Genomic DNA, 66,316 nt, shown 5'->3' with positions numbered 1-66,316 from the left:
ATAACAGTGTTCAAGCTTTTTGAACTTTGAGATGTAAATAAATCTACTCTGTAAAACTTCTATAAGATAATACTTACGAGGCTAATCGGCGAGCGGCCTCCAATGCCTTCTGTTTTCGCTCTTTGTGTTTTCTCTCGCCAGCTTTCTCTGCTAAAGCCAATGCTATTTTTTCTCTTTTAGGCGGGGCGTGCATCTTAAAGCTAGGTCCTTGAGTTGGACGAATTGGAGTGTCACCACCATCAAGTCGGAACGGGGTGCCCTCGATTTCACCCCACGTCATCAAAGGAGAATCCATCACACCTGCAATAAGAACAGAAATAGAATAAATAGAATAAATTCAAAACCTGATAACAACCCCAACACAATCAGAAATTACATAATGGATCATACCTGGCATTGGTGAATCCATTGTAACAAAGCTGAACCCATTTACATTGGGTGTTTCTGTAGTCAACTCTTTGCCATCCACTCCAATTTTACCATCTTGGGACCTAGCCTGAGTGACTGCTAAGCCCTTAATGACTTCCTTATTTTGACGCTCATCAAATGGATTTCTTTGTAATCGGGTGTTGCTGTGTTGAATTTCTTGTCGTTTGTTTGCGAGTTCAGTTCTGCCAGCCTCTGAGAGTGGCTCTCCTGCGAACAACAACAAGAAAATTGAAAGCTCTGCTGTTTTTAAATTTTATCCCTGCAGAATTATAAGAATCATACTTACCATCTGGGACATACATGATGAAGTTTCTATTTTTAAATTTCCATGTATCAATATTGAAAGGCCTGTCAGCAATTTCTGCTTGTTTCTCAATGGGTGGTAATGCCAATTGATCTTTGACTTGTTTAGCTGATTCATCCTCGTCTTGGTACAACCATCCATACTACAATTGGAAAAAGAAAACAAAAATTCAAAGAAGTGCAATCCATGATGAGCCGCAGTAAGCCACAGTAAGTTGAATACACGGAAAATTACTTACCCTGTGCCTGTGTCTTAGAGCAGTCTCTTTCATGATTTCTTGAAAACTTTCATTGTCCTCACTGGTGTGAGCACTAAGGAAGGCATCTAACCTCCTTGTACCACCTGAAATACACAAATAAAACATATTATAGCATGACTATAGTACCATAATTTAGTCTAACATATATCGTTATCCTATGAGATTTGTACCTGTGGTTTCTGCTTCGCTTTCATTTTCATTTTCTCTGGAACCACTAGCTGATTCACTCATTGACGGTTCAGAATCGCTGTTCCTATTTATGACCGGAGTTTCAAAAGTTGCTGGACTAACACCTGAAATAAAAAGATTCAACATAATTAAAAATCAAACCATAATATGATACTTATAATGTGCACCAAACACCAAAATAAGGGTTGTTTACTTACACCTTTCAAGAGGGGGCTTGGAACCTGAGCTGTACTTGGCATAAAGTTCTCGCATTGTTCTAACATCATTTTGATCCATCGCTTCAAGGTACCGATTTTGAGCCCGTAATTTTTCAAGGTCTGGGAAGAAATCTCGTTCAACAATTTTTCCAATTTGCTGCAAACAAACAAAAAATATTCAATTAAATGGGGTAATCTTAGGTCATGTGGTGACATGTAAAGAGGAAAATTATTGAAGGTTATGTCATCTGTCCAGTCGAACATCTCACAAAATGAAATGGTATTTGACAAGTATTTGAGGAATCGATTAAGAAACGTCGCAATTAACAAAGTTTTGGACCATACCTCAATGTAAGCATCTTCATCTAAAACTTTCTGCTTTCTTCGGACTTGACTGGAAAGTGGAAGTCCTGGCTTTTTAAATACTTGTAAGTCCTCCACATTCTTTACAACGGCTAGGGCTCTCGCCCCAGGGGAACTACAAGTTGAGCTGGTGTCGCTCATTGCTTTCAAGTCTTGCTAAAAGTTTAAATCGCAAAACGTTTCGCAGACGATAAAAATGTACACAACTTTTGATAAACAAGACAGTGAGTGGCCATGACAGTGACGTCATAGGGAACAACCTCGAAACGATTATGAAAAGTTTTTCGGTCGGTTCAGGAAAGTTGCTTTTTTCGTTACTACAAAATAATGTTAACTTTGATTACATTTGATCGATTTGCAGAAGCTTGCTTATCTTCCATTTTCTGATCTCTCAATAGACGAGAGCACGTTAGTCCCCGTAAGGATGTCATGGAGACACACAAGCCGGAACACATTTCGGAATTCGCGCCATGGACACGCAGCACATGTGGCTCCAAGAAGGTCCAGGCCGCCATTTTCTCATACTGTCCGTGCGTTTCAGCTCACCACCGCATCGAGCCTCCATAGCTCAGTGGTTAGAGCACCAGTCTAGTAAACTGGGGGTCGAGAGTTCGATTCTCTCTGGAGGCACGTCTTTATTTTATAGAAAGTGTTTGCGCGTGTCCGAAGTGACGGTGGTTGATTGCCGTTCTTTCGAGCGCTGCGTTTTGAAAACATATGTCTTCGTTCATAAATTAAAATTCAGCAACATTTTATTTTGTTCAGGTTTTGTCTGTTTTGTTTTACGAGAGTTTGTTTGAAATGACGAAGGAAAACTTGCGTTCACGTGAGAATGCGGAGAACCCCCACTACGAGACCCCCTGGAAGAAACTTGTAAGCAGCATCCGGTCATCTGCTGGGGCACCTTCGCTTCGGGTGGTGGGGCGGGATGAGGGGGGAAAGAGGGGGAGGGGGGAGGGGGATGTCTACCACGCCAGACATAGTGGAGCCCACGTGTGCGCGCGCGGCCTCGGAATGTGTCACACAATGTCACACGTGACACCTAATAAAGTAAATACTTTAAAATAAATATATCGTGAAGCCGCCTGGAGCGTAGGCAACCCTTCCGTCAGGGCGGCCCGGCAACGCCGTCACAGGATGTGTACCGAGAGTCGTTTTCGTCGCTCTGTCTCTCTCGCTCCCATACGGGACGCCCACGAGTGCGAGAGAAACAGAGCGACGAAAACGCACTTCGACCGACCAGACAATATTGTCGGAGCCAGATTGAATTTGAGGGGAGAGGTCCGCAGACCCCCCGCACGCCGCACGCGCGGGCAAGAATGTTGCAGCAGGCTGCTCTCATGCTCTAAGTGCTGGCGGCTATTAGATGGCAATGGAGCGAAACGCCAGGGGCTGCGCTGGGATGCGCCCTGCACAGAGAGGGAAAAGGGGGGGGGGGGAACAGGGTGGGTGAACCAGACGCCGCGCCGCGTCACTGGAAGGAGGGGCGGGGGATGGCGTTCGAGCGATCAGGCCAAAGACGATCCCGCAGGACTGATTCCGAGAGTCGTTTTCGTCGCTCTGTCTCTCTCGCACTCATGGGGCGTCCTGCACAGGTGCGAGAGAGACAGCGATAAAAACGCCTCTCGGCTGCTGTTTACCTTCGGAGATCATGGACTTTAGGCCTCCAGGAGGAGGCTGCTTTCCCCGTGGTCTGGCGGCGTGGGCCATGCCAGGCCATGCGGACTCATAAAGGTGTCTCGCCACGCTCGCCGCGCGTGGAGCATAGCAGCCCGTTGAAAAGGGGTTCCTGTTTGTGCAGCGCTAAGTAACGCCCAAGGGGGCCTCTCGGCGGATTATTCATTCCACAGTCCCACAGCAGACTGATTCCGAGAGTCCTTTTCGTCGCTCTGTCTCTCTCGCACCCATAGGCGCTAAGTAACGCCCAAGGGGGCCTCGGCGGATTATTCATTCCACAGTCCCACAGCAGACTGATTCCGAGAGTCCTTTTCGTCGCTCTGTCTCTCTCGCACCCATAGGCGACGCCCCCTGAGTGCGTGAGAGACAGAGCGACGAAAACGACTCTCGGAATCAGTCTGCAGGGGCAGCGTTTTCCATGGGCGCTGGCAGGGCCTGGCGGGGCCTGCCAGGACGCAACCCGGAGCGTGTGGGGCGAACCGGGCGAACCATTGAGTGTTCCATCGCGCGTAATCCGTGCATGCCCTTAGCTCTGTTTGTTTCTCTCGAGCGACCACCACACCAAACCACCCAAAGCTCCTCGCCCCACCAGATTGAGATTCAGTGAGCGGTAATTGTTCTTCCTCAAAAACAAAGTCGACCGGTAATTCACGCCTCCACTTTTTATTCGCACTCCGTGGAATGCCGCTAATTTGCATGTCAGGGCAAGCTTACGCGCAGCGAGGGTGCCATAGCCATGTGTGGCGGTCCGGTCCGGTTTCGCAGGAAAGACGACGACACACACTTCCCTTCCCGTTTTGTTTTCTTAGTTTCGGTGTCTGTCGGGGAAAACAAACATTATGACGTGTGGGCGTTGCGACCCGCCCGGCCGGAGAGGGACAGAGATAGGAAGAGGGTGCCCCTTCGGAGACTTCGGAGAAACAGGGGGAACGGGGGGGGGGGGGGGGGAACCGGAGTCGAGCAGTCTGGGCCCTGGACGCCCCTGGACGCCCTAGGGGGCGTGGCGGCGGGGCGGGGTGGCCGCGGCGCTGTCGCGCAACGACACTGCAAATCTGCGACAAATGTGCAACACCGCCGCAGCAGACGACACATTCTGCAACATTGCGAGGCAGGAAGGGGGCAGCGCGACGTACTGCATTGCACAGAGCATCCGCGGCAACATTGGCGCTTTTACGCCCGCGCGTTAACACGTGCTTGGCGCAGCTTGGCGCCCTTCTGCAGGCTGATTCCGAGAGTCGTTTTCGTCGCTCTGTCTCTCTCGCACTCATGGGGCGTCCTGTATAGGTGCGAGAGAGACAGAGCGACGAAGACGACTCTCGGAATCAGTCTGCTGGGCCACGCGGCGGAGCACAACCGCGGAAAAACGCGGTACGACTCGCAAACTTAGCCTGGCGGTGTCGGCCGCAGCTTTTACTCCACTCCGCGCGGCCCCTTTTGCTGCCGGGCGAAATCGGAAGCCGTTCCACGCGTTTGACACAATCTTTGAATCGAGGCCGTCGTCGTCATCCGGCGGCGCGGCGCGGATTTTGAAAGACTCTTTCGCGAGGCCGCAAAGCGCGCAAAGGCCAGGAAGTCGTAAACCAGCAAGCAGTGCGTCTTTCGCTCCAACAGTCGAACGCCCCCGCGCCGATCTGTCTCTCTCGCACTCACGTGACGTCCCGTGCGGGTGCGAGAGGGACGGCGCGACGAAGACGACTCTCAGTCTGCATCTTCTTCTTGCGCTGCTTGGAGGACGTCCGGAGAGGGGAGGCGACACGCCGTCTCGGTGGAGGCTGCTGGCTCTCCGAGCAGTGCGCTCTGTCGCTGTCTCTCTCGCACACCCTGCGGAACGCCCTCGGGTGCGAGAGAGACAGAGCGACTGCCGATGGTCGCAGTCGACACGCGCCGCTCCAAAACGCACAGGCAATCATTTCGCTCGGATGGGCGCGATGTTGCAGTCAAGTCGCCACGTCACCACGTGTGTTGCAGAAAGAAGATTATTTCTGGAGCCGCGAAAGAAATTGTTTTTGCGGCGCGTTTTTCCTGTTTCCAGTTTCACTGTTCTGATGTTGCTTTTCCAGCGCCAGATTTTTTTTTTGGTTTCCAGGCTTTTGCTGTGCTGTAGTTTCCCCTCCTCGAGTTTTCCCGCGCGCGAGGCAGCCAGACGAAACGCGACGATGATGAGGAACTCCAGGCCGCAGCAAGCCGGGCGCCAAGTTGTTTGGGAGTGCGTGGAATTTGATGTGACTGCGCCACTGCGAGTGGGCGGCCAGAGCGGCCGACACGGCGGCCAGTTTATCAGGTTAGTTATGAGCCTCCTTGTCGGGGCTGGAGTATCTGCAGCCGAGGCCGGGTGTGGCGCGCTTGATGAACCCCTTCGCTCCTCTTGTTCCCAGGGAGTACGCGCACTCAGCAGACTGCCTCCAAGAGTCGTTTTCGTCGCTCTGTCTCTCCCGCACCTCTACGGGACGCCCCTTGAGTGCGAGAGAGACGGCAGCTGCCGACCCACAGTGGGCCAGAAGATTGGCAGAGGCGGCAAAATTTCTGGACGCGTCTTGAGCTTCAGAGTCACTAAACAGGACTCGAATCGAACGTGTGACCCCACCAATGGAGTCCTCGTTCGGAGCGCAATCCATTGGTGGGGTCACACGTTCGGTTCGAGTCCCTTTTAGTCACTCTGGAGCTCAAAACGCGTCTAAAGTTTTTGCCGCCTCCACCGGTCTTCTGGCCCACTGTGCGCGGCCGTGCATGGCTGCGCCCGCGATCGTCGCATAGAGCGGTAGCGCGGATGACAACCTCAAAAGTGACAACGACTTGGAGAAGAAGATGGACGCGTTTCTGGTCCGTCACCCTCCCCTCCTGAGGGCGCCCTCCCCACCCCCTCCCCCATAACTCACACGGGGCCCCCCTCGGCTGCGTCCGCGAGCCGTGGCTTGAGGGAGCGCGACGAGGACGGCGACAACGTTCGTTCCCCTCAGCTTTCGGAGTGGCGCGATGACTCTGTCTCGCACTCGCGTCGGTATGCGAGCCGCGCTCATTGCTGCATTATCGTCACAAACAGAGATGCAGCCGGTGATTTGTAGGGGCCGAGAGGAGGCGGGGCATGAATACGAGGCCACTTTGACAGAGAGAGAGAGAGAGAGAGAGAGAGAGAGAGAGAGAGAGAGACAGACAGACAGACAGACAGACAGACAGACAGACAGACAGACAGACACATAGAGAGAGAGAGAGAGAGAGAGAGAGAGAGAGAGAGAGAGAGAGAGCAGGAAATCTGAACTTAACAAATGTTTTATTTAAGGTCAGCGTGGTCAGCGTGGTTCAAGAAGACTGGACTTTCAGGCGAACACGACTCATTCGCATACGACTCCGTAGACGCGTCAAAGGAAATCGGCGAGATTCGGGATACACTATATAATCTCTTGTTTCCCACAAAGGAAGGCCAACGAATCGCTTCAGCCGTTCCGGGGAACGCATCGCGCGCAGCCCTCGTTAGAAGCATTTACGGATTCCTCTCGAAAAGCGCCCGAAAAAAATTGGAGACGCGCTGTCAGGAGGCGAACGCGCGCATCCCGGAACAGTCAGCCCCGACTAACTAGCGGGCGCTAGCTGCAGGCTGGGTCCGAGAGTCACTCTGTCTCCCTCGCACCTATACGGTACGCCCCAGAGGAGAGTGAGGGAGACAGAGAGACGAAAACGACTCTCGGAATCGGTCCGCTGGCGTGGCCCGGACGCGGAGCGCGTGGAGGGTGGTCCAAATGCAGTATTAATTAGCTATGAACGCCCTGGAACGTTTCAGCCCCTCACCCCTTCTCTCCCGTCCTCCAAGCGTGTGCCCTATGACCCCTCCCAACCCCTTCCCGCACCTACACCCACTCCCACTACACTCTTAGGTACCCAGGTCCAGGCGGGCGGCCTAACAACCCTCAGCAGCCGCAGCCACGCGAACCCCGTCCTTGGCAAAAGGTACTGCAAAAACAATTAAAGGCGTACACAAATATGTCTTTAATTAAAGTAAGAACTCGTTCATTTATGACTCAGAATAACATGATTTTTTGGCACTTACAAATGACAGTTTGTACGACGTCGAAGAAAAACATTAAGTAAGCAGAATAAAAATACATCTTTGGTTTTACAGCGTAAATACAGTAGTACTCCTTCTTGGGACCGTAACAATTACAATAATAACAAACTTTACAAAAGAAAAGAACACATCAGTCTCCTTTAGCTTAATCACGAAGAGCGTCCACGACACCGAAAATGAGTCCGTCTTGACCCAACACACAACACCTCCAGATTGGCGTCCACCAGATTGCAAAAGAGGTAAAATGAATTTGCATCGCCGATGAGTGCGCCACAGTCTTGCTACCGCGGCACGAAGTCGTAGGGGTTCTGGTGCTGGTGCAGGCGGGTGGAGTGCGGCGCGGGCGGGTAGAAGCCCTGGTGGTGGTGATGGTGGTACGGCGAGTACACGACGTGGTCCTGGTGCACGTCCTGCATCGCGTGCACGGGGTGCACGGGGTGCATCGACTGGTAGGGCGCGGACGCGGACCGCAGTCCCAGGCCGGTCAGCCCGGCCGCCAGCCCCGTGGAGGACAAGCCGGCCGTGGACAAGCCCGCCGACGACAAGCCCGGCGGCGAGGTCTTGGACACCGCGCAGCTGTACGCGCTGGACGCGGAGGTGGGCACGGCGGCGGGGTGGACGTACGGCGAGGACACGGCCGACGAACTGGAAACGTCAGACGTGGGTTCAAGTACCGGCAAAACCAGGTTTCCGAGGTGCTGCTTTTTGCTTTGTCTCACTGCTTACCTGTGGTGGTGGTGGTAGATGGGGCCGTAGCTGCACACGTCCGCCAGGTAGGGCTGGCCGACGGGGGCTGGCGAGGATCCGCCGACGGGGTTGGCAGTGGGCGAGGCCTGCGCCGCGCTGAGCCGCGACGGGTTGGCCGAGGACCGGCCGTCCGCCAGCGCTGCCGGGCTGTGGGCGTCCGCGTCTGCAACAAGAAGACCGTCAAGCACGCCCTCCTCTCGCATTCTCCATCTCTGCTTTTCGCGGTTTATTATTTTGTCCCAGCAGCAGCAACAGCAGGCGAGCATCAAGGTGGGTCGGATCCTTGCGCGCCCCGCATGGCTTGCAAGCGGCGCGGCGTGGCTCGGCAGGCGCGGCCAGGACTGCCTGGCTGACGGCCTGTCACTCACAGTGGAGGGGGCAGGGGGCACGCGCGCGCTCTTCAATCAACGCGGCAAGTCAGGCACCCCTGCTTTGGCTCAGTGGCTCATGGCTCAGTTCGAGTCCGCGCGGTGTCACTGTCACCACTCCCCCGCGAGCCGCTTACTGCTGGTCTAGGATGGTCTAGGGGGTTTCTAGGATCAGATCAACGCAGTGCATTCTGTGACGTGGCCGCCGAGGACGTGGCCGTCGAGGACGTGGCCGTCGAGCGTGGCCGTTGAAGATCGTGCGCTGGGTATCGCCCGCCTCGCCCCGCACCCCCGTCTTTGATGCCCGTCTCGAGTTAACAGACAGACAGCCCCATCCGCTACTCGGCGTGTGTTTGTGTGTGTGAGCTGACACGGGGCGGCAAACCCTCGCAGCTCGGCCGCGCGCGCCAGATAGTTAGCCGTGTTTGCTGACGCCGCGCCGAGTCGAGGCGAGGCGAGCCGAGCCGCCGCGGTTCGAAGCGCGAAGCGCGCAGCCCCGATACATAACACACGCCAGGAACAAACGGGGCAGTGGGAAGAAGCGCAGCGCGGCGCAGCGCAGCCTGTCAGCGGCCCTAAGGAGTTTCAACTTTAAGGATCATTAAGTCGCTTCCTTCGAACGGCTGCTGCACTGTGGGTCCAGCAAGCAGGAGTGCATACAGTGGTGCAGCCCTGGAACCAGCATCCGCAGTGCCAACGTCAAGGAGTGCAGGGTCGAGCTCCGTCCACGACACTGTTGGGGTACACGGCGGCGGCAGGCGCTGAAAGCTTTGGCAGCCGCAATGGCCGCGGCGGCCGCGGGGCGGTCCCTTTGAGTTGGGCACACAGGAGGCCGTGGCCGCCGCCACCGTGGTGCCCCGCTCGTCACGGCCAATTAGAAACACAAACAAACCGCTAAACGTTTCGCGCCGCGAACGCCGCGGACGCCGCGAGGGCTTAGCCGCGAGGGCCTGGCCGGCCGCGAGGCGGGGCAGTATTAGATGGGAAGGGCGCCGCCGCGCAGTGGGCCAGAAACCGGCGGAGGCGGCCAAAATTCTAGACGCGTTTTGAGCTCCAGAGTCGCTAAATGGGACTCGAACCGACCGTGTGACCCCACCAATGGATTGCTCTCAGGACGAGGAATCCATTGGTGGGGTCACACGTTCGGTTCGAGTCCTGTTTAGTGACTCGGGAGCTCAAAACGCGTCTAGAATTTTGGCCGCCTCCGCCGGTTTCTGGCCCACTGTGCGCCGCGCCGCGCGGGGAAAACCGCGAGCAGCGGCGGCAGCCAGATCCGCTGCGTCTCTCTCGCACTCGTGAGGCGTGCCGTCGGGGTGCGAGAGAGACGGAACACCCAGGCGCTTTTCGGAACGGCCCTGCAGAGGGGATTGCTTTGATCGGGGAGTGGCGAGCCGGGGCCGGGGCCGCGCGGGGCCGCCAGGCGTGGAGTGCCACTCGGCCCCTCAAAGTGACCGCCGCGCCTCGCCGCGCCGACCGCGCCGACGTCCAAACGGGAGCAGCAGAGCAAGTGGCCAGCAGCGCGCCAGAACCCAGAACCCCTATCACGGCGCAAGCCAAAGGCGAAAGGCCAAAGCCAAAGGAAAATGGGGATGATTTCCCGACTCAAAGTAGTGGCTCTGGGAAAGGCCGCGGCGTGGCGGCGTGGCGGCGCGTAGTGCGCGGGGGGAGCGCGTTGCCCCCGTACCACCGGCCGCACCGCCAGATGCCTTGACTTGCCGCCGGCGTGCATTGCCCACATTATTCTCTCACCAAACGCAGTCATTATAACGTTCCTGTTTTTCCCTCACACGGAAAATCAACAACAACAACTCACACACGGACTACGGGCTACCGTGAGGCTGCCGGGGCCGTCCGCGGCGCGCAGGGCCTCGCGCACCACCAGCGCGCTTTGATGCTTTGATCTAGGAACTTTAAATCCGGCGCCGAACCGCCAAACACCGCCGCCACGCCGTAAGCGTCGGCGAGGTGCGAATCCAGAGAGTCTCCCTTGCGGTGCCAGCGGCACAGTGGGCCAGAAACCGGCGGAGGCGGCCAAAATTCTAGACGCGTTTTGAGCTCCAGAGTCGCTAAATGGGACTCGAACCAACCGTGTGACCCCACCAATGGATTGCTCTCAGGACGAGGAATCCATTGGTGGGGTCACACGTTCGTTTCGAGGCCTGTTCAGCGACTCTGGAGCTCAAAACGCGTCTAGAGTTTTGGCCGCCTCCACCGGTCGTCTGGCCCACTGTGCGTCGGCGAGGTGCGAATCCAGAGTCTTCCCTTTCGGTGGCAGCGGCCACCCTGGCTTACCTTTGCCCTCCTTGCTCTGGTACTGCAGGCAGTTGTTGTTGGTGGCCGCGGGGTTGTTGTTGTTGTTGACGGCGTCGCTGCTCGACGGTGGCCTTCCGGGTGGCCGCGTCGGCGCAGGTGGCGGCACGGGGCCTCCCCGCGGGGCCCCCATCTGCAGCTGGGACATGACCTCGGCGCCGCTGCAACAGGGACGCGGGGGTTGTTGGGTGAGTCCAGAAGCCGGAAAGGGGAATTTAGGGGAAGTTTGAAAAAACGAAAGAGAAGAATGGTCGTCGGCGGCGGCGCGTGGGGGGCATGGCGGCGGCGGCCTGGCGTTGCGACTTGGGAACGCCACACCGCGTGACTTGACTGCGAGGCGCTCGCCGTGGCGGGCCGTGGCGGTGTCGGCGTCCACGTGTGCGCCATTACAACGCCGCGCTTTAAATCGCGGGTGGAGTCGCGGCTTGTCGCGTGTCACGCCACCAATAAATTGCCCCGCGACGCCCAATAGTGCACCGGCGCGGCCAATAAGCGGGCCGAGGTACACGACGACGACGCCGGCGGAGCGTGGTGTGGCGGCAAGCGCGCGCAAAAAGTTTTGGCGGAAAAAATCGCACTTTTTTGACAACGCACGACACGAGAACAAGTTAGTGCCCTGCCAGAGCGCTGCTTCGCGGCGGGCAACGAGAATAGGGGGGCAGGGGAACAGGAAAAAAAAACACATGGGGAAAAAAACGTGCAACACTGCAAGACGTTACGTCGGGGCCCCACCCCACCCCACCCCACCCCACCCCCCCACCCCACCCCACCCCCCCCACCCCGCCCCACCGCCCAACCTACCCTACAGGCTGATTCCGAGCACTGCTTTTGTGGTTGTCTCTCTCGCACCGTTACGACACGCCCCATGAGTGCGAGAGAGACAGAGAGAGGAGAGCAGTGTTCGGAATCAGCCTGCTGCCGTGCCCGTGCCCCCCTCGGGCCGAGACAGAGACAGAGACAGCCTCGAGTTGCCGCCACTCACCGATCAAGCCAGCCGTTCACTCGAACCGCCCCACAGTTTAGGGTGTAGGGGCACGCGCGTCATGGCCCCGCTCGAGCGTAGCCACCGCGGCGCGCTCAACTTTGAAGCTAACATTGTCGGGGCAAACTATACTCACCAGTCCTCCGTGTCGCAGTCTCGGAACCCTTTCGCGAAAGGGTTGCTCGCAATTTTTAGCTGAGTTATCTGCAAGAGCACAAACCTCGTGAGTCCACATTTTCCCGCACAATCTGGTTTGAGTTAAAAGTGCCGCTGCGGAGCTGTCGAAACCCACCCGGTGGTTCTGGTACGCGGTGACGGCGGTGAACCTCGTCTCGGGGAAGATGAACACCTTGAAGTTCTGTGTGCGCTGCCCCTGCTGCGCGTTGAAAGGGTGCGCCATCTGCCCCGGCCTGGCGCCGCCGCCGGCCTCGGACACGGGAACGTTCAGGACGTGGAAGCGGGGCTGGTACCGGTGCATCGAGTTCAGGATGATCTGGAGGAGGAAGAGGAGGACAAATCAGTCAGGACGAGTCGCCACACCACGGCGAGGAAGAAGTTGTATGTAAATGCACGCGGACTTACGTGGCCGTTGTCGTCCAGCTGGTTGTTGGTCAGCTTGAGCTTGTCGAAGGAGATGACCTGCTTCATCCACTGCGCGCCGGTGGCGGGGGAGTCGGGGTGGATGTGCACGCGGGGCGGCGACACGGGGTCGGCCTTGCCGGCCACCACCCACGACGAGCTACAGCAAGCAGCAAAGTCAAAGGTCACGTTCCTGAACACTGCGCCTTTTGAACGGGAGTGTCCCTGCAGGACGGCCTACCTGTGGAATGCGTATCGGTAGCGCTTGTCGTCCACGGGGACGAAGTCCATCATGAGCATGTACATGGCGTCGGGGGCCAGGCCGAACAGCCTCGCCTGGAACGTGGGGAACATCCGCCTGCACGGTCGAGACGAGCGATTAATCGAACACTGTTGACATCAATTTCCAGGTGCAGCGTGTTAAACGCACCTGCCCGCCTTCGTGACGATCATCTCCGTGCCCAGCTCGTTGAACTCGTCCCACAGCTGCTTCATCTCCAGCACGGCGCCGGTGTCGCACAGGTCCGGGTGCAGCGGCAGCGTGGCCTGCGGCTGGCTGGGCGTCCTGGCCGCGCCGCCCGCGCTGTCATCGCTGTGCTCGCCGGAGTCGTCCAGGTCGCCGGAGGACGCCGTGGACATCATGTCCGCGTTGGCGAGCTGGTCGACGGCGGCGGTGGCGGCGGTGGCGGCGGCGGGCGCGGAGGACGGCGACGACCCGCTGCAGCGGCCGCGCGACGCCCTGCCCGGCCGCGCCGCCTCGTCCCCGGGGGAGTCCGGGCTGGAGCGCAGCGCCGCGGCCGCGGACACGGCGGCAGGCACCACGGGCACGGCGGGGGTGGTCTTGCCGGCGGTCAGGAGGCAGGCTGCGGGGAGAGAGCACGCCGTCAGTCCCGGACATCGATCACAGCGCAAGCCGACGCCGTCCTCGCCGCGGCAGCAACAAAGTGGCTTGTGAATGAAGCGCTCAATCAGTGGGGGGATTAATCAGGGCGACCCGGCCGGCGGGGCCGCGGGGCCGCGGGCCGTAACTTACGCGCTATCCAAACAGAGCGGCGGCATAATCCCGCCCGTCCTGGCTGTCCCGGCTGTCGCGATGCCGCCCCCCGTCCCGTCGCCGTCCCGTTGTCGGGAGGCGCCGCGAGCGGGGGCGCCGTTGGCGGCCGTTGGCGGCGGACGCCGCGCGCGCTTTCTCAAAAGACGTACGGCTAGCTAATTTTAGGGCAATGCGACCGCCGGGCGGAGGGGAGGGGGGAGTTTTTTCCGTGCAGGGAATGAATAAGACGCACGCCGCGCTGTCGCATTCGATAACCGCCACTCGTCGGCATTCCGCGACATTCCGCGGTCTCATTCTCGTAAACAGGCTTTGTCGCTCTGTCTCTCTCGCACCGGCACGGGATGCCCCATGAGTGGAAGGGAGACAGAGGGCGTGGTTCGGAATCATCCTGTGCTGGCCGTCTCGTAAAGAGGGCGCCGGGCGCCGAGCCGCACCAAATCACCATCTTTAGGGCGACAAGCGCGACGACCGGCGGACAAACTCACCACGGCCGCCACCTCAACGTACTGCATTGCGTGCGGCGGGGCGGCATGATGGGGGACGGCGTGCATCAGCTGCAGCACTGTGGCGAAGAGAGGACCACGACGACGACGCGTTGAACCTGAAGGGTCGCCTATGACGACAAGATCACGCCAAACCCGAAGGGAGGACCATGGCGACGACGACGGCATGCTAAACCCGAAGGGAGGACCACGACGACGCCATGCTAAACGCGAAGGGAGGACCACGACGACGACGCCAACGCTAAACCCAAAGGGCAGGCCACGACGACGACGCGCTAAACCCGAAGGGAGAACCACGACGACGACGACACGCTAAATCCGAGGGGAGGACCACGACGACGCCATGCTAAACCCGAAGGGAGGACCACGACGACGACGCCACACTAAACCCGAAGAGAGGACCACGACGACGACGACGCCACGCGAAACCCGAAGGGAGGACCACGGCGACGACGCGCTGCGCACTCCGCCGCCAGCCCCGCTCCGCACGCATGGTCTGGTCTGGCCGGTGCGTCTGCATTTCCTCATTTGTAGCGCGGCGTGCGCGGCGTACGTGGCGTTCCTCGACGTCTTGCAGTCGCGAACGGGGGAAGGGAGGAAAACGGGGGGAGCGCGGCGCCGAAACCAGACCGGGACGTTTGCATCGAAACACGACGCTCATCGAGGAGGCGGGGAGCACGCATTGAACACTGACATGAGCGTCGCGTACTACTGCAAGGTGGAGGCGGAAGCAGCCAGGCGTGGACACGGACAGCCCCGCGGCGCACGGCACGGGCCGGCGAGGTGGCGGTGGTGGTGGCGGTGGCGCCGGGGCTGCCAGCCGGGAAGGGAAGAGAAGGCATGCCGCGCCGGGAAGGCCGACGGTGGGCCGACGGCGCAGCAAACGAGCGAGGTGACGCCTTTTATTTCGAGCGAGGCGAACGCAGGGAAGGGAAGGGCCGAGGGAAGGGAAGGGCTCGGCTTGCGATGCGTTTCAAGGCAGATCCCAATTAGCAAGGCGTTTTGTTGGCCGGGACTCCGTGACGCCTTGCCTCGCCCTGACGCATCGCCCTGCGCGCTCAGCCCTTCGTCCCGCAAGGCGACGCCGCTCTCTCTCTTTCTCGCTCTCATGCGATGACCCGTGTGGGTCAGAGAGAGAGAGAGAGAGAGAGAGAGTGAGAGAGAGAGAGAGAGAGAGAGAGAGAGAGAGAGAGAGAGAGAGAGAGAGAGAGAGAGAAAAGAGAGAGAAAAGAGTGAGAGAGAAGAGGGGAGAGAGAGAGAGAGAGAGGAGAGAGAGAGAGAGAGAGAGAGAGAGAGAGAGAGAGAGAGAGAGAGAAGTATCGTGCGCACTGTCGAGTGGCTGCCTATCAGCGCCAAGGCGCGCCTGGCATTGGCGAGGTAGGCAACAATGGCCCACGCGAATGAAGCGCGTTGCTACCGGGCAGGCTGAGGTAGGCAACGCGTTCGACGCCGGTGCATCGCGGGCGCCGATGTTGCCTACCCGGCAGGCGTCACGGTGCTTCACGCGGCAGCCGGGAGAGCGTTAGGTTACGCGGGTCACGATCGGGGTTACGCTGTGGCTTAATCACCGTCACGCCGTTTACAAACAGCCCCGAGCAGCCCAGCCATGGCCCAGCAGCAGCCTCATTCCGAGGGTCGGATTCGCCGCTCTGTCTCTCTCGCACTCACGGGGCGTCTCGCAGTAGGGCGAGAGAGGCAGAGCGACGAAGACGACTCTCGGAATGAGTCTGCAGCTGCCTACCGGTGTTTGCCCCAACCAAGGGGGAAATCACTCATGAAAATGGTCGACCGACTATTACATTTTGAATCATTACAGATAATTACACCTATTACGCTAATTACAGATAGTACACGATATTTCTGCTATTACAGTACCATTACAGGAAATTACAGCAATTACATCAATTACAGAAATTTACAATCATTACGTCCATTACGCACCTATTACGCAATTGCACAGGAATTACCTGTAAATTACAGCTTTTACACTACTATTACAAGGCTATTACGCTGCTGGGACGGCCTTGGAAATAGGTTTCAGCTTCCAGAGGGGCTATTTTGTTCCGGGGGACAGGGTATCGCTAGGTAGTAAAAGCAGTGGCACCTCAGCTGGTCGCTGTTGTTAGCTGTCGGGGGATTTTTCATTCCCCCCCCCCCCATACCTTTAATACCGCTTGTAAAAGAATCAAACCGCCGCGGCCGACCGGCGCTACCCCGCCGCGCCCCGGTAGCCGCTGGAGGTAGCCGTCTGGGCGCGCGGGGTATCGCCGGGCCGGGTGGTCGGATTCTTTTGGAAGTGGTTGTACTATCATTTTGCAGTACGGTTCTCAACAACCCGTCCTGATAAAATTCAGCCCTTGCATCAATTTATTTTCCATGAAAAAATTGGGAATTTGAATCTTGGCCGAAATATCATTTGACAAGTATGTCTTTTGGCCTCAGGAACCTTTTTCTTTCCAATCAATTAAAAGCTTGTACATATTAAACCAGATTAGGGGTTTTGACTACCCCTCCTTACAGATTTAGCCCCTCGCGTGCCCCCCCAAGAACCCCCCCCCCCCCCCCCCCCCACACCCACACCCTACATGCCACTTTCGGCTCGATCCGGACGTTGGGGGATTACTTTTATTGCAGCCAAAAACTTTTTCGCTGACTTTTGCGAATGTTTTAGTCATTTTTTGTTTTTTTTCTTCCACATATTACACCTATTACACACCTATACAGGCATTACAGGACATTACAGGCATTACACCAATATTACCCCATTTCATAGGTATTACACATTACAGGGCCATTACAGGGCTATTACAGACCCTTCGACCGACCATTACACAAGTGATTTCCCCCTTGGCCCCAACGATGCAGTAAGTCTTGAGGAACACCCAGAGCAAATACTCGAGTCGATTCCAGCGACAGTCTGCCTGAGCTGCTCGTGACTTTCATTGTGCCAGTGCGCCGGCCCAGCAGGCATTCACGACCATGAACACGTGTTCCCGGACACATCCGGTTTTCTGATTTCACCTCTCAGAATTGTCACAATCATGAGACACATTTTTTTTGGAACCGCCTCAACGAAAGACGCAAGTTACTTTTTGAACGGACTGCCAAGCATGAGCCTCCCACTGTTACTTAGTGAGCTGCTTTCAATGTTTTCCAACTATTGTGACGTCACGCTCGTTGCAATTTGGGTCGTGTCACGTTCGTGTCACATTCGTTCAAACGTTGAACCACCGTTCAAACGAACGTGACGTTCACTTTCGAACAGATGTGACGTCATGGTCTAACGAACGTGACAGGCTTCTCCTTCTTACTTCTTTGCCTGCACTCTCGGCAACACTTTTGATAGTGCCGGTACCCCCGGCAACAGTGTGGCGGCGTGCCGCGCTTCCGCGTGCGCCCTGCCAGTGTGCCTGCGCCAAGCTCGCGCCAAGCCAAGCCTGCGGTCGACGCGGCCAGCCAACCACCAGCCGAACTGAACCGCTTTGCAGTAAATTCGGCCCGCCGTGCCCTTATGAGATTAATGGCCCCCCGCCGGCAAACAATAACACAAACACAGTGGCGGGGCCTGCGGCAAGCCTGCAGAAAGCCGGCGGAAGGCCTGAGGAAGGCCTGGGGAAGACCTGCGCACAGTGGGCCAGAAACCGGCGGAGGCGGCCAAAATTCTAGACGCGTTTTGAGCTCCAGAGTCGCTAAACAGGACTCGAACCGAACGTGTGACCCCACCAATGGATTCCTCGTCCGGAGAGCAATCCATTGATGGGGTCACACGGTCGGTTCGAGTCCCATTTAGCGACTCTGGAGCTCAAAACGCGTCTAGAATTTTGGCCGCCTCCGCCGGTCTTCTGGCCCACTGTGCTGCGTGCTGGCTGGCCGATCGTGCCGGACTTGCTGCCGGCGTGGCTGCCTGCCTGCCTGGCGGCCGGGCTCAGGCGTTCAGCCATCCTCATTTCTCACACTTTGTGTTTATTTGGGTTGGCCCCGGTTGGCCCGGGCCTAACGGCGAGCTTTTTCTATGAGGCTAAACACGCGGCGCGGTGTCGCGCCTCGCGCCAACGCCGGCCACTCCGTCCGCGGCCGCCACTCAGCGGCGGAGCACTTCGAGAGTAGCATTCAGATCCGTATTCAGAGGGAAAGAGAGAAGGAGGCGAACTCCTCTCTCTGCTCTACTACAGTGTCGAAAGGGTTGCCAACCTCAGGGGAAAGCTTCGCTATCGAGACGCTCAGGTTGCCAACCCTGTCGTCGACACACTGAAAAACCAAACGTGGTCCAGACCGCTCCACTGGTGTGGTCAGATGGGTGCCATTTTGACCACATCAGTTGGGTGGTTCAACCCTTTTGGTCGACACACCAAACACCAAACGTCACCACTGTGTGGTAAAATGGACCCCTTTGACCACACCAGTTGGTGTGGTCTAGACCACGTTTGGCCACGTTTGGTGCGGTCTAGACCACGTTTGGTGTGGTCTGGACCACACCAAACGCACCAAACGTACACCAACTGATGTGGTTAAAATGGCACCCATTTGACCACACCAGTTGGTGCGGTCTAGACCACGTTTGGTTTTTCAGTGCACTGGTGCATCGTGCGGGCTTTGGCTATATCTGTAGCTCGCGCCCTCCTGAGAGGCACGCGCCAACCCCGAAAGGGTTGCCTACCCGTCCAGTCTTGCGAACCTCTGTGAATTCACTCGGCCGCCGCGACCGCCGCGAGACGCAACGCGACGGCCCGCGACTTGGCGGTTCGCGCCTCGTCCCGCTGAGTCTGCATTCCGAAGCAAAGCGAAAATGCTGAGGGCGACGCAACGAACTTGTCTATGCCGCCGTTGTAAGGAGCCCGCACGTTGGACTCGATGCGACGCGACGCCGACTTTTGGGGGAGAAAGTGGTGATTGTACCCGCGTGATGGTTTTACGTGCGGAGCAATGCCATTTGACGGCGGGGATGAAAAATTCCCCGGTCACCTGAAAACTATTTTATCGGCATGTTTGGCCATTTTAGGGCAATGTTTCGCCGGAATTAAACCGACCAATCCGATGTAATGCTTCGTGAGGAAATTGTCAGTAATGCAGAGACCCGAGGAACGGACCGGAGTCTCATTTTTGTACTAGTCACTTAAAAGTCTCGCGCACACCCAGAAAAAAGTTGCATTCATTCAACGAAATTTACATCCTTCAACTGAAGCTGGCGCCTTTAAACCCAAGAAATTCTTCATTAACATTCAATCAAATATCTACAGAAATTCACTTTGAAGGAACAAAACAATCCGGCCGTAAATAGTGCGGATTCGAACCCATGACTTATCGCTTGGGAATGGACTCTTTGCCACGGCCGCGAAAAGCAAAAGGCGCATCGCGACTCACCTTCCATTTCTTTCATGGGCGACGTGAAGTTGGGCAGCCAGTCCGAGAAGCAGCAGTCCTGCGCCCCCGCGCCCGCGGCGGCAGTGGTCGCGGCGTTCGCGGCGCCCGGAACTCCGCTGGCGCCGGGGCCCAGGCCCAGGCCCGGGGCGAGGGACCCGAGGGACCCGAGGGACGGAGACTCGGACGCGGGGTAGTGCTGCTGCATCGTCTCACCGCGCCATCCCCCGCGCCGCCGTCTACACCGTCACCGTTCAAAGATTCAACTCGCAGGCTTCACAACCGTCACACTTTTCACTATATCACTAGAAGCACTTGTTGTTGTTGTGGTTGTGGTTGTTGACGCGGCACTTTGTTCGCACACTGCTTGACGCACTTTGGTGGCTGCAGTAATCCTCGCGGAGTGCGGGGCGCTGTCGGAGGGAAGTCCACCGCTGTAGCGCACAGTGGCGCAGTCCGCCTGCGAACAGAATGGATAGAAATGAAGCGAATCGGTGAACCGTTGACGGCGAGGGTCGCTGGGTGGACTCGAAGTCGTTGCGGCCCAGGATGCCGACAACTGCCGCGGCGGTCCGGACGGCGGACCGGCCCCGGTCCACCACACTGGGGTGCGTGGGCGTGCGGGGCGAGGAGTGAGCCGGCGGGGCGGTACTCGGGGGCGCTCTAGTTGCAGCATGGAGCCGTCGTGGAGATGAATGGTGGCAGTGCCGCGGCGCGGCTGCAGTTTTATGATTTTTTTGACGAGGCCGAAAAGCTATTTGCGCGGCGCGGCCGGCGCCGTTTGAATATGAGGGATGGATCATCCTGTGCGGGGCGACGACGGCGGGCCTGTCGACGGACACGGGCGCGGCGTGGAGGACGCCGTCGAACCGCGAGGGGCAACCCGGTGCGAGTCCGTCTCGTATCGACGCGCAGGCACTGCACCGAGGCGGGGCGGAACAGGGCCTCCATTAGGGTGGCCGTCGTCGGCCTGGCCGCGGGGGGCGGCGACGGGGGGCGGCGACGGGGGGGCGGGGGGGGGGGCAGGGGCCGCGCGGGACCGCGCAAGGTGCGAAGAGCGGCCGACAAATCAATTCATCCGCGGACTTGGCACGCCGAACGCCCAGTCGACACAATGTGAGCGCGCCACTGTCACCACCGGATGGTTGTCGCCCGGTCGGCCCGCGCTGGCGCACGCTGGCGCTGACCCGATCGTCATCGTATTTCGCACCCCGGGGTGACGTAAAGGCCACCGCCAACCTTGTATGTCTGTCCTCGCCGCGCCTCGCCGAACCGCCGCGGTGCGCTCAACGGACACACACACACACAGACACACACACTCACACGAACGCACACTTACACCGTGTCACTGATACGTGGCGGGCGGTATCACGACGGGGCCTCAGTTCGCGGCACCTCGCCCGGCGCAGCCCGGCGCACTTCACTCGACGGCTCGCGGCACGGGGGTCTCGGGCGGGGCGCGGAGCGAGCGGAGCGCGGCGCGGACCGCGATGGACCCTCGTCCTCGTCGCCGAGGTGGCCGGGAAGAGGGGCGGGCGCGGCCTGGCGGCCTGGCGGGCACGGCCTGGGTTTGGCCTGGGGGTCGTCGGGGAGGCAACTGAGAGATGCAATGCCCCGGCTCATTCTTCGCACGCCTAGCCGGTCCCCGCCCCCCCCCCCCCCGGTCCCCCCTTCCGGCCCCTCCTCCCCCACCACCAGGACCCCACCGGGGCCCCGCCGGGCGCCCTGCTAGCGCCCCCACAGCCCCCATCCCCCTCCTCTCACTCGAGCCAGGCCACTCTGTTTGTAAATGATCTCCTGCCTCTAAAACTGCCCCCTTCTCTCTCTAACACACTCACACATACACACACGTGCGCACACAGACACAAACACACACACACATCCCGGAGCACCTCAGTTAGGTGCATGTGTGAGTGTGCCTGCTATTTCCTTTTTCAGACGAATAGTAAAAGTCATCGCTCCCCCTGACGTGTTCTCTTTTTCTGCTGTTATTTGTGTTGTTTTTTTTTTCGGCTGGCGGGTGGCTGTTTTTTCCCATCTGCTGCTCCGGGGGGTCGTCCGCCGCGGGCGTGTGTGTGCATGGGGGGTCGGCAGGGGTGGTTCTTGCGACAAATTGAGCACAGCGGAGCTAGTAAGGATGGTGGATGATGATCGGAATCGAGAAAGAAAATCGTCCGTATCTTTGATTCGCCGTTGACTGGGGATGACGCCCATTTCCGAAGAGGAATCCCCACCATCACCGACGGACAAGGCGGCCACGACGACGACGACGGCCACGACGGCCACGACGGCCAGGGCGCTCAGCCTCCTCCTCCCTCTTCAGGGTCGCGATGCGCGATCTGTCAGCGACCATCACTCGTCAGTACCGACACTCCGACACACACACACACACACACACACACACACACACACACACACACACACACACACACACACACACACACACATACACAACACACACACACACACACACCAAAACACACACACACACACACACTCCTGCACACTGACACTTACACAGACAGTCTCCGCGGTGCACTTAAAATAGGCTCTGTCTTTGTCACTCTTTTCTGCCAAACGCATGTCGTGCATGGCGCGCGGCAATAAGCCCGCTCTCGTATAGGAACTGCATGTAAAGGCCGCAGGCTTCACTTTCTAAAAAGTGGAGTGAATTTCTTTCAATTTTTGTATCCAAACACAAAGATAGCGTCTGCAGGCAAAGCTCGCGGTGTTTGAGTGTTTGTGAGCGAGTCGCTGAGTGGAGGCTCCAGACCTCCAGACGCCTCCCACGACGGGCTGGTCGGGGAAGGCACAATGGCGGACAGGCCCGGCGGCCCGGCCGTCCGTGCGTCCGCCAGAAGCAATGCATCCCGGCGGGTAAACACATCGCGGTCGCCGCGGCCGAGGATGGGCCAGGGCGGGGCGGGGCGGGGCGGGGAGGGGCGGGAAGGGTGGGTGCCGCGCCGCGATTGGCTGCGCGGGCCCAGAGGTCCTCCCTAGTCCTCCCCCCCACGGTCCCGCGCCAGCCCGCGAGGGGGCCTCGACCGTGCCCACGGCGCGCCGACGGCGTGCTTGGCCTGGCGTGGCCGCGGCGCACATTGGCGACGCGACGCGGGGCGGTGCCAGCGCGGTGCTGAGGCGTTACCAGGGCCGCCCTGCCCTGCCCCCAAGGAAGGGGTAAAGCGTCGCGTCGAAATGATAACTGCTTTCATTTGTTTACACTCTTTGTGGCGCCAGGACGGCCGGGACGGGCTCGACGGCGACGCCCGGCCGACCACCGGCGGCGCCTTCGCGCGCGCGAGGCACGCGGCCGAGAGACAACGGCCACGGCGCCGTTCCACAGTCGGCCAGAAGACCGGTGGAGGCGGCCAAAACTCTAGACGTGTTTAGAGCTCCAGAGTCGCTAAATGGTACTCGAACCGAACGTGTGACCCCACCAATGGATAGCTCTCCGAACGAGGAATCCATTGATGGGGTCACACGCTCGGTTCGAGGCCTGTTTAGCGACGTCGTCCCTGTCCGGCGGAAGGGTGGCGGTGCTTGCAGTCTCACGCGGAATTTTATGGGCTTTGTTGCACTGTCTCTCTCGCACGCCTACGGGGCGTCGGGCGTCGCTTGAGCGCAAGAGAGACAGATCGACGAAACGCGCAATTTTCGGAGTCAGCGCGCAGAACAGCCAGCAGTGCGCCTGTCGTCCGCGCGAGCGTGGCACGGCACGGCACGGCACGGCGGCGTCGGAAACACGCGTGCACAACAGCGAGTCATTAGGAGAGCGGCGTGGCGTGGCGTGGCGTGGCGTGGCGTGGCGTGGCGTGGCGGGGCGGGGCGCGGCGGGCCAGTAGATGGCGGTCTTCGCGGGTGGCTGGGTGTCCGTCGCCACGACAGCCCGCGCTGACGCGCCTCGGTGGCCATCCGCTCGGGATCCTGGTCCTCATCAAGGAACGAATTAATTAGAGAATCCAGCGCGCAGCGCGCGAGTGTGTTCGTTTCCGAAGCGACCGAAACAGTCGCCCCGATGCGGTTCGGCCCGGGGGAACGACTTTCTCACGCAAGTGCCTCTCTTGGGCAAACGCCACATTCTCACTGAATGGCTCGCACCGCTGATTCCGAACGGGGCTTCCGTCGCTCCGTCTCTCTCCGCCACTCACGAGGCGGCGCTCCCCGTGGGTGCGAGAGAGGCAGGGCGAAGGAGCACTGTTCGAAATCGGGCCGCCGCAATGCAGCCGGCCGGCGAGGCGGCGGGGCGGGGCACCGCCGTGCGGCCCCAAAGGGAGGCCCCCGCGGCCCCGCGGCCGTTAGTCCGTCATCGCGAGCGCGCCGAGTGGCAACTGTGCGACGGCGAGGACCAGCCCGGCCAGGACGGGGCAGGACGAAGCCCCCGTGGCCGTGCCTCGCAGTGCCCTGGCAGTGCCCTGGCAGTGCCGCGCCCGCGCCCCTCGTGGGCCCCGCAGTCGCAGCCCTGTCCGCTCGGTTGCCTCGGTTCACTTTGATTGTTGCCGGAATAGCTCCGCACCGCTCCGCACTGCCGGCGCCACTTGGGCCAGACGCTTCCTGCCAGGTTCACGCGGTTCACGCTCCGCGCCAAAAAATGCGCTCGGCCAAGTCGTGAGTGACTCCCTCTTCCTCAGTCCGATTGGCCGATCGCCGCGGCGCGCCGCGCGGTCCACCTGTTGCTCGGTTTGCCTCGCCGTTCGGACTCAGCGTGGCACAGTGGGCCAGAAAGACCGGTGGAGGCGGCCAAAACTCTAGACGTGTTTTGAGCTCCAGAGTCGCTAAATGGGACTCGAACCGAACGTGTGACCTCACCAATGGATTCCTCGTTCGGAGAGCAATCTATTGGTGGGGTCACACGTTCGGTTCGAGTCCCATTTAGCGACACTGGAGCTCAAAACGCGTCTAGAGTTTTGGCCGCCCCCACCGGTCTTCTGGCCCTCTGTGGTGGCTGTTTCGCCGCGCCAAGGTGCACAAAGGCAACTCCTTGCGATTAAGACCGCCACCGCGCCTCCTGCCGGTTGGGTTGCCTACCCGGCGCGCGGCAGGCGCTCGAGGCCGCCGGCCTGCTGGACGGGCTGCCTACACCGCAGGCGTCCGCGGCGAGGTCCGGGTTAACTCATAAAGCAGCGGGTTCGTGGCGGCGCCGGGGAAGTCGACGATAGCCGCGCTGCTCGGAGACAAATCGTCCGCCGCCCCTCCATGGCCCCCGAGACGACGACGACAGCGCTCCGTCGGCGCCGCCGGCGCCGTGATGAACGGCGACGCCGCGTATTTTCGAAATTATCCGAAATGAGCTGCCGCGGTGTGGCAGGGCGGGCCCCTGAGGGAGTGAGAAGGCGGCTCGGCTAGCTTCGGCTAGCTCGGCACGGTGCCCTCACGCTGTTTCTCGCTGCGGGCTGATTCCCAGAGTCGTTTTCGTCGCTCTGTCTCTCTCGCACTCGCGGGGCGAACCGTGTAGGTGCGAGAGAGAGAGAGAGACAACACGACGAAGACTCTCGGAATCAGTCTGCTGTTTGCCCCCGCGGCGGGGCCTCCGCGAAGATAACCCGCCGATGTGATACACGCCTTCCTTTTAGGGCAGCTGCGCCGCGACGCACGCCCAAGGCGGCACGGCACCACGCGTTGCCTTCCCTTCCTTTGGCGCAGATGCGGGCAGCACTTGCAAGCAGCACGCGCGCGCAACCTCGCCGCCCGCGCCATACGGCCCCGCCAGAGCCAGATCCCCCGCCGGATGACTAATGCCAAGTGTGCCATCAACCCCCACACCGCACAGCAGACTGATTCCGAGAGTCGGTTTCGTCGCTCTGTCTCTCTCGCACTCATAAGGCGTCCCGCATAGGTGCGAGAGAGACAGCGACGAAAACGACTCATCAGTCTGCACAGCGCAGCAGCCGGAAGGACGCGCGTTGTAAAACGCATCCCCGTTAAAAATCCCGCGCGGCTTCCCTCCCCTTCCGGTGTGGCGGCCTCGGCTTCTTCCTTCGGCCTCGGCCCGCGGCCTGCTGCTGCGCCTGCATCGCCTGCTTCCCTTCTTTCGAGGGAGATAGAGCAACTTTCCGTGGTGGCCATCAATATGTCTGTCGACGGCAACCTCTCTTTCTCTCTTTGCTTCCACCCCCATCTCGTCGTGTTGCCCGTCTGGCGGCCCGCCTGCCCGCCTGTCCGCCCGCAGGTCCGCGCGCGATCCGCCCCCCCCCCCCCGCCCCCCGCCCCCTCGACACACGCACACACGCACAGCCACACACACACGCGCGCGCCACGTCTATACGCATTACGCTGTCATCACTGGGCAGTTATTGCAGAACTCCCGTTGTATAAACAGAGAAGACGCGGCGGGGCGAGGCGAGGCGACGCGTCCCACAGCGTCGCAGGCCGGCAGTCGACTGGTTTCGAGAGTCGTTTTCGTCGCTCTGTCTTCCTCGGTCCGAAACGGGGACGCCCCATGAGTGTAAGAGAGACAGAGCGACGAAAACGACTCTCGGAATCAGTCTGCTGTGTGGTGAGGGCGAGGCGGAGCCCCATCCCGCGACCATCTGAGAAAACAATTAAATATTGCCTCTGTGCGTGGCTTGGCTTCGCACCGCATCGCGTCACGCACGTGCTGGCCGCATTCGCGTTAGAACAACGCGCTTCGACCTTTGATAAATGCGGGCACTGCCTGTGCTGTGGTTATCAAGATCCGCAAGCGATACGTCACAATCTGACTCGCTCAAGACGAATTTCGTTCATCTGAGAATTCCTTTCGGTTGTAAGTTGACTGACGGGGCGTTTCATTCCTCACTCAAAGTTCTCTGTTACATGCCTCGTTGCGAAGTGTAACTTATAAAGTGCGCATGACTTGGAAGCACGTCGCCTTGGGGTCCTTCGCCCCTCGCCTGCCTTCTTTAGCGGTCGCGGGAAAGCGCAGGGTTTCGCTTTACCGTCGCCTTCCCCATCGCATCGCAACGACTCACGAGCCCAGCCCGCCGCGCCGACCAGCGAATTTCCCGCCACTTGTAGAGTTCGCTAGTGTCGACGGAACGTTGCGTTAAAATTCTCATACTTCCGGTCAGGAAGTCGCGTTCAAGTTGGCGCATGCGCAAAGCGGCTCCATCAACCATAGCCGTTTTCGGAGAGAGCGATTTGTTTTGTTCTGTAAAAATTTAAAGTATTTCTATATTCATGTCAGAGCCACAGTCCGCACTTTTATTACGGAAACAACTCGCAGGTATTGCTAATGACTGCATCAGTGTGGTTCATTATATACTTAGTCCTACTTTTATTGTCTCAAGTTAGCTTACCTCAGGCCTGGTTACCTTGAGATTCACGCTTTCTAACTTGAGTTTGTGCCTCAAATTCCAAGTTCCCATCAATTACCACTTAATTTGCAATTGGTGGATTGCTGACAGAAAGGCCTACTAAAATGTACCCTCAGTGAAAGATTTGACTATGGCGTTTTCGAGTGGGGTTATGGTGGCGGGCACCTATCTTTGTTTGGGGACATGAGGTCTCGGGTGCGATTGCCTGGCGCGGCGCATGCAGCCGCTGGGCGATGTGTCGTGTAGAACGTAAAGAATGTCAACGGTACGATTCAATTTGCTGTCAGCACACTTGACGCGTCTCGCGCGGGGAGCCGATCGAAGCTTGCCCTATGAATCGGATACTTAGGTTGGCAGTCCCAAATTAATGGTCCCAACGGACACCGTTTAGCAACCATACTGGGGCATTCTTTATGACAAATATCAATTATTTGGTAGCCGCGCTCTTGTTCTGTTAGCCCTCTATATCAAACACTCGCACGTCAAACGAGTATGCCATGACGAAGAAAATTAGGTTATGTTGCCAGTGTCAATCTGTTAAAGAGCTGTTCTGTAGTAAAGCTGTGTACTATATTCATATGGAGGTTTGATCCACTTTTGTGTGATCAAAATATTTGAGCACTTTCCCTTTGATTAATGTTTGGTAGTCGAATTCATTGAGCTATCTTCATGGCTGGTTTCCCCACTCTTTTTTTCAAGGTTGCATTTTCAAGGCTCCTTGTGATGAGCTGTTATGTCTTCCTGGGATCTAGACCTTGAAGTTCTATACTCTTGGTTCTATTTTTGGCATCATTGCATTTGTAGCTGCATTCCACTCAAACTTCAATAAACGGTTGCTGTTTGTCTTACATTAATTCTTTTTCTTCTTCTTTTGCTTTCAGAGCTAAACAAGAACCCTGTAGAAGGGTTTTCGGCTGGCTTGATAGATGACAATGACATATACAGATGGGAGGTACTCATCATTGGTCCACCCGACACACTATAGTAAGTTACTCCTTTACCACCAATATGCTTTTAATCGAAATTAGTTTTTACTTTATTTTGTGAATTAACATTGATCTAACAACTTGTGCTTCCTTTCAGCGAGGGAGGGTTTTTCAAAGCCCACCTTCACTTCCCTAAAGAGTACCCATTGCGACCACCTAGAATGAAATTTATGACAGAAATATGGCACCCTAATAGTAAGTTTTATTTGTCTATCAATAGAACAATTTAATATGGTTGTTGATCTTTGTGTCACATTAAATATGCATTTTCATTAATTTTTACCTTCTAATTTCATTTTTAGTTGAGAAAAATGGAGATGTGTGTATTTCTATTCTACATGAACCTGGTGATGATAAGTGGGGTTATGAAAAAGCATCAGAGAGATGGCTTCCAGTGCACACAGTTGAAACTATCCTTATCAGTGTCATCTCTATGTTGGCGGATCCCAATGATGAAAGCCCCGCTAATGTAGATGCAGCGGTATGTCAAATCAATTCCCTCCTGCGCATATTTTATTATTATTCCATTTTTTTCTGTGGTTTCATTGGATTCTTTTATGTCCTGCAGAAAGAGTGGAGGGAAAACTATGCTGAATTTAAAAGGAAAGTTGCAAGAAATGTCAGGAGAAGTCAAGAAGAGTGTATGTAAGAAGGGCTGTGGTTTGGAAAAAATATTTAATGCCAGGTAAGACACCTTTGTCTGGACTAAATATATTTCAAAGCTGTATTCTACACAGAAGGAAATGAGGTGATTTTAGCAACTGGGAGACAAAGTATTGAGGCTGAAATTTTTTAAAATGTATAACCTGGACGGCTCTTCATCTATTGAATTAGCAATAATGCGCAGATTGACTTGAACTACAACAGATGTGGGAGTTCTAATCTAAACAAATGTGATAGGTCAATGACCTTCAGTAGATGGAAGCAATAATGTTTGATGCTTGATTGGTCAAATGCATATCTCAAGAGACACAATGTTCCTTTATCACGTTTTGTTTATTTTCTTTTGTGTTATTGCTCTAGGTATTTATTTTTAATTTTTCTTTATTTCTCTTTTAATTTAAGGAGGGAGCTGCTTCCGGCCAGATCTCAGGGGAAATGCTCATATGCTGCAATGCCAGGCCCATCTTTTGTCTAGAGCCCCGGTTTTCCGTTTTGTAATTTATTTTGTCAACCAAATGGTCTGAATTGCATCGGCATGTGCCTGTACTACTTTATATTCAGAAGTTACTTTCTTCAAAATTGTTTCAACCTGTATTGTAACCTTATGTGGCTGGGGTATGGCAGTGTTTGAGATGTCCAATCATGAGGAGCCGGAACCCATGTGATTCTTTCAAGTCCTGATGGGTGTTTGGAAGTTAGTTGAACTTACTACTCATCCCAAGTGCCTAATCTGACATCTATTCCAAATTAATTTTGCGGGTATTTAATAAATCTGATACATTTTAATCTTGGGTATTTAAGCTTAAATTTAGTCATCTGTTCACCAAATGCACTGTCACAACAAGACTAAGCAAGACTAAATTGCTCTTGTTGCATTTTTGATATTCATTCTCATCTGAGAATTGAAAGTGGGTATCTGTCAGAGCATTTTTTTAAAACTGTTTTTTTATGTGTTTCTACAATTCCTTCAATAAAGTTTGTTTCTTTCCTTTTTTTCAATGGTGCGGCTACTCTTTTTCTTTTGGTTGTACTTCAATTTCCATAGTTCACCATTTTGATTTGGACTATCAATATACCAGTTTTGAACTCGCAGTTTGCTATTTTTCCAATTAGCAGCTGTTTCAATGGAACAATCTTTGTAGGTCTGTGTGATGACTGATGTATCAGTATGGCAAATACAGTGAGCACTCACTGTAAACCTGTAGGAAATAACACCAATTTTCTGTACAAAAAATGTATATAATAGGAACGCTTACGAGAGGTAGCTAACAATTGAAGTAAGCTGAAGGGGATCCAGTCATTGCAATTTTGATATGTGACAGCAAAACACACAAGTGCATGCTGTAGTTTGATGGGAAAACTTAAACTGTGGTCACTTGGACTTCCTGGTGTTATCATCATCAGAAGAATCAAAGACTGTCTGGGGAGCCTAATTTAGTGCATGTGTGATGTCCTTTTTACTATGCATGTAAATAATTCACACTGTGAGGCTTCCTGGAAAATTATGTGTGTCCAGTACAGACTTCATTATTCCTTTATGTTGTATTGGCATGTGTTCTAGAAGGTCTGAATAAATGACACAATTTGCTAGTGCAGGCTGCATAGGTTTTGATATCATAACTCCTTGTTCCTTTGAACTATATTAAATTTCATTTATTCAGTGAAATTTGCTGTTTTGGAGGTCTTTTTCAATGTTTCATTTCAGAAAAATATACCGGTATGCTAATCTAGATCATACTATTTGAAATTTTTGATGTAATACCATGAATTAAATTAAAATGTGTGAAGTGTGAAATGATTAACAATTTCTTGTGAATTACACTGTTTCAAGAAAAATTGTGACTTGAATCAAAGCAGCAAGCACATAGGGTAATAAATGAAACAATGAAATATTTGTATTGTGTTTACTTTCTTCCATTGCTTTTTTTGCTCTGTAAGATTTTGTAAGCTTTAGTACCTTTTCATATTAAAGTTGTTGTCAAACAAAGCTCTCCCTATTCTTTCAATTAAATGATCAGACTTATTGTATAACATGGAACCTATAGGTAGGACAAACATTCAAGGCACCAAAGGATTGCTTTGCAAATTATCAATCCTGATCAGTCCACCACTAAGACAACTCAGACATTGTTTTACTTATTGTTTCTAATGCAGAGCTCTGCATGATGCAAAGAGAGAGGTTGTATGGTTGATTGATCAAGTTGTTTATCACAGATTGCATAACAAACCATTGTGGGAAAAAAAAGTGAGTAAAACCTCATTTCCCTACTTTAAAAATTTAGAGCAACTAAGTACACACCGCTTATGACAAAACAAGTTACTCCCATCAATTTCAAGAGACTCAACATAGGCATTTGTGTTCAGATCTAGGCTCCCTCTTACCTCATACTATATAATGTGGAAGTCAGAAATCACAGTTTATTAAATGACAAACAGATATGAAATTTAAAGTTTCTTCAGGCATATATTAACACATCCATTTCATTCATATAAAATATCCGTTAAAGAAAACACTTGCATATTATTTGGATATTACATTTAAAATATTTTCCCAAGTTTGGGAAATCCTTCAAGTGACATTTGCATTTCGACTAGATGCTGCAGATAAATTGCGGAACATTTCAATATAATGGCTTTGATCCTTCCCACGTATTCCCTGAAAGAAGAGATATAAGATAACAGGAGCACATTGTTAAAACTGTTAAGAGTAAAGAGTCCTCCAAAAAAAAATTAACTTTTACCTTCATTTCAAGCACTCTTTGCAAATCTTGTAAATCAGAGTCAGCAAGGAGCTTTCTAAACTGTTCAACAAATGTGCGAACATTTTCATTTGCTGACATCACTACTTTCAGAACCATTTCTGCTTTTGTCATTCCCTTCACTACAACTTTTGTATAGCTGCAAACAAAATGAGAAATCATGATCAAAAATTCTGAAATGAAATTAATATTATTAATTTTTGCAGTGTCCAAGCAAATTACCTTGCTGGAGCTTTGCGATTCACTTGAGAGCCTATTGATGGTAGATCTAGTAAAACGTTTTTCAGTATGTGTGAATCCAAAAGAAGCTGTTCAGCTCCTGCAGTGCTTAGTGGACGGCATTTGTAAAGATGCTGGATAAACTTGGGGATAAAAGAACTGTAAAAAAAATTTGAGAGCAAATAACAAAAAAGCAAACAAAGTACCCTCCACAAAGTACCATGAAAATAAGTTTAACATACTTAGCAAATTTAACACAAAACTGTGTGAAATATTTTCGAGAAGAAACAAGTTCATTTCTGACGACTGGGACAGTCTGTTTGAGATGGGATGTTATGGCAGTAATATAACTGCTCTGATCTCCAACTGTTTCAATATTGCTCCATTGAATCTAGAGAAGAATGAAGCATTTTCTAAATTAGGTCAGGATGATCTTATTTTGTAAATCATCATGACAACAATCAATCTTGAATCTTACCTTGCTCATTGCTGTTAAGGCTGGTTCACATGACAGCTCTAAATCTTGCACAAGTAGTTGGATGCAGTTAGAGATGACACTGTTGAAAGGAAAAGAAAAATGGTTTATTTCTGAAGAGCCACAACTGGCTTGATTGTCATGAACTGTCATGAAAGACACTATATGTGAGAGGTTGCAAGCTTACTTATGGAAAATGTCTTGTTCTTGACTAAGGTTTATTTTGTCAGCAAGTTCAGGGTCTACCTTCTCCTTAAGTTTCTCTTCCAATTGCTGGGTTGTCTCCAAACAATATTCAGCTGTGGTAAGAATACTGAAAAGGAAACATCCAGTACACTTATCTTACACAGTTGGAAAATATATTTTACCACAAAGTGCAATATCCAATGGCACTTACCAGCAAACACGAGCTTGTTCTTCGGGAGAGTATCTTGATACATCACCTTCCTTCAAAAGGCTTTGGAATGTCTGTAGATTCTGTATAATGCTCACAGTAGAAAGATCTCTAGTAATACTCCCTAAAGAGGCAGCAGTCCCTCCAACCCTGAAAATATTTAAAATTAAGACCAGAATTTTCTAACAATTCAAGGACAGATAAGGGATACTTGCTTTGGTAGGCTGTTTTGTAATATTCTTAGTGCATATTCTCTCAAGTACTTTTGGAATGTGCGAGCAAGACCCAGCATTGGCTGACCAGTGCTCAGTTGAGTGCACTGAACCAAACATTTTCGATAAAATACAAAGAGGTCAGCGCATGAAGGAAGTACTGCAGCACCACCTGAGCCACTATCAGTTTCCACGGCTGGGGGTACATTAGCTGCGGGTGATGGGCGCTGCAAAGCTTGTGATGCTTTCAAATCTTGAACAAAGCGTTCCAGTAAGTCAGCTAGATTTCTGCAGAAAAAACATAGAAACAAACATGCTGTATGCTGAAGTGGTTAACTACGGTATAGCATGGGTTCAAGACCAATGCCAGATCAATTGATAGAAATAATACCTATCCAAGCTTTCAATATAAATGTAGAGATATGCGTCAAAGCAGCCTCCAATCAAACCATGGAAGGGTGATGGTTTTGGTTTCTGCTCGTTCTTGGATTCTTCCCCTGAATCTGCTTCGAATGGATTTGTAGAATCAGAGCCTTCCTCAAAAGGATTTGTGTTAGTGGGGACCTGCCACATTATCAAATAGAGTAAGAAAGACATATAAACTTTTAAACTGAAATAACATTTGAGGAGATTGTACCTGGGGAGTTGATGTTGGCTGAGGAGCATCACAGTTTTCTTGCAGTGTAACACCAGTGAATCTTCTGGTCAAGAGGCTTTCAAAATTTGCTGTTCTCTGAATAGCATATAGAAGTAATTTCACATCCAATTCAGAAGTACGTTTTGCCATCAATTTAGATAGTTCAGTCCTGTGAGTAAGTTTAAATTAGTAGCAACATTCTTTAAAACTTGGGAATTCAATTTTATTGTATCACTTACTTTGTAATGTTACAGAACTCAACTGTTATCCTCTCAGAAACCTCCCAACTGGCAGGAAACATATTGCCTAGACGCTCCTCTAATTCCAAAAGATGTCGTTTCAGCCATGCATAACGTTTATCGATTTTATCTAACCAAGCTGTATCTTGATTTTCTTGGAATAGATGCTGGTATTCATTCAGTTGCAGACTAATAAACCATCTCAGAAGCTCCCGCCTGAAATGACAAAATTAAAGCTACATGAAACTGAAATTAAAACCTCGAGTAGTTCAGTTTTCTATAATAAAAACAAGCTCTTACTTTACTTTAGGATCCAGAATAGACACAATACGACAGGCATCAGCAAGCTGCCGACTGGGAGCAGAATGTTTTGCATTAGGGCCAGAGAAGGCATCATGAAAGTCAATTGTTATTTGCTGAGCCAGCTGAACTTGAATTTGTTTAACCTGGATAGTGAGGGACATCATTTTTATTTGGAGAGTTGTAGAACATAATCAGCTTAACCCTTAAAAAAAATTGACAGAATAAATTTACAGTCTAAGTATAATTACCCTATCAGCAAGATCTCGAATCTGTGGAATATCCATATAATTGTTGAAATGTTCCATTACATTCATGATGCCTTGAAGGGGCATAACAATGTCACCATATTGTCGCTTTTCCGTCAGTGTTCTAGAAAAAAGGAGAAGAACTTGTGAATGTGTTACACTCTATAAGGTTTATAAAACAGCAGCTTGTCAAGACACACAAAGAAAACTTACTGAAGAGAATCAACACCACCTGTCAACATATGCAAGTGATTCAAAGTTGTAATGGCAGCTGTTAGATTCCTTTTAGCTGTATCAAGTTGTTTAATGTCTCGTGTAATTTCCCGAACCACTTCTTCTGACTGCTCTGCTTTCCATTTTATATCTTTAATGTGCACAAATAGTTGTCGTATGACCCGCTGAGCGTCTTCCAAGGCAGTGCGCCCATCCTACAAGGATTGTTAATAGTTAGAGAGATGTAATCAATCAAGATTAATTTTTTTCTCATGTCTGTTGTTATATTACCTGTCCCACATTGCTCTGACCACGAACAACAGAGCGAATTTCATCGTCAATAGATTGAATTTTCATTTGCATGTTATTAACTACTTCATCAATGCTAGACAGGGACTGTTCTGTCGGGAAAAGTGAGTTGATATAATCCACTTCATTGAAGTCTGGCTGGTCTAGGGGATCAGTACTAGGTAAGACCTAAAACAGAGAAAAGTGAAAAAATAAAACAATATGTCAAAAATATAAACATCATTAGCTGTGAATCATCAAGAAAAGAGGGAAAAACGAAAGAGATGAGTTAAAGAAATCTTCAGTTGAAACTTTGTAAATCATAGTAGTAGAAGAATAAAACGAGGAAACTTTCAATTTTTTTGACAGATTATTAGAGGTTATGGGGCACATTGTTTACGTGGAAATGAAGAATCAAACACAAAACACACACCATGAAAATTTTTTTGAGACAACACACCTGTTCAATGGCCTTCTCCACTTCGTCTGGAAACGTTATGAATTTGATAGCATCCTCATCTTCGACAAAATAATCATCTTCGTCGGCTGCAGCCATAATGTTGACCCTGTTTATCCCCTCACCCCCTTCCCCTGCCCTCCCCTTACCCAGCCAATTAGCCAACATTGTGGATAGAAATATAAATATGTGTAATAGTTTCTCCTTGTCCTCCCATTCCTTGGAGTTCTTCCAAATACTTTATTTTCATGTTCTCCTGATGGTTCGGACCTTTTGGTCATTTAAACGAGGACGCAGGTGACTCGGATCTTTCTGAACTTTTCACAATGGGGTTGGTACTGTTTTCGTCGTCTGGTGTCTGTCTGTCTTCGTACTGTCTGCATCTTCTTTCAATGCAAAACACTTACTGTTATCATTGATTCGCCCCAACTTAGGTTTTCTCTAAACAACGACTTGCGTCCAATTTTATTCATAAACGCAAGAACTTTATATTTTTTACTGCAATTTGTGGACTGAACCGGTGTAGTGTAAGTTCTGCTGCTGAAGAAGTGGCGTGAAGTGTCAGTTCTCTTGCAGCTGCGTTTTGGAATGCAATTACACTATAAATACGACAGCAAATGTCTTAGGGAGTATGGAAACCGCACCTTTTCAGATGACACCGAGTCGCCCCATGTAAACATTCGGTCGTGACGTTCGTGTGAACGCAAAGGGCCTGTCCAGTGTGTCAACATGGCCGGTATCGGTGCTGGTCGGCACCAGGCCAGTCTCCTCTTGCTTTTCTGCTTCGTCTGTGGCTCACTCGGTACTGCTGACTTCTGGAGCGACAGCAGCAGTGGCAGCCGGTCTGAGAGGCCGCTGCATTGGTTCTTTGAAAGGAACGGCGAAGAGCCCCGGCCGGCCAGCGAGTCCGTCGGCGTCGCCTCCCCGAGCTCGCTAACCCTAGTTAGGCATGTCAGGAGTGCCATTCCCACAGGCCTCCTGGCAGCGTCTCCGCAATGCGCCCAAGACTTGAAGTCACTTTGCCCTAAATTCGGACCTGACACGGACGACCTCTCTGTTCTGGAGTGTCTACTGGCGAAGGTGAGGAGGAAGGCACCTGCTGCTATGATTGACTGAGTCGCTCACTATCTCACTCTGTCGTCTTTGATCTGCAGATTCCGGCCACAGTTTCCATTGACTGTCAGCATGTTGTTCACAGTCGGGTCATGAAGATAATGAATAATAAAAATCTGGAAGAGGCTGCTGAGCCTGTCTGTAAACAAGACGTACCCAAACTAAACTGTCCCCATACAGATCAAACTGGGCAGCTGTTGTCTTGTGTTTTGGACCATATTGAAGATATAAACTCACAGTGTCAAGCTTTTTTCCAACGTGTTGAACGAGTTGCATTTGGAGACTTTCGGGTATTTTCAAAGTTTATGACAGACTGTGCAGATGATATTGAGATTCAAAAATGTGGCCGTCTACAAACAGACTCAGAGGTTTGTTCAAAGTTTTACTCAAATGTCTTTATCATGCAGCAATGACAAGACTAGGAATAATAATATTTTTTTGTTTTAGTTACCCTCTCAACAAGGCACTTTAAACTGCCTACAAGGAGTCATTGATAACCTATCTACCACTTGTAGACATGAAGTTCTACATTTGTCAGTCTTTCAAGGAGATAATATTCATCTTGATCGTAAACTTAGTGCTGCTTGTTCTGATGACCAGAGGAGATTTTGTCCAGATGTTCAACCTGGTTCAGGAAAAGTCTATAAATGCTTGCTTCATTATCGACTGGATCGTTCCATGTCACAGGCAGTAAGTGAATGTAAAATTAGGTTGTTCTTTGCTTTATTGTTTCACCCCAAGCAACAAAAACTCTGATGCCTCTTTACTTTTAGTGTCAAGACCAATTAGGAAAGTATCAAAAATTGATTTCTCAAAACTATCGAGTTAGTCGTGGGTTAGTGAGGGCATGTAAAGATGATATTCGGATGTATCATTGCCGAAGAGCCCCACCAGATGACAAGGACATTCGTCTGGCCAAGATACTCCTTTGCCTTGAAGGCTTCATTCGAAATGGTTTGTGCAACAAAATGCAAATATTATTGTTTTTGTCTCGTGTTTTTACGCCAGCAATTCTTTTAAACCAGTAATGTCTTATTTTATTAAGGATCCAAAGTATCAAGAGATTGTCAAATGGAAATGATGGAACACAGGAAAATGCTTATGGAAGATTATAGACTATCACCTGAAATTGTCACTGGCTGCTCAGAAGATATTAAAAAGTACTGTAACAGCCTTGAAGCTGGAGGCAAGACAATCCATTGCCTGATGGAACATGCAAGGCCGAAACGCAGACGAGATAAAGTTTCTGCACAGTGTCAACGAGCAGTTAGTATTTTATAACTTTTTACATTCATTAGTTTATTTGTTTTTACTGTTTTGTTTATTTTCATTTATTGTGTAGCTTGAAGGTCTGGTAAAAGAGGTAGATGCCGGAGAAGATTGGAGAGTGGACCCTGTTTTACGTGAAGCATGTAAACCAGTAGTTGATGTGGCATGTCAGGAAGTTCGAGGAGGAGATGCAAGGTAAGCTCATTGAAAGTTTAGTGTTGTAGTTGGTTTCATCATCGGACTTTCTGCAACTGTAACTTTCTCGCAGGGTCATGAACTGTTTGATGGACAAACTAGGAACGCCTCAAATGACTGAGGCTTGTGAATCAGCTCTTCTTCAGATTCAGTACTTTGTGGCACGAGACTTCAAACTAGATCCTCAACTTTACAAGCAATGCCGTGATGATGCGGTGCACTTATGTCATGCCAAAAAAGTTTGGTATGATGACTCAGGACAAATGGACCCTGAACGTGGTCCTCTTGTTTTGCCATGTTTGTACCGCAATGCTTATCAGAGCCAAAAAGATCAAGGAGAAAGAAAGGTGGAAATTAATTCATTTTTGATTCACATTACTATCTGGTCCAATGAACTAATTTTTGTGTTACGCTCGTTTCAGTTGAAAAAACAATGTTTAGAGGAGGTACGAAGAGTCATGCAGCAAAGAGCAATGAGCGTAGATCTTCTTCCTGATGTAGAAGAAGCTTGCTTAGATGATTTAGCAACATATTGCTTTGAAAAAACAGGAAGGGGTCAGGAAACATTATGTCTCCAAGATAACCTTGAAAAGTGAGTCTCCTCTATGTGTTTCTAAAAATTCTGTGAAACTTTTTTATTTAAATACTAAATTTGTTTCTTCTCTTAGATTGCGTCCCCATTGTCGTGAAGTCATCAGTAATTTTACTGAGACCCAAGCAGCTCATGTAGATCTTAACCCTGTGGTTGCTACTGCTTGTAAAGCTATCATGCAAAGGCATTGTGAGGCAAGTAAAATTCTATAGCACGTGAAAAACATCTTAAAATTTCCCAATTTGAATGGTTTTCATTTTCATATGTAAATCTTACTTTTATCATTGTAGGCTGAGTGGAGGAGTGGAAGAGATGAAGGTGATATGATGGATTGCCTGATTAAACATAAAAATGAAATGGATGTTCGAGAAGACTATAAATGCCGTGCTGCTATTGAACATTTTCAATTAATTTCCATCAAGAATTATCACTTTACTTACAAGTTTAAAGAAGCTTGTCGGAGTTTTGTAATACGCTTCTGCCCTTCATCAAAAACAAAGTAAGTTATACTCTTGCCCTCTTTTTTTATGAAAGCAAACTAAGCCAAATTTTCTATTTTGTTTACTCATGCTTGTCCAGATATGATGTTGTTTCCTGCTTGAGTGAAGTTGTGCGAAATGATACCATAAACGAATCACGTCATAGTATTCCAAAGGAATGTAGACAGCAGCTGAAAGCGCAGCTGTTTCAACAGAGGGAGAACCTAGACTATGATCCAAAACTGAAAAAGGCTTGTTCTGATGACATTGCTAAAGTTTGTTCTAATGTACCATCAGGAGCAGGAAAGGTAAGAAAGATCAGGTCACTCTTAATCCTGTTCAAATGCTCCAAATAGCACTAGTTACAGAGTTGTTTTCTTTCAGTTATTAGAATGCTTGCGCATAAATCGTAAATTTCTCAATAATGAGTGCCACAAAGCAGTTTTTAAAATTGAACAAGAACTGGCTTACAACTCTGTGGATTATTCTCTCACAATCAATTGCAAAAGCATGATAAACACATTCTGCCTCCATGAGCCCGAGCAGCGCATTCTGAACTGTCTCAAGGTACTTCTTAAAAATAGAGCAAATAATTTTATGTTATTTGAGGATTGTCTACTAATTACCTACTTTACTTTTAGCAACACCGAGATGATGCCGTATTTAATGAGGACTGTAGGAAGATAGTTATTCATCGAATGATAGAGCAAAACACTGATTATCGCCTTAATCCTGATTTGAGAAAATCATGTCAACCAGACATTAAAAAGTTCTGTAAAAATGTAATTCTTGAAGCTAATCCAGATGAAGAGCTTGATGGCAAAGTCATAAATTGTTTAAAGGTAAGAATTGATAAAGCCTGAACAAACCTGCTGTTTCAGTCCTTCACTTTCGATTTTTTTTCTAGGTCAAGTTCCGAGCTGCTAAGCTACGTAAAGAATGTGAAAATGAGATGGAACTAGTCTTACGAGATGCAGCTTTAAACTACCAACTAAATCCTCTTCTCAGCCGCATGTGTGAAAATGATGTAAGGTTCCAGTCTAGTTTTAGTGTTAACATAAGCAAACCATGTAAACAAAGTGTTTAACAAAAAAATATTTTTTTTTTTTCAGATAAAGCAGCTTTGTGGAACAAAGTCAGAACAGGAATCTGAGGGGTATGCTCAAGGTGCTGTTGAAGAATGTTTGAAAGACGCTTTACGCAATGGTCAAATTATTGATAAGGCTTGTCGCATTGAAATTCTTTCTCTTATTGACGAGGGCCATGTTGACATTCATGTTGACCCTCTTCTGTACAAGGCATGTGCTCTTGATTTAAGGAAATTTTGTTCAGATACAGAACAAGGTGCCGGAAGATGTGAGTTACTTCACTGCTGAAATGTTTGGGTAAAATGTCCAGTCTAGATTGTTTCTTACCTGCATTTCAATGATTCCAGTGATCCAATGCCTGACCCTTCAACTACCAGTTGCTACAAGCCCTCTTCAACAAGATTGCCGCGATAAATTATCTCAAAGGCTGGAACTATTCAGCTTTGCAAAGAAGGTTTGTGTTTTCTCTTTGTTCGTTCTTTCGTTTGTTTTCCTCTTGTAAGGTTTTGTCAACTTTTCATTTTGCTTCTTTTTCTTTCAGGAGGCTGCCATTAGCATGCCTCGAACTATGGGTGAACTTTATCACCATGTCCAAACGTCTCCATCTAGTAGTTACTTTATGTTAGTGTTTGCTATTGTTGTAGGCGTTACATTTATGTGTGGTACATTTTTTGGTAGAGTTACAAACCGAAGAATGGCTCACAAAAATAAATAAACAGGTTTAGTTATCAATTCTTGTTTCCCTCCGGGAGCTGAGCAAATGTGTATTTTGTCAATGACAGTGTAATTAAATTTGAAAGCCTTTTTTAGAATTCAAAAACATGTAACAAAAGTTGAACATCTAACTTGAAATTGAAATTCTGTTTAGTGTCAACTGCATGCTTTTCCTATTTTTGTATACCGGAATAGTGTCCATTTCCTGATAAGTTCTGTGAGTAGGTTATTGAAAATTGCATCCACTTGTGTAGTGTTTTAATTTGTGAGGTTCCAATTCATTTATTTCTAACCAGCCTTTCAAAAGATCTCCTGTTTGTTAAATAAAATTTTGTGATAGTATACACTTAAAGGATTCTTCTTTGTAACAAAATTACTTAATTTTTTGTTAGTCATGTCTGTAACTTAACAGTTAGCTATTAACTCCTTCAAAGTCGGCCCTCATTTTTGTCAACTGATTTCATTTCTGAATACTTTATATCACTAGTACACATTGCACAGCATTCCATGGAACAGAGATGCTTAATGTCAAGTTCAATTTAATTCTGGTTTCCTTTTTACAGATTTCTGGTTTGTGCTGCCTTTGAATTTTTAGTTGGGCCGGTGTTATAATTGTGCCATAAATATTTTATCTTTTTGTTTGTGTGTTTGGTGGGGGCAAGGAGCTAAGGCTCGTCATGAGTTTTGTATTACTACCGACTCCCATTTGAAGTTTGTGTGTGTGCATGTGTGTGTGTTTTTTCCCTTTTAAATCTCTTATCTTGCCTGTGTTTTGTTTGTTGTGTTGTCTTGGTTTATTGCAACTGCTCTCATTAATGAGTGAATGATTTTGAGCTCAAAATTTAGTTGCTTCATATTTTTTAGTAATCTAACAAACAACATCAAAAAATCTGAAAGCCTGAACCATGTGGGACCACCATATTCCAAGTTTCACTTTTGTTAGCTTGGTCAAATGCTCAATTTTGGGAATGTTGCCTTTTCCTAAAATCTTCTTTATTGGTTCTTTTAATCCGTCTGTGTAGCAAACCTTAACATATGGCATGAATGAGGTTTTGTTTTTAAAATTATTCAAACTGTTTACTTTAGGATTTAAATTGTGATTCTAGAAATATAAGTTATTAACGCTTGCAATTGTTTGGTAAGTTTTAACAATTTATTCAAACATAACTTGCACGTACATGTTTAGATGTGGGCTGGTGGTTTACCATCATGTTTGAAAATAAGTAATTTGCTTCCAGGTTTGTTATTTTTCCTAGTTGATTAAGATTGCACTGTTTTAGTAGGTGTTTGATATAGAGTTTACAGACAACTTCTATTCGTATTCGGCACTTGTCCAATCTAAGACTGATGTAATTGATAAGCTTGGGTTAAGAATAGGTTCAGAAAGCGCTCCCCTACTAAATGATGATAAACTTCTGACCATAATGTTTGAGCTTAATGGCAGTTATTCTATCTGTTAACTTATTCTTCAGAAGAATTTTAATGTGGAGTCACTTTCCTAGTTGATGTAGTAGAGCATTTTTACACAAAGCACTCATTACTCATTTTACTGTAAAACTGTATGTATGTATATTAATTTCATGTGTATGGCACTTTGCTTCTGCATGGTAATTGAGACTGTGATGTGATTAAAATGGTTTTAAACTGGTCAATCCTTAAAAATCTGTTCCCTCCATTCTCTCTTTTTTTTTACGATGACATGGTTGCTTAAGGAGGAGCACTGTGTTGTGCTTGGTTACATGCGTGATGTGATAGTTCCTCATTTATGTGCAACACCTGAGAACAGTGACCTCACATACTCGCAAAACTTCCACTCAGCTGCTAGCCGGCTCTGTGATGGTTGCAGGTTTAAGAGTGAGGGAGGCTTCAGTTCTAGCCTTCAACCAATTAAGACTGGGTCTAGGAATTATGTATCATTCCCCAATGTGTGGAACCTATGAAAGTGACTTGTAAGGCAAGAAATTCAGATCTAAACAATACTGAATGAAAATGGGGTGGTAGAGCAAGGAATCAGGAAAGACAAGCAGAGAAGTTAAGATTAAGTAATTTAATGAATATCTAACTAATACAGTATCACAAAAATCTTGTCATATAATGATTTAGAGTATTAGCAAATGAATGCTATAAAGTAAATGAATTAAAACTCTATGTATGAATTGATGGGTGGATTACAAGCCGCATATCAGGGCAGCCATGTAAACCATTCTTTCTCAACCACCCCATCGTATAATATCTCAATAACTCTTTTGCATGGTTGTTTTAGTCAAGCAAATTTCATGAATGATGAAGGGAGTCCACATAGCTTCTGCAATACAATTTGGTTCAAAGCTTCTTACATAAAGGACAAGATCTCTTTATTACATGTTATTAAGAAAAATTAAGACCAGACTAGACTTATATCAGAACTGGCTGAAAACTTCAGCACAGTTCCAGACAATTGTGGAAAGCACTATTAACATTTGATTTGTGATATCTCACAAACACTTAAATTTCATACAATGTAATCACCTCATGCGTCACTAAATGTTCACATTAAACTGAGATACACAGAAGATTTATACATCAAATATTAAAGATTAAAACAACAACCAGGTTTGTTCTCATTTCTTAGCTTGGCTGAACCAACCACATAGCATCAGGCAAGGCAGGCACCAATATTTGTTGAAGATTTCTCACGGCTGAAAGCAATTTACACATGTCCAACCAGTGAATATCAAAACAAACAGGCTTAAATTCCAAAAATTAGATAAACAAAAAAAAAGAAAAAAAAAAAAACGAACAAAGTAAGTAGTAATAGTAGTATTTGAACCACCGGGAGAGGAGAGGCCGGCCAAAAGAAGAAGCAGTTAGTAAGACCAACTTGCATTATGATGCTATGAATGGTACACAATTTGGTAAGTGATCCATTCATAATATACAATGACAATAGAAACATATGCCATTGAAGCATTATGTTACTACAAGTCAAACTGACTGTGATTAATTGTAATTAATAATGTACTCAAGTATATTTCATCAAAATCGAAAAGAAAAATAATGAATGTGAGCAATTGTAGAAGCTTGAGCACACATCGGTTGGAGTAAATACACTTTTAAACTAAAGCAAGTAAGGAAAATGAATCAAAAATGGGAAAAAATCCATAAAAATATGCTACGTAACTGTTGACATTAATTGAATAACAATAAAATTCATTACAAACTGTTGATATCCCCATGAAGCTCAATATTTCCTGTTTGACGTAGTCAAAGTTTCAAGAAGACCATGCTCATACAATGCTCAGCCAGGGTAGCTGGGATTAATTGAGCAGAACTTTAATGTGGAAAAATATTACATATCAGTTTGGCATCAGTAACTGGGCAAACAGTCCATAACTTCACTAATGGTTTTGTAAAATTTGCACTGGGCACTGGGCTTATCCTTCTTTATGACTATACTACAAGCAAAGGTCCCTACAGCCAATGATTGCCAGCCCTTCTTGAGCCTTGACTAACATTATTCATTATTCTAAATCTAACCTGATGCTTCTCTCAGCGCTCCTACAAAAGCTGTGCTAAATATATTATATTCTTCAAATACCATAGAAATCCATTCAAACTCTTTGCTTTCAGTAAAAACACCAGCAATACACATATTCTTCCAAAAAAAAAAAAAGAAACAAAAAAGATAAAAAATGAAAAAGAGGAGAGAGAGAGAGAAAAGAAAAAGGAACAGCGATATATCACGTAATGGAAAACAGTGGAAAGAGCAATGTTTTAAAAATACAGATTTGCGTTTTAAACCAAAACACACTGAATCAATACCTAATATTTGATAGCCAATATTATGAACAGACAATATCTGCACAATTTCAATACGTAGCTTAATAAATATCAGAGTCACCATGGCAGTATACACATAAGTCAAATGAGCGGAGTATGTTTACCTATGCAACAATATTCTAAGATTTAAAAGATGAAGGTTACAGACACAATTTATGGGTATTAGCCCTCTTATACTATCTTGCTTAAGACAACAAATCAAAACCTTTCCTTCAGTAAGTTTTAAAAAAATAAGAATACTAGTCTTGTGGTGTCTGTATAGGCCCGCATATTTCCCACATTGGACCCTGAGTCAACTTAACACTTTCATGATGTACACTTGCAACAAAACAACAAACAATTCCACGAGAAAAACAAAAATACTACAGTAAAACTCTCTTATAGTGGAACTCACTCATCTGTCTTTACATGCCCACTAACAACAAATTATTTTTTTTTAAAAAAGGCAGCAAAAACAATAAAAATACTGGTTAAAATAAGTGGAGTCCCATTAGAATTTGTAGGTTATAAGCGTGTTTTACTGCATAGGTTTGTTACTCTGTAGCATCTCAACAGACCAATTTACCTCTTGCAGAATCACTTGTCTCCAACAAATCAACAACATTGCTAAAATCAATATTTCTTTGATACAAAATTAAAATAAGAAACCTGCAGCTATGCCAACACTAAAGACTTCCTGCTGGGAATGAAGCTGAGCTATTGCTGTGTGCTAAGCTCAGCACACTTCCCGATAATGATTCGTCATCAGGGTATGACTCTTTTGATGCTTCAGCAATGGCAAGGGCACTGAAATAAACAGACACCATTAATATAATATACAGTGAAATGGTAAATCTAAATAAATTTTGAGTATGAGGTTCTACCTGAAGCCAAGACGGGCAGATTCTTCATCAAACTGTTCTAGTTCGCGATCTTGTCGTTCATGCAACAACCGAATTCTCTCAGAACGCTCCTGCAGGAACTGTTGAGTTTCAACTTCCATCTGGAAATAAAAAAGACATGTAATCAGACATCAAACATAGCAAAGAAAAGACTGAAAACAACAAGCATGTAAATATTCCCCTGGAACTGACCTTCTGTTCCAAAAGTGCCCTTCTGACCGAGACACGATCTTCCAGCTCCTTACGCTCCCTATTTCTCTGGGCTTCAGCCTGCATCTTATTCTTGGACTGGTATGCCATGAGAATTTCCAACTCATAGTGCAATCTGTCTTGCAAATGATGACATTCTACTTCTTGAGACTCGTCCAAACGAATCTAAAACAAATGAATGACAAATGGAAAAGATGAAATCATTTAAAACTGAGACTAGTCGAGTGATGCAGAGAGAATGGGTATTGTCATCATCGTACCGATTGCTTCTGGAGCATTTCAGCAATACTTTGTTCATACTGATCACCAAGAAGGGCTAACTTCCGCCTCTGTTCTTCCTTCATCTTCTTAATGACAACTTTCTGCTCATCTTTTGGAGTAGTTTGAAGAATCTGAGCCTTTAATGCCTTGTACTGCCTCGTTTGAATTTTGCAAGTTTCTCTGAACTGCTTGCGGATTTGCATTTCTTTTTGCTGAAAAAAAATTAAGGAAATATTAGGACACACACAGACACAGCCTGAATAGATGCACACCAACTGGAGTCAACCTACTTTCAAACTCTTTGGTTGTTGCTTGAGTTCAAGTGCATGCTTCTTCCGTAACTCTCGTTCAGCGCGCTGCATATAATCCCGCTGGTTGCTGAGTTCTGTGTGGTGCTGACGTTGAATTTGTTCCTCTCTCAACTGGTGGACAGCCTTTTGCTGACGATACTCAAGCTCTTGAGTTTTCTCATGGTGACGAAGCAACATTGAGTGGGCCTGCTCCAGCTGTTGTTGCCTCTTATTAAGCTCCTGCTTGCCAACATTAAATATGATAAGCAAGAGTACAAAAAAGTTATGACATTAGTTTAAGCCAATTAAATGTACTTGCCTCTCTGAGTAGTCCTTGCTCTAGGCTATGGAATGACAGCAACTTTTTTCTACGGAATTTCCGCATCTCAAGATCTAAGTACTCCTTCTGACCCCGAACAAGACGCTGCTCTTCCTGAGCCTCAATTTGTTTCAGATTTTCTTTCTGGGTCCTGGAGAAAGAAAAAGAGTGTTAAAACAATACCAACACATTCATACTAACTTACAAAAAAGTAATTAGCTAGAGATTTAAGTTTTTGGTCAGTCTTCCATGCATGGTGCAAAATAGCCCAGGAGATGACTTCTACAGTTTTTCTAGCTAGTTATAGTAAAACAATACTTACGCTAAAGTAGCATCTCTTTGCCTCTTGGGAGTGGATTCGTCCATTGACAATTCTCGCTTCCACCTTTCTTTGTTTGCTTTGTACTCTTTCTTCTTTTGAGTATCAAAAGCCTTGCGATCTTGTTCTTGGCGTCCTGAAATTTCTTTCTGTAATTTCTTATCACAGCTCAAGTTGTGTTTAACTTTGCGTTCCAGCTCTTGTTGGTGCCTCTGCTGTAAACGCTCGAGCTCTTTGCTGAACTGCTGAAGAAGAGTGTCATACTCCTTGTCCAAGACCCCTTTGTGGCCCTCCATCTCCATCTTGCAACGTTCCTCAAGCTAGGCAAAGAAGGAGAAGAAAAATTTAAATCATACTCTAAATGGAGCTAACAGACAGAATATAAGTATAACTCCTCTGAAAAGCAACCAACTACATACCTTGATGAGGGCAGCCTGGTGCTCTCGGCGCATTCGCTTATACCCAGTCATTTGTTCATGCATTTCCTCTTGCATATGTTCCTTTTGCTGCTTTGTAACAATTGATGTTGTTCTGATTGTAGCAAAATTGTTTGCACCATGATCTGCCAAAGCTGTGGAATTCGATGCCTGAAAATTTAAACATGAGATGTAAAGATGGATAATTGGAGACATTTTAACACATGTAAATTCAAGACATGAGCGCTTTAATTCTTATACACGGATAAATATATACCTTGTGTCTGGCTCGCATAGAAGCGGCATAGCCATCATTTCCATCCACTGCTGGAGGTAAACTATTAGTAGAAGAGCTCTGGGAGGATGCACTGACTCCCATGGAGTGGATTGAATGTTCTGAAGTAATGCTGTTGCTTTTGCTGCTGTCCCCACCAGTCTGCTCGTCTGGTGTTTCTGAACAATCAAAGATGGGTCCTGACAAAACGATATTGACGTTTCTAAAGGTTCAATCAAACTACTTTTTTTTTTTTTTTTTAATGTTTAAAGACTAATTATTCCACACAAAAGACCTACTTAAGGGGTAAAAATGTTTTACTCACCATCAGCGTCACCTGCAGTGCTCTCATTTTCAAATGCGTCCATCATGAGTATTTTTTTCATTTTTCTGTAATTCAGATTGTCAAGGTCTCTGACGGCAGCTTTAGTCCTCTGGATCAAGTCCAACAGAGCATGTGGAGAACGTGGTCTGGTCACAAGTTGATGCTGTAAGAATAGCAATCACCCATTTATTTAAATGAAACAGGAAAATTGCAGACCAAGGGATGAAAGACAAACTGCCTTGTTTGACACTCACCAATAGAAGCTTCCCAGCATGAGGACGTTCAGTGGGGCTCTTCTGCAAGCAGGAATCAACAAAATGCCGAAAGATGTCTGTCCAGTCTTGCGATTGCAGTACTGGAGTGTCATTTTGAGCAATATGGTACAAGGCACTCATGGCATTCATGTTGAAGTAAGGTGGTTTCCTCTCAGCTGTAACAGGTGCAAGGTGATGTGATGAGATAACTGCTGTCATGAAATAATTAAAGTAAATAATAAGTTTTACCCACCTAGCTCAATACAAGTGATGCCTAATGACCAAACATCAACTTTTCCATCATACTGTCCTTCATCCATAGCAAGTATGACCTCTGGTGCCATCCAGTATGGAGTGCCAACAAAACTGTTGGCTGGACTACGAATACTGGCAGAGCCAAAGTCAGCTAATTTTACTGTCCCATTTTCCGTAAGCAATATATTTCCTGCTTTGACGTCTCTGTGTATTCGTCCAAGTGAATGAAGGTAGTGCAGGCCTCTCAAGACTCCTTCACATATTGCTGCAATTTCCTCTTCTTTGAGAGGCCTTTTGTGTACTTCTATTATATCTGAGGCTGAGCCCAAACAGTATTCCATAACAAGCTAAAAAAATTGAAAAAATAAAAAGATTAGGTAACAGCTACTTTGGAAAATAGCGTACTTACAAAACCTTTGATTTTACAAAGTGTATTATGTTTTGGTGCCTACTTACCCATGCTGTATGGTCCCGTAGAAAACAGCCTTTATACTCAATTGTATTGGGATGGTTAAGTTGCCGTAAAAATCTGATCTCCTTCAAAATATCTTGCCATTTTTCCAAACTTTGCTTTCCCAAATATGACATTTTCTTGATGGCAACAACTTCACGAGAGATGAGATTCCGGGCATAGTACACTGCACCGAAGCTTCCATGGCCGATTTCCCGCAGGTCTTCAAAAATCTTGTCCGGGTCATCTTTGTGAAAAAGTTCCGAAACTTCAGGGTCCTTTAAACTTCCGGGCCTTGGGATAAAAACCACTCATTAGGAAAGAAGGAATCCTCAGAATTCATAAACAAGATAATATTTCAACCAAACCCATAATCATTGGATTTAGTCTCAGGCAGCATACCTTGGAACTGCAGGCATAGTATGGTGAGCTTATATGAGTTACTCAGGGAGCTCCTATGCTCCCAGTCTGCTGTTGGATGGCACCACTTTCCTCAGATCTCCACCAAATATCAGAGATCTGAAATGCTGTCAGCCATTGGATAACTCTGAACGACGTTACCTGAAAACAATTTTTACAATTACTAAACAAATTTTGATTAAAGATTGTTATTTGCTTATATTGGTTGGTGTTCATTCCCTTGATACTAAAATAAATAATTTTTCATTACTGAGAGACCATTAATTGAAATGACTACAAATGAAAGACAAGATGGGCCTAATCTTACAAGGTGCACTACTGACAATATTATCGAAGCAATATTCTGTAAGTCTTCGAAATGTTTGAATGGGCATATTTCTGATAAGATGATTCTGGAGTGAGTTAGTAAGCATGGGTTTTTCTGAAGGAAACCAGATGATCTCTTCCTCCAAGTGAAAGGTAATATACACACACCACCATCTAGATCAATAATGGATCACAGTGGTAATGACATCTTATAAGTAGACTCACTTTAACAAGAATCACAATACCCAAAGAGTTCGAAACAGTTAACAGATGCTATCGGGGAAAAAACTTGAGTAAAAATATATGAAAGGAAAGGAAATGGAGCATGATGGTGTTGTATGTTTACAACAAGCATCTGGATGCTACTGACGAGACGAGTACACAAGTTGCAGGTTAGAATAGTCTTGGATGGTTTCAGAACTAGATATCGATTGAAGAGGCAATGAAGCACGTGTTCAAAGGTTCATAACTACTAACAGAAAGTTACATTCGTTAAAAATACAACGGAGGTACATCTCATACTCCACGAAGTGAAAACAAACTTCAACCTAGACTTGTTATGTCTCGTATAGCAATCGAACTGACGTGACTAGATCGGCAAGTTTCAATCATAACCCGTTGGAACAAAATCTATTTGAGCAAATGTCCAAAAAACAGTCACTACTTTACATAAATATGCAATATGAAACAGTCTAAATGTCAATGAAGCCTACGCTGAATGCAAGACTGACTGCAGCAGACTGGTCTCACAAGTGTTTAACGTTGTTTGGGTTGAAGAGAAGGCAACCGGGAGTAAAAATGGACCAAAAGGAATGTTAGGTATCCAGGCAACCGCTTAGGTATTAAGTATGTGACACCGCCAACAACTTAGTTGACATTTTTGCATTTTATCCACGAATATTGCCACTTACCATCGAATTTTCACATCCAAGATGGCGACCTACCTGCGCAGACAAAATATAAATTTACGTTGGTAATGGTTTTGGATACTTTCTGCCTTTTCAGGTATTATATTTATGACAATCTGACGTGACAAGAAATTTATTGCTTTCTTTTTACAAGGAAATGTCGATAAAGTTGGAGGTGTTGCCCCGAGAACAGGACAAGAGAAAGAGATACGGAATTCTACCGTAGAACTGGTTGTCATTTTCGAAACCATCCTCTCTCGAAAAGGAATAGTGATAAAGGATATTGAATCTTTCTCCTCATGGTTTCAAATTATTTCTTTTGAATGGTAAGTTAAAATGGAGGGAGTTGAGGAAATGTAGAGGTGAGAGATCCGTTTCATGTTTTGGCCACCCTGCTCGACGTAAAAGTAAGGGGCGGTGACTAGAACAGCGGGATATTTGAAGCACCAACGAATTTAACTAGCCAAGAGATGTCTCTTCAACGAGCTGCTACAGTCGATTTCAGTCAACTTGACTAATAGTGAAATTTGCCCAGTTGCAGTTGAATTGTAATTTAAGTTCTTGTTTTCATGTTTTACACAGATTCATTCCTGAATCCTTGATTGGTAAATAGGTTTTAATCACATGCATGTTTAGTGGAAAGTGAAGAGAAAGTACAGGCTGCACAACAAAATGACGGATGGAATAATAAAATCACTTTATTTGGAGCTTGCATGGAATACTTAACAGCACCAACAAAAGTGATCTTAAATTATATTCATTTCTTTTTTTAAAAAGGCAAATAAAACAGTGGAGATGGGTTTAGCACACTTGATCCAAAACAAGAGTATAAGAACCTCACAGAGGCATTAAGGAAAAATCCAAGTTATAAAACCTGTGAGGATCATATACTCCAGAACTTAAAAGAATGAGGAGTTAATCTAAAAGAAAATCAGTCTTCAAAATACTAAAATGATGTTTGTCTGAACTTGGGTCTTCCCTCCATAAATTTAGTCACTACATAAACGTGTACAAGAGCTGTTTTCTAATGATTCAGCAGAACAGGGGAAAATATCAAAAAGGACAGGGATGTGTAACAATCTGTGCCAGCACAGATATACTTTTATAATCTTTTTTTCTTTTCAAAGGCTTTTTTTATACACAAAATTATCTAAACAAGCCTTGATATTTCCAGTTCTGCCTTGGAAAGGGAAACTCTCTGGATGACACACAAAAACAATTGAAAAATAAGACTTTGGTTCCTTCATAATTTCCTCTTGCAAAATCCTTGGTTCTTGCACTTGAATAACTTCCCAGGTCACAGTAATGAAATCCCTCGTTGACATTCATTCCTCTTCCATTGCCCAGCTTTCTTTTTTCGTGTCCTCACTCTCATTAGTCTTCCAGGAAATTCTTGGGGAAGCACATGTCCAACACCCGAGGATATTGGTAAGATTCCCAACCTCAACATCATAAAATAGCAGGTATTTAAACCATTGTTGTAAAGTCAAAAACTGTGTTCATAAAATTGTACTAGTGTAAATAAAATCCATGTGAAGTGGGTGGTAAGGTATAAATAGATGAGGGGAGCGCTGAGGCACACCATGATACGCCATGCCACGGGCATGCGGACACTTGCTGTGCTGACATCCTGCGAATGTTCCAAGTAGTCCAGTCCAGTATCCACAATGCGTTTGGCACGTTGTCAGGCAATCCTCATGAGGCACAAGGAAGAGTCCCATCCATAGTGTATCCAGAGGTTCCATGAAAGCGTCCCATTTCCTCATCCACAAATTGGGTGGGTTTGTCAGGCTCCTCCTCTTCCCGGTAAAGAATCCAACATAGTGCTAGGATCAGCGTTCCTTTAATAGGTTCATCCAATTGCAATCCAATCCTTCCACATACATCCAGTTACAATGCTCTAGCTATCCATATGAATGAAAAGAAAAACAAAGTATCATTAGTCATCCTTCCTCACCACATTCAAAACAAAGACCTAAACAGAAACCTCTAGAAAACCATTTGGGGTCCTCCAAAGAAAAAAAAAAGTGAACAAAAAGCACAAGACTAGTCAAAAATTAACAGTAAATGGAAGAATTACATGCAGCTGATCTCAACTTCGAACATGACCATTCTAGTGGTTTCAAAGACAGGTAAAGAAATCAAACTTCATCACAAGATTACACAATGTCTGATATCATTGGAGAGGAAACCACAGTTACCACAGTGGTTTCATCAGAAAACTATTGTAGAAAAAAGAAAGCTTAATTATAGGTATGTATTGCAAGTCTGGTGGAGACCCATGACTTCAAGCCTTAACTCGCACAAACACAAGAACTAAAAACAAACAATAAGGCTGCCAACACAAATCAGCTGACAGAAAAATTAAGTTAAAATTGGATACATATAGCCACTGAAGACAGGAAGCAGCCGAGTGGAATTTTGAGCAACACACCTTCATGCTTTAATACTAATTTCCAGCATGAAGAAATTAATTTACTAGCCCCATTAGTGGAGTTCATAGGAATGTAAAATACCAGCATCTAAAAAGCTACATGAAGTAAGACTCCCTTAAAACACTACAGATTTTGTAAACAAGTCCACAAATATTCACTGCAAATTTTCTAGTTCATTCACTTGAAGTTAAGGGACATTGCACATGAGAACCTGGTCAAGGTATTTTTTTCATTTTTTTATCTATACTATGACAGATAGTATGTCTTCACGGTCAACATGTACACAAAGAAGTTCAGTGAAAATTCATAGCACACCAGTTGGAGGGAAGCATGTAATGACATCACTTCCAAGTCATGATTAGAGGTATTACACTGTGACACATAAACCGTGAGTTGGTGTCAAAACAAAAAAAAGAAAAGAGGGGCACTTCAAAGGCAAGGAAATATTATGGGAAGAATAATAAATTATGGTACAGCACATTTCTACTTAAGTGATACAAGAGAATGGTCAACTGATAAGCCTGCAAAGGAAATGCATAGAATTTAATTAAGTACACATCAGAATCTATGACTGAAAAGATCATTACATGAATGCTGACCCTAGGTTAATGGCAATACTTGCACTCAAAATATTTGGCATCAAAATGTAGACACAATGAAATAACGCATCACGATAAAATAGAACAGTCATCACATTATGCCAATTTATTTTTACTTTTAAGAAGAATAAAAGATTATCGCCTGGTATGAAGCACCAATGGTATCAGAAATAGCAGAAATGTTGAACATGACCTATGGAACCTCTCATTGTTAAATCTAGATGGAATGAAATATGCAATCATTTCCATGCCTTCACATATGTGCTAGAAATCACATTATGTTGTGTCAAACTTGCTATAGCTCACATTTAGACATTACAAAAAAAAAAGGTAAGAAAATAACACTGAATCCCATACAGGGATTTGAGACAGGGCATTGGGAATATAACAAATTGATTTTAAAATGATAACTGACCATTGATAGATGAGCAGAGAGCCCTCGAGGATTCCTCCTACCCAGATGAAATCTTGAGACTGGTAAGGGATAATTCCTGCCAGATTCCTGCCCAATGCTGACAGGCACTATAAGATTAATTTCAGTTTATTATCACTGAATTTAACATCCGCCATTACCAATGTATCAGTCATATGATGGAGAACGACTTCCTCGAGATCGAGATCGTGAGTAACTTCTCCTAGGAATGGGAGAATATGAAGGGGAACCTCGCTTCCCTCGGGAAGAGTAGCTACGGGAGCGAGAGCGACGGCCTCTCTCCTCACTAGCTCGACCGCCACTACTGCCCGAATAATCCTCTTTCACTCTGATATACGCAACTTCACCCTGAATTAACAGAAGAAAATTATTGATTCAGACACACTAAGACAATAAAAGAAGAACTGAATGAATGAAATGACCATTTACCTCATGAGATCGGAATCTAGAGTCATCAAGTTTTTTGAAAGCATACTTCATGTCATCATAGCGAAGGAATTCAACAACTCCAGTGCCATCCTTAAAGACATCAGCAAAGCAAACATCTCCTGCCTCACGCATGTGATCTTTTAAATCTTGCCAACTGCCTGAGGGAGGAAGACCTAAGAGACAAGACAAAAAGTTAGTCAGATAGGGATGATAACAGAGTGTCTGGTGCAAATCATTAGAATAATGGTAATACTTGCCTGACACCAATACTCTGTACTGAGATCGTCGTGCAGGGGGCCCTCTTCCACGACTGCCACCGCTGCTTGAGCCAGACATGTTTCGACTGCTGCCACGCATAGCTGGACCACCGCCTCGGGGAAATTCAACTCGTAATCTGTATCCATCATAGTCAAATCCATCTCTAGCATGGACAGCATCTTCAGCATCCCTGCAGACAAAATTCATAAGAATGTTAAAAAACACAAACTAATAAATCTAATTGCATACTAGTGACGGGCTGCAAAGTTCATTTGTAGAAGCTACCAAACAACCAATACCAGTGGGTAATCCTCAAATGAAGTCAGGGCACCAGATGCCCAGTGACCAGTTTGCAAAGTCAAATTGACAGATTAACATAAGCATAGATAGGCATTTGCAGGGCACACAAACTCAAATATTAAAGTAAGAATAATGATGTAATTCAGACGCAGTGGCACAGTTAAAATTTGAACAAAGCGCAAGAAAAATCACCAGGATGAGACAATGGCAAGATAAGTTTGGAGGGGGCTCGAGGGGGTGTGCGTCAATTTCAACCAACGGACTGAAGGCCAGCGATCAAGCAGCTCAAAACCACGTCGAAGCAGACTCTGGCCAAATAAGAAAGTCGGTCCGACCGAAACTGACGGGTTAGGAGCTGGCCCAAGTGCCACGAAACCGAAGACTGAAAGAATCGCGAGGACGCTTGACGCTAGTGCAGTTGCATTACCATTGCGCTGGACAAGGGACGCTCCCCAGGCCTGGCGCTTCGCTTTGTTTTCGCTCTCATAACCTTGAGCTCATCAGAGAAAGAAACCGACGAACATAACCACAGCCAAGAAACTGCGAACGTCTGGTTCGGAAATCCGCGTCAACTCACCTCGGATCGTCGAATTCAACGAACGCAAACGGGGGTCCTCTTCTATTTTTCAAGTCAACAAACGTGACTTTGCCATACTTGTAAAACAAATCCTGGATATCCTTGGTGCGGATATCGGGCGGCAGGTTCCCAACGTAGATCCGACACTCGTTTCGTGATCCATATGACATGGCAGCGCAATTGAGGAAGATATCGACACAATCACTTGCCTACACTTAGCAAATAAAGGGATCAATCAACTTTAATAGACGCCGCTACGGCAGAGCACGCCAAACAAAATAAACACAAGATGGCGGCCGACCGACCGAAGCGAGGGAGCGATCCGCCGCACGGGCTGCCAACGCGACGGAGAAAAACGCGGCAATCTCATCAGGATTACCAGCAGTGTAGTTCGCCAAGTCGCCACGACGGCGGACGGCGCGCTGCGATCGCCCTTGTCCACGGCCAGACGTCCACGGCCAGACGTCCACGGTAGTCCACGCCAGCGCCAATGGGGAGCCGGCATTTCACCGCCAGCATTCAAACGGCCGCGCGGCAGCGACAACGACAACCCTACCATCGCCAGCGCATTGGGTGCATTGACATTGACGCGGACTTGCAAGACCGCGTCGCCTCGGCCCGTCTGTCCACTTTCACAAGTCAAGGCTACACTCCAAATCCAGGGTGTCTAGAAACTATACGCCTTAGGCGTATGCCACAGAAATGGAAATGCATAAGGGCCGATTCTAATTGCCAAATGCGTAGAACACCCATTGAGCCCAGTGCGCAGAAGAGTTGAAAGTGGACCCGTTGATCAAGGAAAGGTGCGAGCATTGCACACACCCGGTCATAGGCACTGAGCTCAACAGGCTCCGGCCCGTAGAACTCCATTAGGCCTCGGTGGCGTCGGGTCGTCCACGCGGGCCTTGCGGCAACGCGGGCCACGCCCGTTGAGTCAGGCCATGAGCCAGGATGTTACCCCACAGTGGGCCAATACCGGGGAGCGGCCAAAACTCTACCTTTTGATCCGAGTCGCTAAATGGGCGTATCCGACGGTGGTGACCACCAAGGTTGCTCTCCGTAAGGCAGTCCATGTGGGGCACACGCGGCTAGGTCCATTGCAGCCTGGAGTAAAGCGTTAGAATCATGGGCTCCACCGGTCTTCTGCCCACCGCACTACCCTCAGGAGTCAGCGATCGATGCTGACTTGGGGCACCCCTCAGATGCGGGCCGAGATCCGCGAGATATCAACAGGGGTGCCACGAGGACCCCGCAAACGGTGTCGCCAGGACAAGCGCCAGGATCTCGCAGCCCGCGACTCTGAAAGGGTGCTTGCAAGACAGGGTGTCGCGTGGGTTGTCGTGGGTGCCCCTGGAGCCTTATCCTACCCTTTGCTGCCCCTCCACCTTGGCCGCCACTGCCCGATCCCCACTGCCATTCCCCCACCACTGCTCGCCAGCCACCCGAACGCCGCTCGGCAGGCGCGCCTGCGGCTCAGCCAGGGTAGGCCACCCATCGCACTGTCCTGTATTTTCCCGGGCACCCGGTACAATGCACGCACCTTTCCTTCGACCAATGGTGTTCACATGCTAACTTCTATCTGCAAAAGGTGCTCAATGGGGTATACGCCTTTGGCGTTTAGAATCAAGGCGCCTTAAGGCAGTTCCATTTCTGTGGCATACGCCTAAGGCGTATAGTTTCTAGACACCCTGGATTTGGAGTGTAGAGTCTCAGTGGCCAGCGCCGACTCTAAAGTAATACTGCATCAACTTACCTTTTATGAATAAGAATAAATAAGAAAAGATCCGATTTCATTTTGTTTATTGTGAGAGACAGCCACCCGATGCTGGGCCAGTGCGGGGCGGTGAAAGGACGGCCCGCGTTGCATCAGCCGAAATTGGCGAGCCCGCAGATCGAGCCAGTCGCATAGCCCTCCCCGCCGCGCCTAACGCCCCGCCGGCCCCGCGGACTCATTCCGAACGGTGTGTCGTCGCTCCGTCTCTCTCGCGCCCTTGCGGGCCTTGCGGGCCACGCCACGAGTGCGAGAGAGAGCGACAGAGCGACGAAAGCACTCGCCCCACAGTGGGCCAGAAGACCGGTGGAGCGGCCAAAACTCTAGACGCGTTTTGAGCTCCAGAGTCGCTAAATGGAACTCAAACCGTACGTGTGATCCCACCAATGGATTGCTCTCCGAACGAGGAATCCATTGGTGGGGTCACACGGTCGGTTCGAGTCCCATTTAGCGACTCTGGAGCTCAAAACGCGTCTAGAATTCTGGCCGCTCCACCGGTCTTCTGGCCCACCGTGCGCCCGGAGTCCGCCAGGTGCGCAGCGCGCGGCAGCGGTTCGGTTCGGATGGCGCGAGGCGCGGGTGCCGCACGGCGCGCCACTAGGAAGCGAAGCAGAGCGAAGCGACTCGGAGGCTGATGCCGAGAGTCGCTGTCGTCGCTCTCTCTCGCACCTGTAGGCGATGCCCCACGAGTGCGAGAGAGACAGAGCGACGAACAGGACTCGGCGTGCGGGAGGCCCCCGTCGGCCCCCGGCGATAGGCCGATAGGACCCGCATTGCGCGCGACCGAAACGCACGCAAGTCCGCGCGCACGCAGGCCAGTTACCGCCATGCGTGGTGCGGACAGGCGTGCGCGTGCGTCGCAGGCAACAGTCTGCGCCGCAGTGCTTTGGGGGCACGCGCATCCGCGCGGAGATGCACTCCGTGACAATGACAGCCGTCGGCGCAGAAACTCTGACCAGAAAACGAAGAGCCCTGAGTTCTCGCGGTTTATGGCATCTGCTGCCACGGCTAGCATTGCAGGTAGCCCTCGACCGCGAGAACCGAGGGCTCTTCGTTTTCTAGTCAGAGAATAGTGCACGCCCTGGCAAACTTCGAGGGCTCCTCAATTTCCCCGGTTCAATTCCGGTTAACCTAACCCAACCTGACCTAAAGTGACCGGATATCCTTCCAAAAGGTGGTCCAAACTGGCGAAATCATCGCGAGGATGCGGCATAGCTACCAGTAACGAGTTAGAATTTTACCATCTCCGGATTTTGGGCGTACGCGGCGGACCGGCCGGGCTGTTCCATAAGAAACAGCCCGTAAAAGTGGCGTGTCGCAACGCCGCGACACCGGGCCGCCGGCAGTTGAGTGCTGCATACGCGACGCGCGACGCGAAACCCGATCGGGACTCTTTGTTCTCTTTCTTCTTTTTTATCGCCGCGCGTTCCTGTCCCTCGCTCACTCCTCCGTGTCGTTCGGCGTCCATCCACCCACGCACAGTGTAGGCACAGTGCTGGCGGTGGTGTACTGCCCAAGACTCGCCGCTTCGTCGCTCTGTCTCTCTCGCGTCCCCGTCGGGACGCCCCGCCCCGCGAGAGCGAGAGAGACAGAGCGACCGGTCGGCATCAGTCTGCTGCGGCGCGGGAAATTTACCGCCGCACTGTTGGTAGTGCGGTAGTGTGTAGGCCGTCACATTGTAAAACAGCAATGACGGCTGGCGGTCCGCTACGCTGCACACGGCTGGCCGTGCCGTAAGCTGGCCGTCGGCTGGTCTAGAGTCTAGAGAGGTCTCTGGTTTCGTGGACGGACGTTAAAACGGGCAACGCGCCGCGGATGACATCTGCGAAGGTGTCGGCCGGCGTACAGTGGGCCAGAAGACCGATGAAGGCGGCCAAAACTCTAGACACGTTTTGAGCTCCAGAGTCGCTAAACAGGCCTCGAACCGAACGTGTGACCCCACCAATGGATTCCTCGTTCGGAGAGCAATCCATTGGTGGGGTCACACGTTCGGTTCGAGTCCCATTTAGCGACTCTGGAGTTCAAAACGCGTCTAGAGTTTTGGCCGCCTCCGCCGGTCTTCTGGCCCACTGTGCGGCGTGGCGGTCTCCTCCGCTCCGAGTCCGCCCAGTGCGTGGAGTGGTAGTTTTTACCGGCGGCCCGCAGATGGTGGACGTCGCGGACGTTATGACGGACATCACGGCCATCTGGAGGGGCTTTGGCACGCTCGCGCTGCGCGTTCGGCGGCAGCGCGGCGGCCTGAGAGACTTGGAGGCCGTGGCAGCTAGTCTAGTTTACGACGAGAGTGGCGTGGAGGCATGCAGGGGTGGGCCTATGTTTGCGAACGGGGGCGGCCCCAGCAGGACTGGCAGGGCAGGGCCATAGGGCCTTGGAGGCACTATGCCGGGCGCTTTGAACCTCTCGGTGTGTTTGTGGTGCTTTTGGACAGAAGGGCGCCCCTGCGCTCCGCGGCCTTGGGCCCCAGTAGGCGTTTTGTCGCTGTCTCTCTCGCTCTTAGGACGGGGCTGCCGCACGAGTGCGAGAGAGACAGAGCGAACGCAGCAATGTGCGGAATCGCTGTGCAGGGCTTGGCGATGGCGGCGGCGCCCCGCGGCCAGGCGGACCGCCCGCCACGCGCCCATCTAGGCCCAGAGGGTCGCAAAGGAGTGCCCCCCAAAACGACGACGACGACCGCCACTTACGTACAGTGGGCCAGAAGACCGGTGGAGGCGGCCAAAACTCTAGACACGTTTTGAGCTCCAGAGTCACTAAATGGGACTCGAACCGAACGTGTGACCCCACCAATGGATTCCTCGTTCGGAGAGCAATCCATTGGTGGGGTCACACGTTCGGTTCGAGTTCCATTTAGCAACTCCGGAGCTCAAAACGCGTCTAGAGTTTTGGCCGCCTCCACCGGTCTTTTGGCCCACTGTGTTACGGCGCGCACTGACTACAGGCAGGCCCCGCCGCGTCGTCGCGACGGGCCGTCCGCACCAACCTACTCCCGTTCGAGCACAAGCTCGGGGAGAGGGCGGCAAAAGGGAAGCCCTTTGCGGCGGGGTGCCGTCGGCCCGCTGCGCCGCGCCCCGGCCGTTGGGCACGCCGCACGCGCAGAGCGGCGCAGACCGGCGCGGAGCACCAGGTCAAGGAGAAGCAGAGCACCTCGCTGTCCGGGCCGTCGACATAAAATCCATAACGTGATCCTGCCGGCCCGTCCAAGTGGACCACAGAGTGCGGGCCGCTCCCAAATGGGACTGGCTCGCTCCGCAAGGCGAGGCTTGGCCCTGCCCGCGTGGACCGCGCGGCGCCTCGCTGGTGTTGCAGCAGGAGGACAAGCAGTGCCTCCTCGTCGAACCTCGTCGCCCACGGCCCCCTGCCTCGTCGCGCTGCACTGTGCCGCCGCACTCCAGTGCGTTGCGGTTGCCTAGCGTCACGGCGCTCCGTCCCGGCCGCCACCGCACAGTGGGCCAGAAGACCGGTGGAGGCGGCCAAAACTCTAGATGCGTTTTGAGCTCCAGAGTCGCTAAATGGGACTCGAACCGAACGTGTGACCCCACCAATGGATTCCTCGTTCGGAGAGCAATCCATCGGTGGGATCACACGTTCGGTTCGAATCCCATTTAGCGACGCTGGAGCTCAAAACGCGTCTAGAGTTTTGGCCGCCTCCACCGGTCTTCTCATACCCCCCAAGTAGAGGGTGGTTGCTGCGGGCGGGACTCTGCCTGCATTTTTGAGGTTTGCAGTCTGAGTCCTTCGCTTACAGTAGCTGCTTACTCGAACGCTAGAGGTCTGCTGAGGCCTTACAGCGCCGATGACGATGACCGGTCTTCTGGGCCACTGTGCACCGGTGCCGGCCCGGCCGCGCGCGGTTGACGCTCCCTACTCGGCAGTCCCTGCTGCCTGCTGCCGTCCGCGGCTCGTCTCGGTGCGCGTCTCGTTGCGCGTGGAAGGCGTGGAACGCTGCCAGCTCTAGGACTTCTAGGTGCGCCCGTGGCCCTCAACCCCGCCAGGCCACGCCAGGCTGGCGGTCAGTGGAGCCGTTGACCCCGGCCCAGCGCGGCGGCGGGTAGGTCCGCGCCCCGCGAACGCCGACGTGACCCTGGGCGTCAACCAGGACAGGAGGGTACCGGGTGAGCCGGCCGCTGAGTGGGCTGGTCTGGCCGGTCCATTAGGCTGACGGGCAACTGCAGACGGATGCCGAGAGGTGCTCTGTCTCTCTCGCATGCATGCGGGAGGCTTCCTGCGTGCGAGAGAGACAGAGCGACGAAAGCGACTCTCGGAATCAGTCTGCTGCAGGCGTGTTGGTGGTGCTGGCGGCGCTAGCCCTGCAGGCCGTGCTGCTGGTGCGAGTCGGAGGCATCGCCCTCCTCCACCCTGGGCCAAGCCAAGGCCAAGCCAAGGCCAAGCCCAGGGCGCAGTCAACGGCCTGCCTGACTGCAGTCAGGGATGATGGCATGGCCGGCCGCGTCTTCCGGTCGAACAAAAAGCGCGCCGCACAGTGGGCCGCCGCCTTGAGCCGCTCGAGTTTCCCTCCGCGGACCCATTCTTCCGAGAGTCGTTTCCGTCGCTCCGGCCCTCTCGCACCTTCACGAGACGCCGCGTGAGTGCGAGGGAGAGCGTCGGAAACGACTCTCGGAATCGGGTACTGGTGTCCATATGACTAGGCGAAACAGTCGCACCACCTGCTGACTGATTCCGTTTTCATCGACCCGTCTCTCTCGCACTCATGGGGCGCACAGTGGGCCAGAAGACCGGTGGAGGCGGCCAAAACTCTAGACGCGTTTTGAGCTCCATAGTTGCTATACAGGACTCGAACCGAACGTGTGACCCCACCAATGGACTCCTCGTTCGGAGAGCAATCCATTGGTGGGGTCACATGCTCGGTTCGAGGCCCATTTAGCGACTCTGGAGCCCGAAACGCGTCTGGAGTTTTGGCCGCCTCCACCGGTCTTCTGGCCCACTGTGGGGCGCCCCGCGTAGGTGCGAGAGCGACAGCGCGACGCAAACGCCTCTCGGAATCAGTCTGCCGTCGGGCAGCTGGGACAATTAGGGATAGGCATCCCAAACGGGTTAGATAAGGCTTCTCCGGGCGAGCGTCGCGTTCCCACGCAAATTCCTGTGGGCTGGCCGGCCAGGCTGGGCCAAACGAGGGGCCCTAACACGGTCAACTCTTTCGGCCCAAACTGATGGCGACACCACAATTTAATTTTTATCTTCCGCCGACCGCACGGCGGGGGTCCGATTGGGGCGGTGGCCGCGCCGTGACGTCCAATCAGAATCGAGCGAGAGAGATTCTCGGCGCGGACGAGTAGTGTGCGACTCGGCGAATGGGGGGTTCGTTGGTTCGGCGACGGATTTTCAGCCGAGGATCATCCTCGAGGATGGCCGGGCCGGGGCGCGGCGGCCAGACTGCAGTCCCACGGACGGCAGACGCCCCAGCCTGCTGCCTGCTGGTGTGCCGGTCGATTAGACAATTTATGAGACTTCCGAGAGCGCGTACCGCGTGCCGTACCGCGTTGTGTGCCCCCCACAGTGCGCGCTCCACACCCACACCGCCGTGGGGACGTACATGGCCAGCGCCACACGCCGCGCCCGCCCCGCCCCGCCCCGCCCCACCTCGCCCCGCCCCGCCCCGCCACGCCCCACCTCGCCCCGCCCCGCCCCGCCCCGCCCCGCCCCGCCCCGCCCCACCTCGCCCCGCCCCGCCCCGCCCCGCCCGGACTCTCAACCTTGTGCTGCACTACGCGCCAATTGTCTCTCTATCCTGGCTGACAAGCCGCGGCCAAATCACATATCGAGGAGGGGCGGGGCGGGGCGGGGCGGGGCGGGGCGGGATGGCGCGGGGTGGGGCGGGGCGGGGCGGGGCGGGGCGTTTGGGGTGGCGGCCGGCGTTCCGATGGCGTGCGGACAAGTCTGTCGGATAAAGCGACCCGTCACTCGACGAGTCTGACAGTCGCTGGCCATCGCACGAGAAGAAATTAAAGCAATATAATCTCACGTGCTAAACGCGTTGGTCTATCCCAATTAAAAGCGCTGCCGAATGTTCCAGAGCGTTGCAAAGGAGACTGTCTGGAAGCACACTGGAAGGCCGACGACGAGGCAGACAGCGTGGCTGCTGTTTATTTATTGGCTCCTTCAATCTTGGGGCACCAGCAGCAAGCCGATATTCCGAACAGTCGCTTCGTCGCCCTGTCTCTCTCGCACCCCAACGGGTCATCTCGTGAGAGCGAGAGGTGACATCCCTTCCGTTGGTGGCAGAAGGAAGAGGCAAGAGGCCCTACCCGGAGGCGCTGCAAAATTTTAGCATCCGATGGCGTGCTATTCGCTTGGCGGGCCTGGCGGGCCTGGCGCACAGTGGGCCAGAAGACCGGTGGAGGCGGCCAAAACTCTAGACGCGTTTTGAGCTCCAGCGTCGCTGAATGGGACTCGAATCGAACGTGTGACCCCATCAATGGATTGCTCTCCGAATGAGGAATCCATTGATGGGGTCACACGTTCGGTTCAAGCCCTGTTTAGCGACTTTGCAGCTCAAAACGAGTCTAGAGTTTTGGCCGCCTCCACCGGTCTTCTGGCCCACTGTGCGGCGGGCGTGCGTGCAGCGCCTGACACTGTCACTCGGCACGCACCGCCGAGTCGCCGAGTCCCGCCAGTGGCCGCGTCCAGCCCAGATGGGGTGGCCTAGATCCGGCTCGGAATGCGGCTAGGCGCGACAATGCCGAGCGGACGTAGGCCCGGCAGTGGCGGCAGTGGCGGCAGCCCCCGGGGGCACCACGCCGACGACGTCGACGAGAAGGATACGGCGCCGATGACCTTGTCCACGTCCATCCGTCCCAATATTGCTGTGCCGGCCGGGACAAGCCGGGCGAAGCCTGGCGCTCGGCCAGAGTCTTTATACTTCTCAAATGAACCCCATCCTAGACCTCGCCTCGCACACACTCACACACGCGCACAGAGACAGACTGACAGACAGACAGACAGACAGACACGAACACACACACACACACACACACACGAACACACACACACACACACACACACACACACACACACAGGGACTGGCGCGCCCGCGCATACACACGCCCGTGTGAGTGAGAGTGTGCGAGTGTCGGTGAAGGATACTTTGGACTCCATCAATCATAGAAAATTAATCCCGAGCCACTTCTATTTTTTTTTATTTCCCGTCGCCGTTTTGCTCTGGTCGCGATATATATATATACGTTTCCCCGGCGCCGTCCCACACGGCCCTCGCGGTGCTGTGCGCACTGTGCGTGCAGACCCGAGGATGAATAATGCAGAGGCAGTTATGCGCACGCTGGACTGCGAATAGTGCGAATAGCGACACCGCGATGCGACCACGCGCAGCGCGCATAGAGTGCACCGAGGGAGGCGAGGGAGGCGCCACTCGCACTACAAACCCATTCCGGTCGGAAAGACCGACTCCTTTTTACCGTGTACGGCATCCGAAACAAGGGCGCCGGAAGTGGGGTGCGGGGGGGGGGGGGGGCGACTTGCCCCCCCCCCCCGAGTGGATGTCGAGTGTCGGTGAAGGATACTTTGGACTCCATCAATCATAGAAAATAATCCCGAGCCACTTCTATTTTTTTTTTTTCCCGTCGCCGTTTTGCTCTGGTCGCGATATATATATATACGTTTCCCCGGCGCCGTCCCACACGGCCCTCGCGGTGCTGTGCGCACTGTGCGTGCAGACGAGGATGAATAATGCAGAGGCAGTTATGCGCACGCTGGACTGCGAATAGTGCGATTAGCGACACCGCGATGCGACCACGCGCAGCGCGCATAGAGTGCACCGAAGGAGGCGAGGAGGCGCCACTCGCACTACAAACCCATTCCGGTCGGAAAGACCGACTCCTTTTTACCGTGTACGGCATCCGAAACGGCAATCTCGCAATGACAAAAGCCGCGAATGAAAGCCCCTCTCGCGCGGCGAGGCTGGCGAGGCAGGGCGGGCAAGGTGTCGCAGGCAAGGCGCAGCCGGGACAGTGATCCATGCACGTCAAAGGCGGAGCGCGGAGCAGAGAAAGCTTGCGGGCGGGCCAGGCCCGCGGATCATGGACCACGATCACTGAGCCGGATGACGAGATGAAAAGGATTGCCGGCCAAAGGAGTGCGAACCGCCTCCTCGCCTCACTTTGCCGCGCAAATTTAAAGACGCCAATTTTTTTGCTCCCCATTTTCGAGCTGGGTCGCTGGGTTTCCCAGTGGCGGATCCAGAGCAGGCCAAAGGGAGCGGACAGCACTTTTTCCGTACTTAAGGAGGGCAGAGTGCTGCTTTTTGCCTACTTTTCAGGCGGCCATCCAGGGGTCAAGGGGGAGGGCAGAGTGCTGCTTTTTGCCGACTTTTCAGGCGGCCATCCAGGGGTCAAGGAGGAGGGCAGAGTGCTGCTTTTTGCCGACTTTTCAGGCGGCCATCCAGGGGTCAAGGGGGAGGCAGTTGCCCTTTTGCCCGCTGGATCCGCGTCTGCCGCCGCCGCGCTCGGACACTGCACTGCCCCATGCTGTCCTCCGCGCAGCGCTCCCGGTTGCACTGCTCGCCGTGCCACGCCGTGCAGTGCGGCGCGGCCGCTCTTTTACGACTCGTCCTCGGCGACGCCGTGGAGACCGTGGCGGAGGCCGAGAGCGTGGGTGCTGCAACACCGCGCTGCCTTTAGTCCGCCGTTAGGCTAGGTCGCCGCGGGGTCGCTGACCGGCCGGCCGCGCCCGCGCACCTCGCTGCGAGGCTACTCGTCGTACGCTCGCTCACTGCTCGTTTTCGATTTCAGTTTCGTTTTCCCCGAGGCGGCGCGATGACTCCCATTTTCGAGTCCGCGCCGCGCGGAGACCGCCCCGACATCGGCTGGCGGTGACCCCTCCCCTCCCCTCCCGCCCGGACCAATCATCTGGCGAGACGGCGGCCCGACCCGCTATTTCGGCCACTTATTTGAGCGCCAACCGCAAACCGGCGCGGCGCTGCGTTCAAAAAGTGTGATATTCGTGTCTGCGGCACCACACTGTTGGGGCCGGCCGTGCCGGGCACTGCAGTGGCGATAGGGGTGGCGCGCCACGCCTTCATTAGCATAATGCCTCCACTGCGGTATCTTTATTAGGGCGATACGCGGACCGCTCCGTCGCTCTCTCGCACCCCGACGGGCCGCCCTGTGAGTGCGAGGGGATTCGGATTGGATTCGGAAGCCTGCGACCATTGTACTGTACGGCCATTCTGCATCACCGCATTGGCACGGCCACGGCGGCATCGTCGCAGCGTCATTGCTGCTGTGAGTATTCACGAACCCGCAGAGAGTGTGTGCGTATGTGTGTGTCTGCGTGCGTGTGTGTGTGTGTGTGTGTGTAGGTGTGTGTAGGTGTGTAGGTAGGTGTGTGTGTGTGTGTGTGTAGGTGTGTGTGTGTGTGTGTGTAGGTGTGTGTGTGTGTGAGTGCGCGCGTGTGAGTGTTGGTCATTCGCCGGTTGGCCGACGTACCCACGAGAAGTATATGCGTTACGGAGGGAAAAGCCATGAAATGTCCCATCCCATGAAATGGACGCTTCTTATTTTTGTTTCGGTTCTCTTGGGTGCGTTTCCTTCCCCGTCCCTTGGCGCGAAACCCATCCTAGTACATT

The 66,316-nt window shown here is 50.6% G+C and overlaps 7 protein-coding genes and 1 non-coding gene across 15 annotated transcripts in view; 3 read left to right on the top strand and 5 right to left on the bottom strand.

Annotated features, from left to right (window-relative positions):
- The window catches only part of LOC117642136 (splicing factor ESS-2 homolog), a 2,691-nt gene extending 693 nt beyond the window's left edge, over nt 1-1,998 (bottom strand). Inside the window, exons 1-7 of the mRNA XM_034380010.1 lie at nt 1,724-1,998; nt 1,379-1,535; nt 1,163-1,285; nt 972-1,075; nt 716-875; nt 391-636; nt 78-300 (exon numbers count right to left, since the gene is read on the bottom strand). Coding sequence (XP_034235901.1) covers nt 78-300; nt 391-636; nt 716-875; nt 972-1,075; nt 1,163-1,285; nt 1,379-1,535; nt 1,724-1,882 — 1,172 coding nt within the window. The 5' untranslated portion in view covers nt 1,883-1,998. The remainder of the gene's footprint in view (nt 1-77; nt 301-390; nt 637-715; nt 876-971; nt 1,076-1,162; nt 1,286-1,378; nt 1,536-1,723) is intronic.
- A 300-nt stretch (nt 1,999-2,298) lies between these two features.
- On the top strand, nt 2,299-2,371 carry Trnat-agu. Its single transcript has one exon. It is a non-coding gene; the product is annotated as a tRNA-Thr (tRNA).
- A 5,013-nt stretch (nt 2,372-7,384) lies between these two features.
- LOC117642236 (T-box transcription factor TBX1-like) lies at nt 7,385-20,846 on the bottom strand. 2 transcript variants are annotated; one of them, XM_034380196.1, is made up of 10 exons: nt 20,719-20,846; nt 19,383-19,839; nt 12,895-13,327; nt 12,706-12,822; nt 12,468-12,624; nt 12,178-12,378; nt 12,022-12,089; nt 10,886-11,064; nt 8,205-8,388; nt 7,385-8,123 (listed from the first exon to the last, which is right to left on the bottom strand). In XM_034380196.1, the coding sequence occupies exons 2-10, from the start codon at nt 19,585-19,587 to the stop codon at nt 7,760-7,762; spliced, it is 1,908 nt and encodes a 635-aa protein (XP_034236087.1). In that variant the 5' UTR covers nt 19,588-19,839; nt 20,719-20,846; the 3' UTR covers nt 7,385-7,759. The 2 variants fall into 2 exon arrangements, with proteins under 2 accessions (XP_034236087.1, XP_034236088.1); XM_034380197.1 differs by lacking the exon at nt 20,719-20,846 and having other exon boundaries at nt 19,383-19,938.
- A 5,576-nt stretch (nt 20,847-26,422) lies between these two features.
- Nucleotides 26,423-29,913, top strand: LOC117642674 (ubiquitin-conjugating enzyme E2 G1). Of its 2 annotated transcripts, none has more exons than XM_034381094.1 (6): nt 26,423-26,580; nt 27,553-27,655; nt 27,755-27,852; nt 27,960-28,138; nt 28,226-28,342; nt 28,723-29,913. In XM_034381094.1, the coding sequence occupies exons 1-5, from the start codon at nt 26,535-26,537 to the stop codon at nt 28,304-28,306; spliced, it is 507 nt and encodes a 168-aa protein (XP_034236985.1). In that variant the 5' UTR covers nt 26,423-26,534; the 3' UTR covers nt 28,307-28,342; nt 28,723-29,913. The 2 variants fall into 2 exon arrangements, with proteins under 2 accessions (XP_034236985.1, XP_034236986.1); XM_034381095.1 differs by lacking the exon at nt 26,423-26,580 and adding an exon at nt 26,917-26,936.
- A 295-nt stretch (nt 29,914-30,208) lies between these two features.
- Nucleotides 30,209-34,906, bottom strand: LOC117642672 (vacuolar protein sorting-associated protein 53 homolog). Its single transcript, XM_034381091.1, has 16 exons — nt 34,765-34,906; nt 34,308-34,493; nt 34,017-34,231; nt 33,807-33,927; nt 33,556-33,701; nt 33,256-33,471; nt 33,017-33,185; nt 32,771-32,943; nt 32,383-32,667; nt 32,171-32,317; nt 31,961-32,086; nt 31,777-31,855; nt 31,541-31,689; nt 31,302-31,457; nt 31,062-31,218; nt 30,209-30,976 (listed from the first exon to the last, which is right to left on the bottom strand). The coding sequence occupies exons 1-16, from the start codon at nt 34,858-34,860 to the stop codon at nt 30,890-30,892; spliced, it is 2,508 nt and encodes an 835-aa protein (XP_034236982.1). The 5' UTR covers nt 34,861-34,906; the 3' UTR covers nt 30,209-30,889.
- A 204-nt stretch (nt 34,907-35,110) lies between these two features.
- Nucleotides 35,111-41,863, top strand: LOC117642669 (Golgi apparatus protein 1). Of its 2 annotated transcripts, XM_034381084.1 has the most exons (18): nt 35,111-35,288; nt 35,414-35,841; nt 35,916-36,242; nt 36,322-36,564; nt 36,648-36,828; nt 36,920-37,140; nt 37,217-37,338; nt 37,412-37,685; nt 37,761-37,930; nt 38,007-38,124; nt 38,221-38,429; nt 38,510-38,717; nt 38,794-38,976; nt 39,051-39,251; nt 39,317-39,436; nt 39,522-39,765; nt 39,845-39,951; nt 40,039-41,863. In XM_034381084.1, exons 2-18 carry the CDS (start codon nt 35,491-35,493, stop codon nt 40,210-40,212), a joined length of 3,453 nt encoding a protein of 1,150 aa, XP_034236975.1. In that variant the 5' UTR covers nt 35,111-35,288; nt 35,414-35,490; the 3' UTR covers nt 40,213-41,863. The 2 variants fall into 2 exon arrangements, with proteins under 2 accessions (XP_034236975.1, XP_034236976.1); XM_034381085.1 differs by having other exon boundaries at nt 35,111-35,841.
- A 380-nt stretch (nt 41,864-42,243) lies between these two features.
- On the bottom strand, nt 42,244-50,055 carry LOC117642670 (serine/threonine-protein kinase Tao). 5 transcript variants are annotated; one of them, XM_034381086.1, is made up of 15 exons: nt 49,923-50,055; nt 48,688-48,846; nt 48,291-48,579; nt 47,833-48,181; nt 47,580-47,755; nt 47,326-47,488; nt 47,004-47,200; nt 46,730-46,897; nt 46,314-46,630; nt 45,992-46,142; nt 45,673-45,912; nt 45,382-45,594; nt 45,104-45,286; nt 44,894-45,012; nt 42,244-44,816 (listed from the first exon to the last, which is right to left on the bottom strand). In XM_034381086.1, exons 2-15 carry the CDS (start codon nt 48,702-48,704, stop codon nt 44,696-44,698), a joined length of 2,703 nt encoding a protein of 900 aa, XP_034236977.1. In that variant the 5' UTR covers nt 48,705-48,846; nt 49,923-50,055; the 3' UTR covers nt 42,244-44,695. The 5 variants fall into 5 exon arrangements, with proteins under 5 accessions (XP_034236977.1, XP_034236981.1, XP_034236979.1 ...); XM_034381090.1 differs by having other exon boundaries at nt 47,004-47,179; XM_034381088.1 differs by lacking the exon at nt 49,923-50,055 and adding an exon at nt 49,762-49,896.
- Nucleotides 50,056-50,599: 544 nt separating this feature from the next.
- On the bottom strand, nt 50,600-55,311 carry LOC117642673 (serine/arginine-rich splicing factor 1B). Its single transcript, XM_034381093.1, has 4 exons — nt 54,951-55,311; nt 54,073-54,263; nt 53,816-53,988; nt 50,600-53,734 (listed from the first exon to the last, which is right to left on the bottom strand). The coding sequence occupies exons 1-4, from the start codon at nt 55,118-55,120 to the stop codon at nt 53,534-53,536; spliced, it is 735 nt and encodes a 244-aa protein (XP_034236984.1). The 5' UTR covers nt 55,121-55,311; the 3' UTR covers nt 50,600-53,533.
- Nucleotides 55,312-66,316: the final 11,005 nt, after the last annotated feature.

This window comes from Thrips palmi, unplaced genomic scaffold (assembly GCF_012932325.1).
Source record: "Thrips palmi isolate BJ-2018 unplaced genomic scaffold, TpBJ-2018v1 HiC_scaffold_16, whole genome shotgun sequence".
NCBI classification, from domain to species: Eukaryota; Metazoa; Arthropoda; class Insecta; order Thysanoptera; family Thripidae; genus Thrips; species Thrips palmi.
Note: the sequence above shows the minus strand (reverse complement) of the source record. Positions and strands in the feature narration are given on the sequence as shown.

Excerpts from the sequence above, each read along its gene's own strand:
- LOC117642236 (XM_034380196.1), bottom strand. The coding sequence starts at position 19,587 with ATGCAGCAGCACTACCCCGCGTCCGAGTCTCCGTCCCTCGGGTCCCTC. Across the intron at positions 12,625-12,705 it reads TACCGATACGCATTCCACAG|CTCGTCGTGGGTGGTGGCCG; the intron begins GTAGGCCGTCCT and ends TGCTTGCTGTAG. Across the intron at positions 8,124-8,204 it reads ATCTACCACCACCACCACAG|TTCGTCGGCCGTGTCCTCGC; the intron begins GTAAGCAGTGAG and ends TGACGTTTCCAG.
- LOC117642674 (XM_034381094.1), top strand. The coding sequence starts at position 26,535 with ATGTCAGAGCCACAGTCCGCACTTTTATTACGGAAACAACTCGCAG. Across the intron at positions 26,581-27,552 it reads ATTACGGAAACAACTCGCAG|AGCTAAACAAGAACCCTGTA; the intron begins GTATTGCTAATG and ends TTTTGCTTTCAG. Across the intron at positions 27,656-27,754 it reads GGTCCACCCGACACACTATA|CGAGGGAGGGTTTTTCAAAG; the intron begins GTAAGTTACTCC and ends GCTTCCTTTCAG.
- LOC117642672 (XM_034381091.1), bottom strand. The coding sequence starts at position 34,860 with ATGGCTGCAGCCGACGAAGATGATTATTTTGTCGAAGATGAGGATGCT. Across the intron at positions 32,318-32,382 it reads TTACAAAACAGCCTACCAAA|GGTTGGAGGGACTGCTGCCT; the intron begins GCAAGTATCCCT and ends AAATATTTTCAG. Across the intron at positions 30,977-31,061 it reads AAAGAGTGCTTGAAATGAAG|GGAATACGTGGGAAGGATCA; the intron begins GTAAAAGTTAAT and ends CTCTTCTTTCAG.
- LOC117642669 (XM_034381084.1), top strand. The coding sequence starts at position 35,491 with ATGGCCGGTATCGGTGCTGGTCGGCACCAGGCCAGTCTCCTCTTGCTT. Across the intron at positions 36,243-36,321 it reads GTCTACAAACAGACTCAGAG|TTACCCTCTCAACAAGGCAC; the intron begins GTTTGTTCAAAG and ends TTTTTGTTTTAG. Across the intron at positions 38,718-38,793 it reads TACCATCAGGAGCAGGAAAG|TTATTAGAATGCTTGCGCAT; the intron begins GTAAGAAAGATC and ends GTTTTCTTTCAG.
- LOC117642670 (XM_034381086.1), bottom strand. Across the intron at positions 46,631-46,729 it reads ACCAGGCTGCCCTCATCAAG|CTTGAGGAACGTTGCAAGAT; the intron begins GTATGTAGTTGG and ends TTCTTTGCCTAG. Across the intron at positions 44,817-44,893 it reads TCTGCCCGTCTTGGCTTCAG|TGCCCTTGCCATTGCTGAAG; the intron begins GTAGAACCTCAT and ends TGTTTATTTCAG.
- LOC117642673 (XM_034381093.1), bottom strand. The coding sequence starts at position 55,120 with ATGTCATATGGATCACGAAACGAGTGTCGGATCTACGTTGGGAACCTG. Across the intron at positions 53,989-54,072 it reads GTACAGAGTATTGGTGTCAG|GTCTTCCTCCCTCAGGCAGT; the intron begins GCAAGTATTACC and ends CTTGTCTCTTAG. Across the intron at positions 53,735-53,815 it reads CTAGATTCCGATCTCATGAG|GGTGAAGTTGCGTATATCAG; the intron begins GTAAATGGTCAT and ends CTGTTAATTCAG.